At 50.1% G+C, this 53915-nt stretch overlaps 3 non-coding genes and 1 pseudogene across 3 annotated transcripts; 1 reads left to right on the forward strand and 3 right to left on the reverse strand.

The window, feature by feature from the left end:
* Window positions 1–20614: 20614 nt before the first annotated feature.
* trnat-agu (transfer RNA threonine (anticodon AGU)) lies at window positions 20615–20688 on the forward strand. Its single transcript has one exon. It is a non-coding gene; the product is annotated as a tRNA-Thr (tRNA).
* An 8877-nt stretch (window positions 20689–29565) lies between these two features.
* Window positions 29566–29729, reverse strand: LOC134347376 (U1 spliceosomal RNA). The gene has a single exon (XR_010018132.1). It is a non-coding gene; the product is annotated as a U1 spliceosomal RNA (small nuclear RNA).
* Window positions 29730–32773: 3044 nt separating this feature from the next.
* Window positions 32774–32911, reverse strand: LOC134347389 (U1 spliceosomal RNA; annotated as a pseudogene).
* A 5298-nt stretch (window positions 32912–38209) lies between these two features.
* Window positions 38210–38369, reverse strand: LOC134347390 (U1 spliceosomal RNA). Its single transcript, XR_010018144.1, has one exon. It is a non-coding gene; the product is annotated as a U1 spliceosomal RNA (small nuclear RNA).
* Between the last annotated feature and the right edge of the window lie 15546 nt (window positions 38370–53915).

Raw genomic sequence — 53915 nt, forward strand, 5'->3', positions numbered from 1 at the left:
CAGGTGAGGGGACACTTCATCTGCGAGTCTTTCAGGCGTCATCTATTGTGCTCCCAGTGTGGCCTCCTCTACATCAGTGGGACCGGATGCAGGCTGGTCTGCAGATTGAACACCTTCACCCTGTCCACTGCAAAAGGCAGGATCTCCCATTTCAATTCAATTTCACATTCCCATTTTGACATGTCTGTCCACAGCCTCCTTTACTGCCATGATGAGGCCAAACTCATGTTGCAGGAACAAAACCTCATATTCTGTTTCCATAGCTACCAATATGAATGCATATGAACATTGATTTCTCTAAAATCTGGTCATTTCTCCCCTTCTCCCCTTCTCTCTGTTTCTATTCACCATTCTGGTTACCAATCTTCTCTCACCTGGCCATCACCTCCTTCTGTTTCTCCATCTTTTCCTTTCCTCTCCTCCATTGTCATCTCTTATCAAACTGCTTCTTCAGCCCTTTACCACTTCCAAATATCCTCTTCCAGCTTCCCCCACCCCAGCACCTTCCCTCTCACTCAGTCTCACCTATCACCTACCAGCTTGTATTCCATCTCCTCTCTCCACTTTTTTATTGTTACCATCATTGCTCTTTTCTCACCGTTATCATCAGATAAAAGGTACAGAAACCTGAAGGCACACACTCAGTAATTCAGGAACAGCTTCTTCCCCTCCGCCATCCGATTCCTAAATGGGCATTGAACCCATGAACACTACCTGACTTTTTTAAATATATATTATTTCTGTTTTGCACGATCTTTTAATCTATTCAATATACATATACTGTAATTAATTTACTTATTTATTTATACTTTTTTCTATATTATGTATTGCATTGAACTGCTGCTACTAAATTATCTAATTTCACGACACATGCCGACTTGACTCTGACTCTGATTCCTCCACTTTCTTATTCTTGCTTCTTACCTTTTCCAGTCTTGATGAAGGGTCTCAGCCTTCCATAGATTCTACCTGATTTACTGAGATAATCCAGCTTTTTGTGAGTTCCTAGAAGGAAATTTTGGGGCCAGTTTCGATCTCTATGGTACCAAGGTTCCAGGCGCCCTCTAGAGGAGACAGGGCCAGCTGCACGTTAACACGTCGCCAGTGAGTGGGGCACACGACGCAGCTCTGTCCAATGGTAAAATGAATCTGTGCTTCGTCATTGGTTGCCATGCAGAAACAGCAGAGAAACAATCAGTGGTGGGTTGATGGTGGGTTGAGGGTGGGAAGGACCCAAGGAATAAGAAACATTCTGGAATTAAAATTCATTTATTGTTACGGAAGAAGTTTTTATTTATTGTGTGCAGAGAGAAATTTAAAAGAGACTTGAGGGGCAACCTCATCTCACAGAGGAAAATACAAACATGGAATGAGCTACCAGAGGAAGTGTTGTGGCACTTCCAATGGGTCAACAGGTTGAGAAGGATATGGGCCAAACGTGGGAAATGGCGGTGGTTTAGATGGGCATGTTGGATGGAATAGGCCAAATGGGCCGAAGAGCCTGTCTCTGTGCTGTACAAATATATGAATATATGATTCAGAAAGGGAAAGGGGCGGCTGGAAAATCTCAACTACAATCAGAAAAACTGCAACCTCTCAAACCGCAGTCATTAACATGAGGAGAGAAGCCAATGAAAGAGCACGGCTGCGGTTTGTCACCTGTTGCTGGGTAGATTTGTTTTTGAATTTGTGGGCTGGCGGAGGCACCCCTGGGTGATTGGACTTGGCTAAATGGAGGAGTTGAAGGACAGCAGAGGAAAGGGATAAATTACCATGTTGGAACTCACTTTCAAGGACTCTTCATCTTGATATTTATCGAAATGTTTAAATTTATTATTATTTCCTTTATTTCTTTTTGTATTTACAGTTTGTTGTCTTCAGCACATCAGTTGTTTGTCTGTCCTGTTGGATACAGTCTTTCATTGTGTTTCTTGTATTACTGAGAATGCCAGCAAGAAGATGAATCTCAGAGTTGTATTTGATGATAAATATCTTCCTTGATACTTTCAACTTTTAACTTTGTGAGTTAACCTGAACTCATATGACAGTTGGTAATATTGCATGACAACCAGTCAGTCCCAGCACAAACTGAGTGGCTGGTTATCTGAAATTGTCACAGGCAATGTTAAGGACTTTTCTCCACACTTCTAGTCAGCATGGATTGCCTCGGCAGATCCAGGACAAGAGTTCATCCCAGCTCCCAAGGATTCTGACTGGATGTCCACCATCCCGTACTCTCTGCCCCTGGTTCCCAGCTCTGGTTCAAACATTGTATTGGTGTTGCTGAAGTCACTTTGTTCTCCTGGCGCACCCCTCCCACTGACTCTCCCCCGGTTACCCTGGTTACCCTGGGCACTGGTGAGACCACACAGGGAGTGCTGTGCGCTACTGGTCTCCTTGGTTTAGGAAGCTGGAGCAGTTCGAGGAAAGTTTGTGTGACAAATACCTGGGACGGGCAAGTGTCTGATCTACAAGGTCCGACAGAAGGGGTTTGTGCTCACTGGGATTTGAGAGAGTGGCTTGTGGTGAGGCGATAACTCGACTGAAACATCCTGAAGGGTCTGGCTGTGGGGAGATGTTTTCCTTTGTGGGAGAATCAAGAAACGAGGGGCAGTGTTCACAAGTAAAAGTCACCCCTTTAAGGCAGAGGGGCACAAGGTAATTTCTCTGCAGCCAAAATTGTTGGAACTCACTCCCTTAAAGAACCATGACACCAAAGCTTTAGGTATTGTTTTAGGATGGACTGTCACGGGGGGAGGCAGAAAGTTACCAAGATGACAAGTTATGAGGGAAACTGAATTTGGGGATATAACTGACCCACAGCTCTATCACCAGCTCCTGGGACCATAGCTGAGTGATTAAGGTGCTTACTACACACAAGAGAAAATCTGCAGATGCTGAGTTTCTCCATCATTTTGAGGGTGCTTACTACAGCCGCTTTAGACAGAGCCAATAACAGGACTCTGAAATGGAGCAACTCTGCACATATCACGATCCCATGAACAGCCATGTGATCACGGGGGACTGTCCTGCTCTCTCTGATACTGGCCGCAGGACTTTTCTGTTGAGACCCCCAGACCCAAACTCCCAGGAATACAGCACTACCTGTCTCTCCCTTTGGACCTGTGATGTGGGGCCAGACCAGGCCATGGCACAGGGAACCACAGTCTGGTGACAGGTAGAGAGCTGCTTATTATCCTCACTCTGTGCCCCACCAGAAAGACAGACGGACAGGCACACACACACACATCTCCCTGGGATCCAGGGCAAGCTGGCTAATTGGACACACAACTAAAATGGCGCTGTAGAGCAGGTGGAAAGTTGTTTCTCAGCCTGGAGGCCTGTGACCAATGGTTTCGCCAGGAGTCAGTGGTGGGACCAGGGCCGGACTTTAGGCAGGGCTAGGCTGGGCTGCAGCCCGGGTCCTGAGCTGCAGAGGGGCCCAAAATAGGCAGCAATCATCATAGTGGAGAAAAGAAACACGAAAGTGGAGCACAGAAAAGAAAAGAAACAAGAAAAAGAGGACCGTGAGAAAGAAGCATTAAAAAAGACATTGAAATTGACAGAATATTTTAAATCTGTTCTCGATGATGCAGCAGTACCATCGCTCTTGTCACAGTCTGAGACCGGTGGACAAACCGAGACTTGTTCCACAGCTAGCGCTAGCACCAGCGTTAGCACAGGACCACCGTCCTTGCCACAGTCAGCAGCTAACGTTGAAGAGGCAGAGAGCATGACTTTGGGATTCCCAACCGCAGAGGCTTCCAGACAACCAAGTCGGGCCACCATTAATGTTAATATTACCGCTACTGAGGATCCTTACAGCACTGATCCTGCTCGCTGGGGAAAGGAAACGTTAGATGATTCGGTCCGAGCGTACTGGGCTAAGAAAAGCTCGTAAATGGTGAGTACATATCAAGGCAATAGCTCTTATATTCCCCTTCCACTGCCTGTGTGTTTTGTTTTGCATGCTGCATCTTCAGTGATGGTAGCTGCCAGTCCATCTTCAAAACTGGCTTTAGTGACTGGAAACATGCCACTGAGCGCATAGGACAGCATGAAAATAGCGAACACCACAGGAAAACGATACTGACCTACGTTACACTAGCGTCTGACAGTGCAAGAATAGATACAGAACTGCAAAAACAGTTCAAGTCAGAGTATGTCTACCTGACCGACGTATTGAGAAGAGTGTTGGTGGTTGTGAAGTTTTTGGTCGAGAGGGGACTGGCTATCCGAGGCTCCAGTGACATATTTGGCAGGCCTGAGAACGGGAACTACATAGGCTCAGATCCACAATGGGACAGGACAGGCTGAATCATCTTACTCTGATGTCATTTGAAAGTGATCTTGTTCAGAAACTGGAATTTAGTGATCTGATCAAGGACTTTGCTGCGAAGAAATCCAGAAGAACTAGGCTTTAATTTTGAAAAACAAGCATCTGACTTTGTAAATACCTCGGCTTGTGTGTCAGTGCTGTTCGTGTTTTTGTGGCAATAGGCTGATAGTTGACTGTTTACAAACTTAGTAAGCAATAAGTGGTCTTTACTCTGCAAGCCACACGGTACAGCAATAGGTTAGTATGTGCTAGATCTCATTTTTCAAAAAGATTGTTGGAGTATTGTCAAGTTTCCTAGTTTGCCATAGTGCCACCTCTCTTGGCCTTTTTGTCTCTCATTTCCATTTTACTTTGTCAGAACACACGGTTGAGAAAAATACCTAGATAAAAATGCTTTGGCATTGTTTGAGAAATAAAGCCTATGGTATGTGCAGCAATAGCTAAATACAGATTCAAGATTGGATACATCATACTTCATCTCCCGCATAACTTTACTAAGCCAACTAAGCCTAGGTCAATTTTTGAATGCTGTAGATGCTGTCCTTCAAACTAAGAATCTGCATAACTTTCTGTCCTCCCTCTTAAGGCCTGTAAGTTTATAGCCTACGTATTGTACTAAACCAATGCCTTGGTCCACAGCTTTGATATTTAGACCTTTGCTCTTGTTCTCGCCTTTTTTTGCTTGGTACAGCAGCATTTTACGGTGTCGGCAGGGGTCCCATCAGGACTTCCAGCCCAGGGGCCCCGGCCCTGGGTGGGACAACCATTAATTGTCATCTATATCAATGATTTAGATGAGAATGTACAGGCATGGTTAGTAAGTTTTTCAGTGACTCTAAAATAGGTGGTGTCATTAATAGTCTGGAGGTTTATCAGGAATTACACAGGAATCAGGATTAGCTGGGTAATTGGACTGAGGAATAGCAAATATATTTTAATTCGGATTAGTGTGCAATATTGCATTTTGAAAGGTCAGGTGAGGGTAGGGCTTTCACAGTGAAAGTAGGTACTTGGGCAGTGTTGTAGAACAAAAGGAGTGAAAGTACATGGTTCCTGCAAGTGACTCACAGGCAGACAGGGTGGTGAAGGAAGCTTTTGGCACACTGGCCTTCATCAGCCACGGCTTTGAGTACAGGGGCTGTGTTGTGTTGAAGCTGTACCAGACATTGGTGACACTGTATTTGGAGTATCGTGTTCAGGTTTAGCCACCCTCTGTACAAAGACGTCAGTAAACTGGAAAGAGTTCCAGAGGCCCAGTCAGCGGCGGGAACAGAGCACTTTGACAGGTCACTCGCAGGTCAGCGAAGCTTGTGTAAAAGGAGACCTTCGCGGGTGTTCGAACATTCCAGAGGAGGGAGCAGAGCACTGAAAATTAAATAAAAGTACAGAAGGGACAAGTGGGGAGGCCATTATCAGGACAGCCATTGTTGGGAGAAGGCCAGCGGTGAGAGTAGGAACGTCAGGCTTTGAATCACGAGGCTTCGATGAGAAGAAGCTGAGGCCAAAGACACAGGTTAGAAGAGTTCATTTTTCCTTTTCGTTATTGCTGATTTGGACTTGGTTGCCCACTGTACAGAGCAGGCAGGATGGCAGATATGGCAGTGGAATGCTCCTCCTGTAGGATGTGGGAATTCATGGAACCTGATGGTCTCCCTGGCAACCACACCTGTGGGAAGTACAGCCAACTCCAGCTTCTGAAAGACGCATTAGGGAGCTGGAGCTGGAGTTGGCTGAATTAAGGATCATCGGGGAGGCAGAGAAATTGACAGATATGACTTTCAAGCAGCTGGTTATACCCAGTGTGCAGGGAGTAGGTGGGTGAACACCGAGAGAGAGGTAAAGGAGAAAGAAGGCAGTACAGGGTCCCCATGTGGCCATACCCCTTTGGATACTGCTGTGGGGGATGATCTGTCTGGGCAGGGCAGCAGCAGCCAGACCAATAGCACTGTGGTCGGCTCTGAGCCTCAAAAGGGTAGAGTGAAGTTAAGAGGAACAATAGTCACAGGGGACTCGATAGTTAGGGGACAGGTAGGAGCTCCTGCGGCAGCAAAAGAGAGACCAGGGTAGTGTGTTGTCTCCCAGGAGCTCGGGTCCAGGATGTCTCTGAGTGGTTGCAGAATATTCTTGAAGGGGAAGGTGATCAACTGAAGGTCGTGGTACATGTTGGTACCAATGACGTAGGCAGGAGAGGGGTAGAGGTCCTGCACAGTAAGTGAGGGTGTTAGGAAGGAGAATGAAGAGCAGGACCTCCAGGGTCGTAATCTCTGGGTTACTCCCGGTGCCACGAGGTACAGAAGGTCAGAACAGGAAGATAGCGCAGATGAATGAGTAGCTGAGGAGATGGTGCAGGGGGCAGGGTTTCAAGTTCCTGGATCATTGGAACCTTTTCTGGGGAAGGGTGACCTGTACAAGTGGGACGGGTTACACCTGAACTGGAGGGGAACCAATATCCTGGGAGGAAGGTTTACTAATGCTATTGGGAGGGTTTAAACTAGATTTGCAGGGAGGTGGGAGCCGAAGTGAAGAGGCAGAGGATGGGGTGGTTGGCACACAATTAGAGACAGCTTGCAGAGAGTTTGTGAGGAAGGATAAGCAGATGATAGAGCAAAGATGTACTCAGCAAGATGGTTTGAGATCTGTCTATTTTAATGCAATGAGCATCATGAGCAAGGCTGATGAATTTAGAGCGTGGATCAATACGTGGAACTATGACGCTCTGGCCATTACAGAGACTTGGATGTCTCAGGAGCAGGAATGGCTGCTGAGTGTGCCGGGCTTTAGATGTTTCAAGAAGGTCAGGGAGGGAGACAAAAGAGGTGGGAGAGTGGCATTGCTAATCAGGAATAGTATCATGGCTGTAGAAGAGGAAGAAGTCATGGAGGGATTGTCTGTTGATGCATGCCCTGAGCTCAAGTGCCTTTCGTACAAGACTTCTTGCATTGAAATATACACAGCTCTGGAAACTAGTCATACCACACTCAACCTTTTGATCCTGACTTTCTCTGAGGACCTACCAACATCTGTCTCCACAACTTCTCCACTAACTGCTCTGGCACTCTGGTTCCCATCCCCCTGCAACTTTAGTTTAAACCCACCCACTTCCCTGTGCAGCACCCAGCAAACTTTCCCGCTAGGATATTAGTCCCCTTCCAGTTTAGGTACAAACAGTCTCTTCTGTACAGGTCCCACCTTCCCTGGAAAAGAGCCCAATGATCCAAAACTCTATGCCTTTCCTCCTGCACCAACTCCTTAACCATTTGTTGAATTGTATAAATTCCTATTTCTAGCCTCATTAGTACGTGGCATGGATAAAAATTTTAAGATCACAACTCTGGAGGTCCTGCCCTTTCACTTAGTACCTAACTCCCTGAACTCCAGCACATTTTTTGCTGAACCTCATCACTCCTCCTACCCAGGTCGTGGATACCTACCTGGACCACGACTTCCGGCTGTTCACCCTCCCCCTTAAGAATGCTGAGGAGTCGATCCGTGATGTCCCAGACCCTGGCACCCGGGAGGCAACATATAGAACCTTTCTGTTCCCCTGACTAACAAATCCCCTTTCACCACAGCTCGCTTCTTCTCCCCTCTTCCTTTCAGAGTTACAGATCCAGACCCAGTGCCAAAGATCCAACCACTGCGACTTTTCTGTGCTAGGTCATCTGCACCAATAATATCCAAAGTGATATACCTGTTGTTGAGGGGTGGCCATAGGGGTACTCTGCACTGGTAGTTTAACTCCTTTCCCTCTCCTGACTGTCACCCCGTCTCCTGTGTCCTGTACCTTCTCTCTACATCCCATCTATCACACCCTCAGCCTCCCAAATGATCTAGAGTTTATCCAGTCCCAGCTCCAACTCCTGAACGTGGTTTGATAGAAGCCGTAGCTGAACACATTTTTCACAGGTGTAGTCATCAGGGACACTGGAGGTCTCCCTGCCTTCCCACATCCAACAAAAGGAACATTCCACTATCCTGCCTGGCATTTCTACTGTTTTAAGCAAGTATAAAGAAGGGGGCAAAAAAAAGAATTCTACCTACAGCTTTTCATTTTTGCCTTCTCTGACTGAAGCCTCAAAGAGATAAAACCTCAGAATCTTCACTCTGACCCTATCCACTCCAAAGTTGAATGCCCGGGCAATGGGCACTCCACCTGCCCCTGCCTTACTTTAATCTGTTCTTGCTAATCAATCCCAAACTATGATTGGCCGCTGCTCAAAGCCGCCAAAAACTGCCGTGAGTCGCAGCCTTTAATACTCAATCAGTAAACCTGGGTGAATCACCTCCTCTCAAGCTTCTGCTGGCTCCAGCTGGCTGCTGCTCCAAGTTGTATCTATTTAAGAAAGGCAACAGGGAGCGAACAGCTGCAGAGCTTTACATCTGTGTAGGAACATTCTTAGATCATAGGCAAAGGAGCAGAATTAGGCCATTTGACCCATTCAGTACTTCCTGCCATTCCATCACGGCTGATTTATTATCCCACTCAACCCCATTCTCCCACCTTCTCTCCATAACCTTTGGTTTCCTGACTAATCAAGAACCTATCGAACTCCATTTTAATTAAATCCCAGGATCAGAATCAAGCTTCATATCACTGACTTATGTTGTGAAATTCCTTGTTTTATCACAGCATTACATTGCAATACATAATAATAAAAAACTATACATTACAGACAGATGTATATATAGAAAATTTTAAAAAATTTAAAAAGTTGTCCAAAAGAGAGGAAAAATACTAATGTAGTGTACATGGGTTCATTGCCCGTACAAAACCCTTATGGCGGAGGGGATGAAGCTGTTCCTGAAATGTTGAGTGTGTTTCTTCAGGCTCCTGAGCCTTCTCTTTCTTAGTAGCAATGACTTGACCTGCAAAAACATCCTTGGCAACGAATTCTGCAGTCAGCTTCCTTTGGCTAAAGAAATTCTTCCTCATCTCTGTTCTAAATGGTCCTGCCCCCTGGCCCTGCATGCCTCTGTCACTTCACTCCACTTCACTCCACTCCCCGTCACTTCACTCCACCTCACTCCCCTCCCTGTCACTTCACTCCACTTCACTCCCCTCCCTGTCACTACACTCCACCTCACTCCCTTCCCCGTCACTTCACTCCACCTCACTCCCATTCCCGTCCCTTCACTCCACCTCACTCCCCTCCCCGTCACTTCACTCCCCTCCCCCCCTCCCGTCACTTCACTCCACTACACTCCCCCGTCCCTTTACTCCACTACACTCCTATTCCCCGTCACTTCACTCCACCTCACTCCCCTCCCCGTCCCTTCACTCCACTACACTCCTATTCCCCATCCCTTCACTCCACCTCACTCCCCTCCCCGTCACTTCACTCCACCTCACTCCACTCCCCGTCCCTTCACTCCACTACACTCCTATTCCCCATCCCTTCACTCCACCTCACTCCCCTCCCCGTCACTTCACTCCACCTCACTCCCCTCCCTGTCACTTCACTCCACTACACTCCCCTCCCCATCCCTTCACTCCACTATACTCCCATTCCCGTCACTTCACTCCACCTCACTCCCCTCCCCATCACTTCACTCCACTACACTCCCCTTCCCGTCCCTTCACTCCACTACACTCCCCTCCCCGTCCCTTCACTCCACCTCACTCCCCTCCCCGTCCCTTCACTCCACCTCACTCCCCTCCCCGTCACTTCACTCCACCTCACTCCCCTCCCTGTCACTTCACTCCACTACACTCCCCTCCCCATCCCTTCACTCCACTATACTCCCATTCCCGTCACTTCACTCCACCTCACTCCCCTCCCCATCACTTCACTCCACTACACTCCCCTTCCCGTCCCTTCACTCCACTACACTCCCCTCCCCGTCCCTTCACTCCACCTCACTCCCCTCCCCGTCACTTCACTCCACCTCACTCCCCTCCCCGTCCCTTCACTCCACCTCACTCCCCTCCGTCTCTTCACTCCACCTCACTCCCCTCCCCGTCACTCCCCTCCACCTCACCCCCCGTCCCTTCACTCCACCTCACTCCCCTCCCCGTCACTTCACTCCACCTCACTCCCCTCCCCGTCCCTTCAGTCCACTTCACTCCCCTCCCCGTCCCTTCACTCCACCTCACTCCCCTCCATCTCTTCACTCCACCTCACTCCCCTCCCCGTCACTCCCCTCCACCTCACCCCCCGTCCCTTCACTCCACCTCACTCCCCTCCCCGTCACTTCACTCCACCTCACTCCCCTCCCCGTCAGTTCACTCCACTTCACTCCCCTCCCCGTCCCTTCAGTCCACTTCACTCCCCTCCCCGTCACTTCACTCCACCTCACCCCCATTCCCGTCACTTCACTCCACTACACTCCTATTCCCGTCACTTCACTCCACCTCACTCCCCTCCCCGTCAGTTCACTCCACCTCACTCCCCTCCCCGTCACTTCACTCCACTTCACTCCCCTCCCCGTCCCTTCAGTCCACCTCACTCCCCTCCCCGTCACTTCACTCCACCTCACTCCCCTCCCCATCACTTAACTCCACCTGACTCCCCTACCCGTCCCTTCACTCCACGACACTCCCCTCCCCGTCACTTCACTCCACCTCACTCCCATTCCCGTCACTTCACTCCACCTCACTCCCCTCCCTGTCACTTCACTCCACCTCACTCCCCTCCCCGTCACTCCCCTCCACCTCACCCCCCGTCCCTTCACTCCACCTCACTCCCCTCCCTGTCACTTCACTCCACCTCACTCCCCCGTCACTTCACTCCACCTCACTCCCCTCCCTGTCACTTCACTCCACCTCACTCCCCTCCCTGTCACTTCACTCCACCTCACTCCCCTCCCCGTCACTCCCCTCCACCTCACTCCCCCGTCACTTCACTCCACCTCACTCCCCTCCCCGTCACTTCACTCCACCTCACTCCCCTCCCTGTCACTTCACTCCACCTCACTCCCCTCCCCGTCACTTCACTCCACTACACTCCTATTCCCGTCACTTCACTCCAACTCACTCCCCTCCCTGTCCCTTCACTCCACCTCACTCCCCTCCCCGTCACTTCACTCCACCTCACTCCCCTCCCCGTCACTTCACTCCACCTCACCCCCATTCCCGTCACTTCACTCCACTACACTCCTATTCCCGTCACTTCACTCCACTTCACTCCCCTCCCCGTCCTTCACTCCACCTCACTCCCCTCCCCGTCACTTCACTCCACTACACTCCTATTCCCGTCAGTTCACTCCACCTCACTCCCCTCCCCGTCACTTCACTCCACTTCACTCCCCTCCCCGTCCTTCACTCCACCTCACTCCCCTCCCCGTCACTTCACTCCACTACACTCCTATTCCCGTCAGTTCACTCCACCTCACTCCCCTCCCCGTCACTTCACTCCACTTCACTCCCCTCCCCGTCCTTCACTCCACCTCACTCCCCTCCCCATCCCTTCACTCCACTACACTCCTATTCCCGTCAGTTCACTCCACCTCACTCCCCTCCCCGTCACTTCACTCCACTTCACTCCCCTCCCCGTCCCTTCAGTCCACCTCACTCCCCTCCCCGTCACTTCACTCCACCTCACTCCCCTCCCCGTCCCTTCACTCCACTTCACTCCCCTCCCCGTCCCTTCAGTCCACCTCACTCCCCTCCCCGTCACTTCACTCCACCTCACTCCCCTCCCCGTCACTTCACTCCACCTCACTCCCCTCCCCGTCACTCCCCTCCACCTCACCCCCCCGTCCCTTCACTCCACCACCCTCCCCTCCCCGTCACTTCACTCCACCTCACTCCCCTCCCCGTCACTTCACTCCACCTCTCTCCCCTCCCCGTCACTTCACTCCACTCCACTACACTCCTATCCCCGTCAATTCACTCCACTACACTCCCCCGTCCCTTCACTCCACCTCACTCCCCTCCCCGTCACTTCACTCCACTACACTCCCCTCCCCATCCCTTCACTCCACCTCACTCCCCTCCCCGTCACTTCACTCCCCTCCCCCTCCCCGTCCCTTCACTCCACTACACTCCTATTCCCCGTCCCTTCACTCCACCTCACTCCCCTCCCCGTCACTTCACTCCACCTCACTCCCCTCCCCGTCACTTCACTCCACCTCACTCCCATTCCCATCCCTTCACTCCACCTCACTCCCCTTCCCGTCCCTTCACTCCACCTCACTCCCCTCCCCGTCCCTTCACTCCACCTCACTCCCCTCCGTCTCTTCACTCCACCTCACTCCCCTCCCCGTCACTTCACTCCACCTCACTCCCATTCCCATCCCTTCACTCCACCTCACTCCCCTTCCCGTCCCTTCACTCCACCTCACTCCCCTCCCCGTCCCTTCACTCCACCTCACTCCCCTCCGTCTCTTCACTCCACCTCACTCCCATTCCCGTCACTTCACTCCACCTCACTCCCCTCCCCGTCACTTCACTCCACTACACTCCTATTCCCGTCACTTCACTCCACCTCACTCCCCTCCCCGTCACTTCACTCCACTTCACTCCCCTCCCCGTCCCTTCAGTCCACCTCACTCCCCTCCCCGTCACTTCACTCCACCTCACTCCCCTCCCCATCACTTCACTCCACCTGACTCCCCTACCCGTCCCTTCACTCCACGACACTCCCCTCCCCGTCACTTCACTCCACCTCACTCCCATTCCCGTCACTTCACTCCACCTCACTCCCCTCCGTCTCTTCACTCCACCTCACTCCCATTCCCGTCACTTCACTCCACCTCACTCCCCTCCCCATCACTTCACTCCACCTGACTCCCCTACCCGTCCCTTCACTCCACCTCACTCCCCTCCCTGTCACTTCACTCCACCTCACTCCCCCCGTCACTTCACTCCACCTCACTCCCCTCCCTGTCACTTCACTCCACCTCACTCCCCTCCCCGTCACTTCACTCCACCTCACTCCCCTCCCTGTCACTTCACTCCACCTCACTCCCCTCCCCGTCACTTCACTCCACTACACTCCTATTCCCGTCACTTCAGTCCAACTCACTCCCCTCCCCGTCCCTTCACTCCACCTCACTCCCCTCCCCGTCCCTTCACTCCACCTCACTCCCCTCCCCGTCACTTCACTCCACCTCACCCCCATTCCCGTCACTTCACTCCACTACACTCCTATTCCCGTCACTTCACTCCACCTCACTCCCCTCCCCGTCACTTCACTCCACTTCACTCCCCTCCCCGTCCCTTCAGTCCACCTCACTCCCCTCCCCGTCACTTCACTCCACCTCACTCCCCTCCCCGTCCCTTCACTCCACTTCACTCCCCTCCCCGTCCCTTCAGTCCACCTCACTCCCCTCCCCGTCACTTCACTCCACCTCACTCCCCTCCCCGTCACTTCACTCCACCTCACTCCCATTCCCCGTCACTTCACTCCACCTCACTCCCCTCCCCGTCACTCCCCTCCACCTCACCCCCCCGTCCCTTCACTCCACCTCACTCCCCTCCCCGTCACTTCACTCCACCTCACTCCCCTCCCCGTCACTTCACTCCACCTCTCTCCCCTCCCCGTCACTTCACTCCACTCCACTACACTCCTATCCCCGTCAATTCACTCCACTACACTCCCCTGTCCCTTCACTCCACCTCACTCCCCTCCCCGTCACTTCACTCCACCTCACTCCCCTCCCCGTCACTTCACTCCACTACACTCCCCCGTCCCTTCACTCCACCTCACTCCCCTCCCCGTCACTTCACTCCACCTCACTCCCCTCCTCGTCCTTTCACTCCACCTCACTCTCCTCCCCGTCACTTCACTGCACCTCACTCCCCTCCCCGTCACTTCACTCCACCTCACTCCCCTCCCCGTCACTTCACTCCACTACACTCCTATTCCCGTCACTTCACTCCACCTCACTCCCCTCCCCGTCACTTCACTCCACCTCACTCCCCTCCCCGTCCCTTCACTCCACCTCACTCCCCTCCCCGTCTCTTCACTCCACCTCACTCCCCTCCCCGTCACTTCACTCCACTACACTCCCCTCCCCATCCCTTCACTCCACTACACTCTTATTCCCCGTCCCTTCACTCCACCTCACTCCCCTCCCCGTCCCTTCACTCCACCTCACTCCCATTCCTGTCCCTTCACTCCACCTCACTCCCGTTCCCCGTCACTTCATTCCACTCATTAATATGTACACACAAGTCCATAGCTGCCTCAGCTTGGTGACACAGGTGGTTATGTTGGTGAACAAGGTGTTTCACTTGCTTGCCTAAACATGGATATTCAGTATGAGAGTTGGGACATTTTGTTGTAGATATGCAAGACATTGGTTAGTTAACACTTAAAATATTGTGTGGTAGTGCAAGAAAAAAATGCACATGAGATCCATTGGGATGTTGCCTGGAGTGGAGGGCTTGAGATATGGGAGAGACAGGACAAGCTAGGAGTGTTTTCCCTGGAGTTAGGAGGATGAGAGGTAATCTACTAGGAGTTTTTTAATTCATGCGGGCACAGATCAGGTGCCTCCAAGAGGACTACAACCATGTTATGGTTTGGGGGCTTGCGTGTCTCAATGATCCAGAGAGCTATGTTGGCTGGAGTCAGGGTTTTATTCTTTGGCTCTTGGTATGGGCACCCATGCCATACAGACTAATGGGCAGAGGCCAGACTAAGAGTAGTCTACCGGTCCTCCAGGTTTGGGGGTTCAGCACAGGGCTAACAACCCTGACTGGTAAAACAAAACTGTTCGGGAAATAGCAATAAAGAATCCTTCTACCTCTGAATGGCCAAGGACAGGCAGGGATGGAGGGCCTGCATTCCTGCCCTAAACACCAGCGGCATAACCATCAGTAAGTATAGATCAAGTGAATGGTCACAGACTTTTTCCGAGGGTGGGGGAGCCTAAAGCTAGAGGGAACCCTGTAAAATGAAAGGGAAAAGATTTGAAGGGGATGTGATGGGCGAATCTTTCACACAGAAGGTGGTAGGTATGTGGAATGAACTACCAGAGGAAGTGGATTGAGCAGCTACAATTCCATCTAAAAGACATTTGGAATGATTCATAGATAAGAACATTTAAAGTGATATGGTCCAAGTGCAGGCAAATGGGACTAGATCAGAGTACACCGAGGTTGACATGGACTAGAACTGAAAGATGGTCTCCAAGTTCTGTTATCTCCGGGCTCCATATCCGTGGTAACCATAGGAATGCGGACAAGACCCATGATGCACTACACTCAGTTCACCGTTCTCCATTCTGTAATGTAATGCATGCAATGATCTGTGGTTCTGTCTCATGCCTCTGACATAGCCCCCATCATTCTCCCCATCCCTCCTCCAATGAAGGTGTCAGGGACCCTGTCTCTCCAGGAAGGTGGACACATTCTGATGTGGAGTATCATTGCTGCCCCTCCCACACCCCAAACCCACAGACCTGATTTTCAGATGAATGCAATGCTGTTCCTGGAAAGAAAGACATTGTCAAACTAATGGATTCATCACAGGCTCAACACCAGCCCCGAAAACTAGCAGGCTGCCTTCTGATTGGCTCACAGTGTCAGAGGGACCTTGTGTTCACTCAGCAACTCAGTGATGGGACAATGTAAAGGGAGTTTCACTCTGTGTCTGACCCCAGAAGTGTGTGATGGGACGGTTAGAGAGAGCTTCACTCTGTGTCTGCCCACGGGAGTATGTGATGGGATAGTGTAAAGGGAGCTTCACTCTGTGTCTGACCCCATAAGTGTGTGATGGGACAGTATAGAGGGAGCTTCACTCTGTGTCTGACCCCAAGGGCGTGTGATGGGACAGTACAGAGGGAGCTTCGCTCTGTGTCTGACCCCGAGAGTGTGTGATGCGACAGTATAGAGGGAGCTTCACTCCATGTCTGACCATGGGATAGTGTGAAGTGACAGTACAGAGAGAGCTTCATTCTCTGTCAATTTAAAGATTGTGTCCACCTTGTTGTTTTCTTTCTTCAAAATAACTTATAACAACATTTAGAATGAGATACAATCCAGCATTTACAATAAGATATGATCCTCATCTTCTAGTTTAGGCTCCAGCTCTTGTTCCTTCCACAGGTACTGGATGGTCTTCAGAGAGCCTGTGGACACAGTGTGTTCCCTCTCCAGGGACGCTCGGGCATGGATGTACTCTCAGAAGAGGGGAGGCCTCGGCTTGGACAGAACATTCGTAGCTGCTGGCTACTCCTACAAAGGGCCACACTGGCCAGACCCAAGAGTAGATGTGAATCCAAGATCTGACATGTCAACACCATGAATGTCACTAAAGAGATACAGGGATTCAGCAGAGGGAGGCAAGAAGCCAGAGATCATGGTCTGCACAGGTAATCACGGTCTGAGATCCTTCATCAAGGATTTAGGGAGCTTGGCTACAAAATAAAGAGCAGAACACATGAGGCTATGAATTCCGAATGACATTGGATATATATGTCATGAGTGTAGGGCAGATCCAATGAATGTCTGGCTAAAGGAATGGTGTTGGGGGGAGGGCTTTAGATTTATGGATCACTGGGACTGCTCCTAGGGACAGTGCGACCTGTGTAAGATTCTCCTCAACAGGACTGGGTCCAGTGTCTTTGCAGGGAGGGTTGCTGTTGCTGTTGGACAGGGTTCATCCTAAGCTAGCAGGGCAATGAGACAAAGGGTGGGCATACAGTTGGAGTAGGAGGTGCAGTCAAGTGGAGAAGGCAAGAAGCCAATGCCTTGGACAGAGCAGACATGACTATGATTTGGCACATGCGAGGAATGCAAAGCTAATGTGCACTTATTTTAGAGCAAGGGGTTCGGACTGTAAGGCAGACGAATTTAAAGCAATAATCAGGATAGATTTTTGTTGCAGTCTCAGAGACATGGTTGAAGGGAGGGCAGGACGGGCAGTCCAACATCCTAGGGTGAATGGCAGAGCAGACTTGATGGCCAGTTGACCTAATTCTGCTCCTATGTCTTATGGTCTTATGGTGAAGAATCTTCATCCATGATCGGGGATGTAAAGAGAAGGTGTGACTGCAATATCTATCACAGATCCATTCCCGCAATAAGAGGGAGGATATCCCAGAAGGACCTCAAATGAAGCAATTTGGCAGAGTTTGAGAATATAAAGAGGACAGCCCCTTTGCTGGTGCAGTACCTTAGGCCTCCTGAATTTCAACAGGAGACAGAGGAGCAGATATGTGGACTGAGAAGGAACTTTGATATCAGGAGATGTTGAGAACTGAAGGAAGAAGCATATGCTAGGTAAGGAAGCTGTATCCACTGTTGGCTATATACACTATACTGTGTGTATGTGTATATATATATATACACACACTTTATTAGGTACTCCTGTACATTAATGCAAATATCTAATCAGCCAGTCACGTGGCAGCAACTCAATGTATAAAAGCATGCAGACGTGGTCAAGAGGTTCAGCATTGTTCACGAGTGTACCTAACAAAAGTAACTTATAAGGTGGCCACTGAGTCTGCTGTTGTAGCCCGTCCGTTTCAAGGTTCGACATCTTCTGCATTCAGAGATGCTCTTCTGCCCATCACTGTTGTAACGTGGGGTTATTTGAGTTACAACTGGATGTAATCGGTAAAAGTCAGAGATCTGTTAATAGTAAAGAGGTTTGTCAAGATGGACAGAGTAATGTCAGATAGAATTTAATCTAGATAATTATGAAATGGTGTATTTTGGTACTTTGGGAGGAATAACAAGGGTTGGACACACGCAGTGAGGAATGGAGGGACCTGGATATACAAATCCAAAGATGCCTGAAGAGGGCAGCACAGAGGAGTAGAGTGGTGAAGAAGCCATTTGTCACACTTGTCTTCATTAGCTTGGGGACAAAATACGAAAGCATGAGGGGTTAAGCTACAACTTTATAAAAGTCTTCTTCAGTCACAGCAGTTCTGGTCACCATACTGTAAACTTACAAAGTTTCAAATTACATTTATTATCAAAGAATGTATAAGTTATATAACCTTGAGATTTGTCTGCTTAAGCCAGCCACAAAGCAAGAAACCTGAAAGAACCCAATTTAAAAGAATAAAATAAAGCCCAACACCCAATACGCAAAAAAAGGGGGGAAAATACAAATCATGCAAACAATTTAAGTGAGCAACAACATTCCCGAACCAAGTAAATCCTTAGATCTGACCCCAGAGCAGACTGAAGTAGACCAAAGCCTCGGTATCAGTTCATCATATTGGCGGGTATGGAGTACAGCAGCTGGGGCAGTCTTCATAGCCTCAGCACCATGGAGAGAGAGGAGTAAACATCGCGGGAGAGCGATCAAAACTGGTTCTCACCTCCAATCCCGACACCCTGCCTTTCACATCTATCTGGGCCGGTGTTTAAGTTGCCCAAACAGCGTAGCAAGGAAGAAACGTTTATATAGGACCTTTCCCAGCCTCTGTCCATCCCAATCCTCTCCAGCTAAAGATGTGCTTAGACAAATTGGTGACCTGGGAAGACACGGGGTGGGTGAAATTCAACCCAGTGGGTGTGAGATGATGTGCTTTTGGTAACTGAAAGACACAAATGTAAACATAAGAAATAGGAAGAGGCCATCGATATTGCCTGACATCTAACAAGTTAATGATTGAACTTTGGCATCAGCACCATTTTCCTGCACTTTCTCCAAGAGGGACATAACGCTCTTGGGAAGAATGGTGCATGAAACCACTGTGGGAAGGTTTCTGGAGATAACAAAGTTCGAAGTTCAAAATATAGTTATTATTGAAGTATGCATACTGCATACAACCTTGAGATTTGTCTCCTTACAGGCAGTCACAAAATAAGGAAACCCAACAGAATCAATTTAAAAAAAGACCATCAAGCACTCAATGTGCAAAACAAAGTCAAACCATGTCATCAATAAAAGTGAGCAAATAACATTTAGAGCTGAAGTTCACAAAAGTGAGTCCACAGCCACAAAGTGATTCAGGGACAATTGAGGAGCCCCTTAGTTGTAGCCCAGAGCCTCAGATCAGCACAGAGATGAGTAAAACTTGCAAGCAGCCTGTAACTCTCCTCCAGCCCTGACACCCTGACCTTTACAATCCTCCCCAGGACTTAAATCAGCCAAACAGTGGGTTGCTCTTCTCTCTCTGGCCCGAACTCTGCCACCTCGACTCTGTCTTGCCTCTGCCCACTCCACAATGGCCATACATCCCTCCCTCTCAGGCCTGGGCCCTGCTGCCTCTATTCAGCCCGTACATGATCCACGCCACAACCATCCTGCACCTCCAAGACATCAGTTCACACCACAAAAATACCAAGTTGTTCAGGTGGTTCAAAAGCTCAACTCTGAAAGTGAAGTTACAGGCTATTGTTTGCAGCTGTCATTTTCGATCAATAACTGAGCTAACTCCAGAATTGTCTCCATGGTAGGGGAGAAAGTTCCAAGGTACCCACAAGACTGGTCTCTATGGCAATCGGATGTAGATTAAGGACAAATTTGAATGATGCGGGATCTCACCAAGGCCCAGTATAATACTGTTTCTACATCCAATTCTCTTGCAATAATGACCAATGTATGATTTCCATCAAGTGCTACACCTGTCCATTCACTTCCTCCCTCACCTCCATTCAGGGCCGCAAGCAGATCTACCAGGTGAGGCAACACTTCACCTGTGAATCTGCTGGGGTTGTCTATTGTATCTGGTGCTCCCAATGCAGCCTCCTCTACATTGGTTAGACCTGTCGTAAATTAGGGGACCACTTCATCGAGCCCCTCCACATCATCTGCCAAAAGCAGAACTTCCCGGTGGAAAAACATTTTAATTCTGATTCCCATTCCCATTCTGACATGTCAGTCCATGGCCTCCTCTTGCACGAAGATGAGACCACCCTCAGGGTGGAGGAGCAACATCTTATATTCTGTCTGGGTAGCCTCCAACCTGATGGTACGAATATCAATTTCTCCTACCGGTGCTTATTTTCCCTCCCTCTTCTTCTATCCCCACTTTTGTCTTTTTACCTCTTCTTACCTGCCTATCACCTCCCCCTGGGTCCCCTCCTCCTTCCCTTTCTCCTGTGGTCCATTCTCCTCTCCTCTCAGATTCGTTCCTCTCCAGCCCTTTGACCTTTTCTACCCTCCTGGCTTCACCTATCAGATTCTAGCTATCCTCCTTCCCCTCTCTCTATCTTTTTATTCTGATGTCTTCCCCTTTCCTTTTCAGCCCTGAAGAAGAGTCTCGACCGGAAACGTCGACTGTTTATTCATTTTGATGGATGCTGCCTGACCTGCTGCGATTTTCCGGCATTTTGTGCGTGTAGCCTCTGCAACTGCTTGCGATACCTGCACATTTGCATTCAGAGACTGGTGTGCTGAAACTGAACTGAAGCTCTGAGCTGGCACCATGGCTTAGTTGGTTAAAGCGCCTGTCTAGTAAACAGGAGATCCTGAGTTCAAGTCTCAGTGGTGCCTGCAAGATGTGAAATGTTTTGTTACTAATCCACAACAGTACCATCATGGGCTGTTTTCAATTCGCAGACCAAACTGCACTGGGTGGCACAATGGTGCAGCGTGTAGACCCATCAGCACCAGCGACCCACGTTCACTCTGACCCACAGTGCTGTCTGTGTGGAGTTTGCACGTTCTCTCTGTGACCATGTGAGTTTCCCCCGGATGCTCCAGCTTCCTCAGAACATCTCAAAAGACGCGTGTATCGGTGGCTGTAAAATGTGCATAGTGGTAGAATCGTGCCATTAGGTGGGTGGTAGGATCTGGGGAGCTGTGAAAATGGGTACCACTGGATCCCTTTATACAGCAGCACTTTGTAATCCTTCACTATTTAAATGATCCTCACCTCCCTGCCTTTCCTACTAAATATATTCTACACTGCACCACATCTACTACCCGTTCAACTTTAAAGTTATGTTGAAGCATCTTTGCTTCCTCCTTACGATTCAGCAGTTGTGTGGTGCTGTCAAATTTAGAAACATTGTGTAACTCTCAGGTCTGACCAGCATGCCTTTGTCTAGGGGAAGGCAGCCTCTGGCCCCGCCGAACTGAGATATCTCGTTGGTGTGGATGCTGCATGATGTGTTACCTGGTTACAAATCCGAACCTCAAAGTATCAGACAGTACACCATCTGCAATTATACGATTGAACTTTATAAATCTTAATCTGACTATAGGGTTACTAAAGAAAATAAAAATAAAAAGGGCCCAGTTTAATGAAACAGTCTGATGTGCACGCTGGAGCTCATGGTTCCATCCTTTCGTTCCCCATCGACCTCCCCCAAGTGTCAACGACCCTCGGACCCTCTCTCCAAACCCACTCCGTCCGCCGGACTACCAAATCTCTCCACTCACATCTTCTCTCTTCGTCTCTCGCCAACAAAAGACCGTGAAATCCCTGCTCTCAGACCCACAAGAGAAAACAACATGCCTCTCATTCGGTGGCACACATTCCAAAGCCCCGTTATCTCTAGTCCATAAGACCATAAGACAAAGGAGCAGAAGTCGGCCATTCGGCCCATCGAGTCTGCTGCACCATTTTATCATGAGCTGATCCATTCTCCCATTTAGTCCCACTCCCCCGCCTTCTCACCATAACCTTTGATGCCCTGGCTACTCAGATACCTATAAAATCTCTGCCTTAAATACACCCAATGACTTGGCCTCCACTGCTGCCCATGGCAACAAATTCCATAGATTCACCACCCTCTGGCTAAAAATATAACCCAAACATTGCTGCTACATTAGCAGGGAAACATTACAGGGAGGCCATTACATTAACAGTGAAACCTTACAGCGCATTACAATTGCATTTAGTCCCTTGCATCCAATCCCTGACGTACTTTGTGACATCCACGGCCCAAGGACTGGCAATTGTGGGGCCCACCCTGTGAAGACCCCATTTATTACTGTTGTCACCTTTGCATCCTTATGATATCTCAGAGCCCCAGCTGTCACGGTCCAGCCTGTAAAGTCCGCATTCCAGTTCACAGTCCCATCTGTGGATTCCATATTCCAGCTATTCCTTTTTTCCCTTATTCCGTTGGGCACCTTAATTTGAGGCACATGGTTCTTGTTTCGGGCTGGCAACATAAATAGCTCTGAGATCCAGTGACTCCTTGCTGGACCATCCTTGTCAGTAACCCCATCGGAACTCACACCCAGAGGCTTGGCTCTGTGTCCGGTGTCTAAGGAAGAGTCCCGGCTCTGTGTTCTGTATCCAAGGAAGAGTCCCGACTCTGTGTCTTGTATCCGAGGAAGAATCCTGGCTCCATGTCCTGTGTCCAGGAAGAGTCCCAGTTCTGTATCCTGTATCCAAGAAGAGTCCCAGCTCCGAGTCGAGTCCAATCATATATCCAAGTCCCGAGTCCCGGCCACGACCCAGGTTCCGAGTCCCGGCCACGACCCAGGTTCAGAGTCCCGGCCACGACCCAGGTTCCGAGTCCCGGCCACGACCCAGGTTCAGAGTCCCGGCCACGACCCCGGTTCAGAGTCCCGGCCACGACCCAGGTTCCGAGTCCCGGCCACGACCCAGGTTCAGAGTCCTGGCCACGACCCAGATTCCGAGTCCCGGCCACGACCCAGGTTCAGAGTCCCGGCCACGACCCAGGTTCCGAGTCCCGGCCACGACCCAAGTTCCGAGTCCCGGCCACGACCCAGGTTTTGAGTCGCAATCAAGACCCCAGTTCCGAGTCCCAGTCAAGACCCAGCTTCTGAGTCCCAATCTAGGTCCAGGTTCCTAGTTCCAAGTTCCACGTCCGGGTCCCGTGTTCCTAGTCCTAAGTCCAAGTCCTAGCCCAGGCCCTGAGTCCCAGTCTAGTCCAGGGCCTAAGTCCGAGTCCAGATACGCTCATTCCCGCTGCTGCTTTGCTTACTCCTTGATTTCCCTCTGAACAATCCTTGATTCTTGGCTTTCCTTGTAACCATTAATAAACATGGTCCAGTTCCTACTACTTCAGTAACTGTGTCTCGTGTTTGGGTCCTCCCGTGCTCCGCCCCATGACACCAGCAGGTTCTGTGTCAGCAAATGTGGGATTTATCTAAATCACCTGGCCGAGTACTGAGGACCTATGCTGACCGACTGGCTGGTGTATTCACGGATACCTTCAACCTCTCGCTCGTTCTGGCAATGTGTGGTACCCACTTGCTTTAAGCAAGCTTCAATCATACTGATGCCCAAGAAGAGCCTGGTAACCTGTCTCAATGACATTCGCCCGGTGGCACCTACATCCACAACGATAATGTGATTTAAGAGGCTGGTGTTGAAGCATATCGGCTCCTGTCTGAGTGACGACTTGGATCTGCTCCAATTCACCAACCAAAGCAACAGGTCTTCAGCAGATGCCATCTCATTGGCTCTTCACACAACCCTGGATCATCTGAACAATACAGATGTATACATCAGGATGCTCTTTATTGATTACACCTCAGTTTTTAACACCATCACCCCCTCAAAACTGATCAGTAAACTCCAAGACCTGGGCTTCAATACCCCTTTGTGCAATTGGATCCTGGATTCCTTTACTTGTAGACCCCCAGTCAGTTCAGATTGGCAAAAACATCTCCTCCACAATCTCCATCAGCACAGGAGCACCGCAGGGATGTGTACTCAGCCCTTTACACCTGTGACTGTGTGGCTAAGAACAGCTCCAACACCATATACAAGTTTGCTGATGACACCACTGTTGTGGGCTGTATCAAAGGGGGTGATGAATCAGCAAACAGGAGGGAGATTGAAAACTTGGCTGAGTGGTGTCATAACAACAACCTCTCACTCAATGTCAGTAAGACCAAGAAACTGATTGTGGGCTTCGGGAGAGGGAAACCAGAGGTCCATGAGTCAGTAATCACTGGAAGATCAGAGGTGGAGAGGGACAGTAACTTTAAATTCCTGGGTGTCACTATCTCAAAGGACCTGTCCTGGATCTACCATATAAATATAATTGTGAAGAAAGCATGACAGTGCCTCTGTTTCCTCAGGAGTCTGCGGAGAGTCGGCATGTCATCCAAAACCTTGGCAAACTTCTATAGATGTGTGGTGACAAGTGTGCTGACTGGCTGCTATGGGAACACCAATGCCCTTTTAGCAAAAAATCCTGCAAAAGGTAGTGGATTCAGCCCAGTATATCATGGATAAAACCCTCCCAACCATTGAGCACATCTACATGAAACGTTGTCAGAGAAACGTTGCCCATCATCAAAGATCCTCATCATCCAGGCCATGCTCCTTTCTCACCGCTGCCATCAGGTAGAAGGTACAAGAGCCTCAGAATTTGTATCACCAGGTTCAAGAACAGTTACTACCCCTCAACCATCAGGCTCTTGAACAAAAGGGGATAACCACATTCATTCTACTTCCTGTGTTCCCACAAACAATTATCTCACTTTAAGGACTCTTTATCTTGTTATTTCAAGCTCTCGTTAATTATTGCTACTTATTTACATCTGCATTTGCACAGTTTGTTGTTCATTGATCCTGTTTACAGTTACTGTTCTATAGATTTGCTAAGTATACCTGCAGAAAAAGAATCGTAGGGTTGTATGTGGTGACATGCATGCACTCTGATAATAAATTTTACTTTGAACTTTGAAATCAGTGTAAATTTACTGTCATAGTCCCAGGGAAGTGAGGAGAAGCTGTTTAGAAAGAGATGAAGAGATGAAGAGCTTTGTTGAAGATACTGAATCATGAGCTCTGGAATCTGGGCCTTAGCACTCAGATCTGCAGCTGGATCTTCAACTTCCTCACAAACAGGACCCAGGCTGTAAAAATAGGGGACAAGCTCTCCTCTACAATCACTCTGAGCACCGGTGCCCCACAAGGCTGTGTACTCAGCCCCCTGCTGTACTCACTGTACATCCATGATTGTGTAGCCAAGTTTCCATCAAACTCAATATATAAGTTTGCTGATGATACCACAGCTGTAGGCCGTATCTCGGGTAATAATAAGTTTGAGTACAGAGAGGAAATTAAGAACCTGGTGGCATGGTGCAAAGACAATAACCTATCCTTCAACGTCAGCAAGACGAAGGAATTGGTTGTTGACTTCAGAAGGAGTAGTGGACCGCACGACCCCACTTACATCGGTGGTGCGCAAGTGGAACAGGTCAAAAGCTTTAAGTTCCTTGGGGTCAATATCACAAATGACCTGACTTGGTCCAACCAAACAGAGTCCACTGCCAAGAAGGCCCACCAGTGCCTTTACTTCCTGAGAAAACTAAAGAAATTTGGCCTATCCCCTAAAACCCTCACTAATTTTTATAGATGCACTGTAGAAAGCATTCTTCTCAGGTGCATCACAACCTGGTATGGAAGTTGTCCTGTCCAGGATCGGAAGAAGCTGCAGAAGATCGTGAACACGATGCAGCACATCACACAAACCAATCTTCCATCCTTGGACTCACTTTACACCGCACGTTGTCGGAGCAGTGCTGCCAGGATAATCAAGAACATGACCCACCCAGCCAACACACTTTTCATCCCTCTTCCCTGCGGGAGAAGGCTCAGGAGTTTGAAGACTAGTATGGCCAGATTTGGGAACAGCTTCTTTCCAACTGTGATAAGACTGCTGAACGGATCCTGACCCGGATCTGGGCCGTACCCTCCAAATATCCGGACCTGCCTCTCGGTTTTTTTGCACTACCTTACTTTCCCTTTTCTATTTTCTATTTATGATTTACAATTTAAATTTTTAATATTTACTATGGATTTGTACTCCAGGGAGCGCGAAGTGCAGAAACAAATATCGCTGTGATGATTGTACACTCTAGTATCAATTGTTTGGCGACAATAAAGTATAAAGCATGCTTGACAAGGTAACTAAGGAGAAAGGGTTTCCAGCAGCAATGGAGTCAGTTTCCAGAGGTCAATCTTGGAAATCAAAACACACAAATCTGCAGAAAACACCAGCGATATTTAAAGGTATGACTTCATCACTGGAACTGAAACATTAACTGTCTTATTCCTCTCTGATGCTGTCTGACCTGCTGAGTATTTCCTGCTGTAACATGACACAGTTAGGTTACTGGAAATTGAACCAATACAGATACAAGGTAACATTTTCTTTCAAAAAGTAATTGAACATCTGCCTGGAGAGATAAGTAGGGGAAACAATGAATTGATAACCTCAATGGAGGGCCGAGGCTCCTCCAGCACTACCTCTTCCATCCCCTACCTGCCTCACTCACAGTCATGCCCTCTTGTCCCCGACCATAAACTGCATTTGAGAAAGTTAATTTAATCTTTGGATTAAATAGATCTGAGAAAGTTAATAAAATGGGTGTAACTGCCTCCGGAGACACAGTGTACAGGTAACTCTCCCCCTCTCTGAAGTGTCAAGAGTGTTTGCAGCTTAGATTCCAGGTCACTGACATTGGGCCTCGAGAAACCAACACTTGCTGTAGATGCGGTCACCAGAAACCACGTATGTCTACAGCCAGAGCAGATGACTGTTCCTGTCAGCCGTAAGTTTAAGTGAGCTGTCTTATGTTGTATCCCAGGGGTGGTGTGAAGGAAACTGGGTGAGAGAAACACAAGACGCAGAGCTGGAAGACTGCAGGGATCTGAAGTTTCAAGGCATTGACCCTTCTACCTTGATCGAGTGTCCTTGATGTGATGGACAAAGGGCAGTTGAACTAAGCTTAATGCAACTCAGTGTGTGTAGTATTTTCCCACAGTTGGCAGCGTTTTACAGCTGATTTCATTCATTTTATACAGTTGCCTCTCTTCAGTCTGCGAGAACTTCTCGGGAGGACGCGCGACACGCCCTTTTCGGGAGGAAACGCGCCACAGGCTCTTTCATCTTTCTCCACGCATTCTTCGCAGACCCACCGTCCACAACGAGGTGAGCTAGCCATCCCGCGGGCTGCCGGTTGTGGGAGTGATGCGCCGGGTATGCAAGAAGGATTTCACTTGGGGGGTGAGGAGCTCTCATCGGCAGCCAGGCGAGGTCCTGGTGCCTGTTGGTGAGGCCTGGCGATGAGTCATTCCGCCAGACAGTCTGTTCGGGAGAACCCTGCCCTACAGTGTCCATGCAGTTGTCCTACAGTTTCGGCAGGACGTTCCGTGATGACCATTGTATGATGGGCTTCTGGTCAAAGTGTATTGGTCTGGAAGAAAATTTCAGCGTAGGACAGGTGGTGCATCATCGTCCAGCTGACTGGGATGTTGCGCGACAACGGGACCAAAACCATCATCCTTCGCAAAACCGGTGACTGGTAGAGACTCGGCAGGCCGTGACACTTAGTGCCCGTGTATTCAAATTCCACGCACAGCCTGAGGCCACCACACACATCAAAGTGTGGGCAACATCGGGTATTTTTTGTCCTCATTGTCTAGGGATATGCATTGCGGCCCGCCTGTCTATCCCATCTTGAATCACTGGATGAAACTGAAGACAGTTCGTGTCTTTCCCAAGCTGGAGGATTGGGGAATGGGGCACACCTGCGCCAAGCACAGCAGCTCTGAGAGCACCTCACACCCGAGGAATAGGTTCTTCCCGGTTATGGATAGAGAGCGCCCTCCCCACAGTCCAAATTTCGGTTTTACCTGCCCAGTGCACTCCAGCCAATTCTTGTTGCACGCCTCGGCCACTGCGAAAACCATACCAAGCACCTTCAGGTAACCGGAGCTGCTGGTGAATGGGGACACTGGATCGGTCAGGTCATTAGACGAAGACCACGCGGTTAACCCTGGCCCTTGATGCCAACTCATACTGGGATCAATCTGGGAACTGGCCGGATCTGAACAGAAAATGATTAAGCTGTCCATGTAGAGGGAGGTTTTCACTTGAGTCCTTCCACTGATCGGCAGCGTCACCGCTCCTACGCTCTCGTCCTCCGTGACAGCCTCGGCGAATCGTTCTGTACAGCACACAGACAAGACGGGGATTGGGTAACCCTGCCTGACTCCAGACTTGATGGAGAAGCTATTTATTCCCTGCCCATTGCTTTGGACTGGGCTACAGATGTCTGTGTTGAGCAATTGGATCCAGTTCCTGATTTCCTCCCCAGATCCCATTTTGGAGTGTGCGTCCATCACGTCATAGTCATACTTTAATGATCCCGGGGGAAATTGGTTTTCGTTACAGTTGCACCATTAATAATAAATAGTAATAAAACCATAAATAGTTAAATAGTAATACGTAAATTATGCCAGGAAATAAGTCCAGGACCAGCGTATTGGTGTAAGTGTGTGACATCCCGTAGAAGACTTTCTGCTGGCCCAAGCTGACCAGGCAGGCGTCCACCCCGCTGCCTTGCACGTAGGTGACGGTGACCCCCAGCAGGGCGAGGCTGCCAAAGATTTTCCGGCCAGGTACAGCACAGGTTTGTTCCGGGAGCATCACCTTTCCCAGAACAGGCTTGACTCTGTTGGCGATGGTCCTGCACAGGATCTTCGAGTCCACATTCAGGAACGAAATTGGGTCCCAATGATTGATGTCATCCCTTTCCCCTTTCTGTCTGTAGATGAGGGGTAATGGTGCCTTTCCTCGTGGGAGAGTCCTTCGGTCTGGCAGCTAAAAGCATAGTATTGTACATTTCCTGCAGGTCTGGACCCACCCTGTCCCAGCGAGCCGATACAACTCAGCCGGTGAGCTGTCGCGTCCGGGACTTTTAAACGCATCGAAGGAACGGATTGAGCCATTCTATCTTTATTCTTTGTAACAGACGAGAATGAGCGGAGACCTTATAGAAGTGCAGCGCCTTATGTGAAGCATGGATAAGGTGTATGGTGACTTTACCTTAAGGGTAAGAGAGTCCAAAATTAAGGGGCATAGGATCGGGTGTGAGAGGAAAGACACCTGAGAGGAAATATTTTCACGCAAAAGGTGATTAGTAAATCGGTTCGGGAAGTTGCAATAGCATACTATAGGAAGCATTTTCTTAGTTACATGAAGAGGTGAGGCTTGGCGGGATGCGAGCGTAACACAGGAAATTAGGGCCAGCTGCAATGCCACTGAGATTGGCTGTGCAGAAGGGTGTGTATCCATTCTGTATTGCCTCGCTCCCTCTCCCCAGAATCAACCGCTTTACCCACCCAGTCCGCTCATGGAGCACTGGCACGGACTCACAGGGTCGAGACCTTCGGCACCTCAGACTCAGCCCGGCCCTTGTGGACCCAACGAAGGCTCACTCTGCGGATTTTCTCACTCCCCCTCTCTGCATCCTGTACGCCGAGAACGCAGTGTGAAGTAGGATGAGGAACGGAAGAAACACATCGAATGCTGGAGCAATTCAGCAGGTCGGGCAGCATGTAGGGGATCGCAGCTGGAGAGTTATCGCTCTCAGACGTTCCTCACTCCAGAGACCGCACTCATTCTAATTTCCGTTTAAAAATGTCAGGGGAGAGCGCGAACGCAGTCCCCCACTACCACAAATTTTGCAGTCGAGTATCCCGCATTTGGGGACATCGCAGGCGTCAGCACACCCGGAGTGCAATGGGATAGCCTCGTCCTGGAACCTCGGCCTTCCGGATCACCGACGGTTCCCTGCCAGGTAAGTATGATCTCCCAGTCTCCTCACCCCCGGCCAATCATGCTCATCACTCCTTAACATCCTCACGACCAGCAATTTCAAACCTTACATTGCAGTTCCTCAACACAAATAGCCCACACACACAAATGTACTGCCATGGATTATAATTCGCATCTTGTAAATTACTACAACTTCCAAAGATTTCGCATCCATTGCTTCTTTGCATATTTACCAAAAAAGGAAAGGGCCTGACACCCGCCTGCAGTTCTCAGGCTGGCCACTAGGTGTCACATTACCTCCGCCCGCGCCGCTTCATTCATCAGCTGCAGGCGTGAGACTGGTGAAGGTCCGCGGCTCCAGTCCAGTCTCGGCCTCGTCCCCTTCAACAAGGAATTTTGGGCTGTCACTATGTGCACGCAGTCTTAGTTGGCGCTCCTGGAGGACAGCTGGGGCAAAGCCGGGGGCTAGAGTATGTCGGAGTATTGAGGATTCAATGAGGGAACGGATCATTTGCATATGCCATTCTGTCAGCGGGAAGGGTTGATTTCAGGATTGAGGAATTGAAGATCAGTGACCATAACATTACTGAATTATATATACCCCGCTTCGACTCCGTTCCGTCTAAATCTGAATAAGGACCGTGATAGGAATCAGATGTACGAGAGGGGTCAGATCGGTGCCCGGAGGGAAGGATCAGACCCTCAGACCCTGAAGCGGGTGGGAGTGGTGTAGGAAGCGCCTTCCTGAAGGCAGAGCAGTGAGTGACTGCAGAGGAAGATGTGATCGGAGCGCCACGCGGTCCTGGGCCTGGTCTGCATCAGGTCCCGGGGTGAAGTGAGGAGAATCACTTCTAGAGGATCTGTGGGTGGGAGTGGGCGATTGACCGGGACCAGCCACACGGAAGCTTGTAACATTGAACCAGTGAGCTGCTGGTCTCCCGCTCTTGGTTGTTGCAGGAACGACCTCGCTCTCCCTCAAGTACGAGAGAGCCTGTCTGATACCAAAATGCTGCGACCAGCTGTGGTTTTTCACGGACTCAAGGTCTCTTTGGGGGGCTTTGCTATTGATTGCATGGTGGGGGGAAAGGGTCGTTGCTTTTGCTGGTGCAAGTGGGGGGGGGAGGGTCGATGTTTCTGCTGTTGTTTTGCGTGAGAGGGCCGAGTTGTTTTTTGAGTCATCGCTCCTTGAAGATGTCCTGGATACTGCAGAGGCTAGAACCCACGATGGAGCTGACTGTTTACAATTCTCTGCACCTTACTCCGATCTAATGCTGTAGCCCCCCCCCCCCACACACACACACACACCAGACGGTGATGCAGCCAGTTAGAATGCTCTCCACGGTACATCTGTAGAGACTTGCGAGTGGTTTGTTGACATATGAAATCTCCTCAAACTCCTAATGAAATACAGACGCTCTTGCCTTCTTTGTAGCTGCATCGATGTGTTGTGTCCAGGTCAGATCCTCAGAGATATTGACGCCCAGGATCTTGAAATTGTTCACTCTTTCCACCTCTGATCCCTCTATGAGGTTCTTGCTTCGACACCACTCAATTAGCTGATATATCTCACTCCTGTATGCCCTCTTGTCACCATCTGAAATACTGCCAACAAAGGTTGTGTCGACAGTAAATTTATAGATGGCATTTGAGCTGTGTCTACAACAATGCTTTTCCATTTTACATGCATGCTCAAAGTTTTACGTACTGTTATAGCACTGCACCCACTCACGTGGCACTAGTTTTAAATCAAACACAATAATTGAGGGCCTTCCTCTCCCTACCGAACCCTCCCTCTCCAATAGGAGGAGAACTCTGCACCGTGGTCCTTCCCCAACGAGCCCTTGCGGAGGCTGCACCAAGCTTCAATGCGTCCCTCTGCTGTAGATGTGCTTCCGCAGACCGGGATAAGCCAGTCGGCACAGTCCTTCTTGATGTTCCTGCTCAATATGCATGTGGCAGACTATGTAACAGTTTCTTCCCCCAAGCCATCAGACTCCTCAATACCCAGAGCTTGGGCTGACACCAGCCTACTGCCCGCTACTCTGCTATTGTCTTGTTTATTATTTATTGTAATGCCTGCACTGATTTGTTCACTTTATGCAGTCCCGGGTAGGTCTGTAGTCTAGTGTAGTTTCTGTGTTTTTTACATAGTTCCGTGTAGTTTTTGTATTGTTTCATACAAAACATACCATGGTCCTGAAAAACGTTGTCTCGTTTTTACTGTGTACTGTACCAGCAGTTATGGTCGAAATGACAATAAAAAGTGACGTGACTTGAATAATTTTCAAGCCGACCAATGAGCGTCTTTCACCGAGTTGGTAATCCACCAGAAGCAATTTATGTTCGTCCCCGGGAACAGCCGGTAGATCCGAGTCCACCTTCACTCAGCTGCTGCTGGGATGAGATGTGCCAGAGGATCTTTCAACATTCTTCACACGCTCTTCGCAAACCCAGTCTCCAACGAAGTGAGGCACAGTCATCCCGCCGGCAGTCAGTTGTCAGAATGATGTTCCGGATATAGAAACATAGAAAACCTACAGCACAATACAGGCCCTTCGGCCCACGAAGTTGTGCCCAACATGTCCCTACCTTAGAAATTACTAGGCTTACCTATAGCCCTCTATTTTACTAAGCTCCATGAACCTATCTAAAAGTCTCTTAAAATATTGTATCCGCCTCCACCACCGTTGCCGGCACTCACTACTCTCTGAGTAAAAAACTTACCCTGACATCTCCTCTGTACCTACTCCCCAGCACCTTAAACCTGTGTCCTCTTGTGGCAACCATTTCAGCCCTGGGAAAAAGCCTCTGACTATCCACATGATCAATGCCTCTCATCATCTTATACACCTCTATCAGGTCACCTCTCATCCTCCGTCGCTCCAAGGAGAAAAGGCTGAGTTCACGCAACCTATTCTCATAAGTCATGCTCCCCAATCCAGGCAACATCCTTGTAAATAGGAAGGGCTGTGATTTCGGTGGGGGAAGGGGCTCTCAGCGCTATCCAGAAGCTTCCCGTGCTGACCACTGCCTGATTGATGTCATTCAAACCATCAATCTTTTTTCTCAGATGTCAGGGGAGAGCGCGAACGCAGTCCCCCACTACCACAAATTCCGCAGTCGAGTATCCCGCATTTGGGGACATCGCAGGCGCCAGCACACCCGGAGTGCAATGGGATAGCCTCGTCCTGGAACCTCGGCTCTTTTTTTTTTCAAAAATATGCTTTATTCAGAAATATTACAAAATAAACTTACTTACAAAAACTAATCGTTGACTCTGTCCGTATTCAATAAATAAAATTATTTACAATAAGTCATGCGTTGACTCAGTCGTTATTCGAAATAAAGATGTTTACAATAAATCATTCGTTGATTCTCAAACCTTAGTCAAGAATAAACTTACTTACAATTTAAAAAATTACAATAAAAACCAGACGTTTATTCTCATTTCTTTACCGAAGTTCCTTTACGGTCCATACCTTTCCACGTTTCCAGCCACCCGTGTGGCACTATGTTGATTCATCTGTCCACACCGCTGATGAGGGGCATCTCCTCCCCACCCGACCCCTCCCACTCCCGCAGGTGACGAGCCCTAAACCGTGGTCCTTCCCCAACGGGCCTTCGTGCTGGCTGCTCCGAGTCTGAGTGCGTCCCTCAGCACGAATTCCTGCGGGCAAGAATGTGCCGTCCGACAGCATTCAGTCACCGACATCTCCATGTGCTGGAAGACCACCAAGTTTCGGGCCGACCAAAGAGCGTCTTTCAGAGTTGATGATCTGCCTCCGGGAGTCCTATTCGATCCAAAGGAACGAACGGAGCCGTTCAGCTCGTCCAGGGTCAGCGGCTGATCCAGACTCTCCCGCTTGCCGTCATCTAAAACCTGCTTGATAGGCGACAGGAAGCTGCGGTGTCTATGGCCTTTCTGTCGTACAGACCGGCGCATAGCAGGACCTGCAGATCTCCTCAATATGTCGGTCTGCGAGGACGCGACTGAGCCGTCCTCTTCCATAAGGCTGTGGATCACAGACAGCGCGCGTGGGATGATGCTCCAGGAATACAGGAAGAGTTTAACTGGGAGCGTCCGTCTCGCCGCCAGTCAGGCAACGTCCTGGTCCCAGTCAGTGAGATCTGCCGGATGGTCGGCTCAGGGAACCACCCCACTGTGTGTGTAGGACACCGTCTGATGGACTTGTGGTCAGAGTTGTTGGTCCGGAAGAACTTCCACGGGAGACAGGTAGCGCGGCAAAGTCCAGTTGGGCGGGAATTTGAGCTACAACGGGGCCAGTCCCCTCCAGCAAGTCACCCAGCCGTCTGTACACCAGCGTCCTAAGTTCCAGACTTAGAACGCATGGTAAGATACTTAAAGTTCAAAATAAAATTTATACAAATTTAAGGCATATTTGTAAATATTGTTAAATTCACAAACAAGGCGATGAATAGTGCTTAATTACATTTCTTTAAAAATTGGGTGGGCGGTGGGTTTTGATGGCGATTGGGGAATGAAACGGTCGATAAGACGTACCTGAAACAGCCCTTTTAATTATTCTTTCTTCCCCCTCCCCCGCTCACTCTCTTTCTGTTTCCCGTTTGAACGAATTTTCGTCTCGGGTTCCGTTGCCGGGTCCGCACTCGGGTTACCAGATCCACTCGGGATCTTCCGCCGCCTCCCCGCTTTCCTCGGGGCGGGGCGGTACGGGGTTGGCATTCTCTTCACTCTGCTTGTTCAACCTGATCATGCTTCACCCGACCTGGTGAAGTGACTTGTCGCCCTGTTCGTCTCCATGTTGCCCCATACACGTGGAGTTAGAACTGGGCTTGGTGTAACATTGTCACACGTACCGAGATGCATTGGAAAACTCATAGAAACTGTTCTTCAGCCTGGTGGTAGGTACGGTCAGGCAGGGTTTTGCATCATCTGCCCGATGGGAGGGGGGGGATTCTGAAATGGGTGGGGTCTTTGGCTAGTTTGGCTGCTTTACCGAGGCAGTGAGAAGTGTAGGCTGGGTCCATGGCGGAGTCCTGACGAAGGGTTCCGGCCCGAAACGTTGTCTGTTCTTTTCCACGGGTGCTGCGCGGCCTGCTGAGCTCCTCCAGCGTGTTGCGAGTGTTGCTTTGACCCCAGCATCCGCAGAGTATTTTGTGTCCATGGCGGAGGGGCGCGCTTCCATGAGCAGCTGAGCAGTTTCTTCCGCGCATTCCGCTTCACTCTGCGCCCTTTACACTGGCGCGTTCTCGGCTGGCAGCCGCTCTGCTCTCTCCTCTTTATTCTTCTTTCTGCTCTGAGGGGCGAAGGATGCTGAGCGTGTCGATGGTCGCTCAGTCGCTGCGACTCCGTACGGTCTCGCTCTCTTGGTGTGACTGTCCACATTCTGCTCCTGTTTTTGTCGAGAGCCGAGTCCCCGGCTCTAGCTGAACCCCCGCCCCTCGGATCAACACTACGGACTTATCCAGGGCCGTCTGGAGTAGACTGGAATCCTCACCCTACAGGTGCGCCCACTGACTCGGATGACCACTGTGTGGGGCCTCTCTGACAACGCACCTGCGGTTCTGACAATAGCCACTAGGCGTCTCCACTGCAGATTTTAATCAACCGATAGCGGGCTTGTGACCGGGATCCCGCCACGGATCCTGCCCGCATTCAACTCCCGGCCACAGCCTCATGCTTTTCGTCTCGGACCACCAGGCTCTCACCGTGAGCAGACAGTCTCAGCTGGCGTTCTCCGGAGCTCATAGCCAGCGTCTTAGCGTGTCACAGAGACAGGGAATTTATTTAGGGGACGGGCAATCTGCATGTGCTGTTTTGTCACAGGAATGAGTGAATTGAGGAACCGTGACCATGATATTACAAATTGATAAATCAATATGTATCCAATATGATTCAGTTCCACCTAAAGCTGAGGACTTAAAGATAAATAAAGGTTGATGCGGGACTAAGAAGTGAACACGACCATTCGCGCACTGTAATGCAGGTAGACTCACTAAGGTAGCACGCTTTATAGTAGAGTAAAAATATTATGAAAATACGTATACATTATCATACACTGCCATGGGATTCAGTATCTTGCGGGAATTAAAGGAAAACAATGAAATACTGTACAATAAAATAAACGGAAAAAACTGCACATAAACCAAGACTGACAACCAATGTGCGAAAGAAGAGAAATTGTGCAAATGAAAAATAATACTGAGAATATATGAAACACTCTGGTTTCCTCGACTGCGTGAATCTAGGGCAGTCAATCTCCGGCCCTGCCAAATGTGTGAGATTGAGCCGCGAGCCCACCCCAAAACCCCTGTTTACGTGAATACTGTGTCATTTGCCACGAAATAACAGACAGTACTCTGCATACGATTAAAGGAATTACATTTATGAATCTTAACTAAAGGGTTAGTAAAGAATAACAAAAGGAAAAGGGCCCATTCTAATTAAACAGTCAAATCCGCACAAGTGGGAGCTCATCTTCAACTTCTGTCACTCACGCGTTGGGCCCCCGGTCAACGCCACCTCCTGAACGTCACTCACAACCCACCTCGAACAAACGGGTCTCCCACTGGATCGTATGTTACGACCGGTTCTCCCCAGCCCCTTCTCTCTTCATCTCCTCTCGAACAGAAGCCCAGGACCAACCTTATTCTCCCTCACCAGGAAATCCTCCCGCTAATTGGATGGCACATATTCCACATCATCCCGTATCTTCAACAGTAACCCAAACATAAGCGGAAAACACGCAGCTCGCACAGAACAGCACAAAATGAAATACGTACAGCATTACAGTAAAAAAATATATGAACCAGGACATTACATATAAGAAGTAAGAGCCCTTCAAAGAGAGGCTGTAGAATCAGTTGACAGTGAAGTTATTCACAGTGGTTCGGGGGGGAGCCTGATGGCTGGTGTCGATGATGTGCTGTTCTTTCTCCAGAATCTCTGACCACGACAGACCAGTTCTATCCTACATCTTTCCAACAACTCCGCATTGCAATGTCGGCCGACCCAAAACCTGCGGCTGAGAAACAATCCCCATCAGTGACTGGGTCAGAGCTGTACGTGCCAGGAACACTCAGCAGATCGGTCAGCATCTGCAGAAAGAGAAACAGTTGATGGTTCTGGTGCAAGACCTTTGTCAGATCGGACGCTAGTTGGAGATCCTCAATGTGTGGAAAGTTGTGGGGAGGGATGTCGTGTAAAATTGTGTTCCGTCACGGAGCGTGGTAAAACTCCTCGGGGTATATCAATATATAAATATGGCTTGGAGCAAATTGCGTTTTGAGACTCTGGGGAACCCGAACAGAGGCGGTGGATGAGCGATGATCAGATTTAAGGCCAATTGGCCTGATTCTCTACGCCTCGTATTTACAGTCCCTCCACCTCAGTCCACCCTCCTCTCTATTTTTTATTCATTTAGAACTATAACCCATCTGCCTTTACCCCCTAACTCCCTAATATTCCCCCTCCCTCCAACCCTTCCCCTCCCCTAGCTTAACCTGTCGGTAATCCTTAACCTCTCCTCAGTTCACCACTTACTTCGCCTCAACCCTCCCCTTCTCTTCTTTATACTGGAGATTTTCGCTCTTCACTCGGTCCTGATGCCGGCCTGATCCTGAAGGTCTACAAATTGCTGAACAATCACCCATTCCCCCCCCCCGCCCCCACCTGTACTGCTCAATCCGAATCCGAATCGGAATTAGAATCAAATGCAAGTTTAATATCACTGGTATATGTCATCAAATGCCTTGTTTTGCGACAGCAGTACGGTGCAATACTTTATAAAAACTATGAATTACTTTAAAGAATACAGATTGTGGGATGATGCTGCGGATATACGGGACGGATTTGATTGGGGCAGAGTGGGATAGGGTGGGGGGGGGGATCTCTCGCCGCCGGCCAGGCGGAGTCTTTGCGCCTGTTGGTGAGGCGTGGGGATGAGGGATACCGCCGGATACCGCTGGGCAGTGTGCTCCGGAAACCCCTACCCCATTGTGCCCATTGAGTCGTTCTGCGGTTTCTGCAGCACATTGCGTGCTGACCTCTGCCTTCTGGTCAAAGGTGTTGGCGAGGATAGCGAACATTGTGCCAAAGACCAAAAAAAAACATAGAACGCTGGGTTAATTCAGCAGGTCAGTCCGTTGACCTCAACTAGGCCTAAAAACGTCCCACTCCCCACGTGGTCAAAATAAAACTAAATAACGTGGTCTAAAATACCCTAACCATCGAAGTGGCGCGTCTTTCATTATCTTGGTCCATGGGGAGAAAACACATGCCGGGTGATCGACCCTGGCTCGGTCGCCTGGGCGAGCGTGCCTAATGTTCGAAGACCCGAGGCTGCTACCAGGATAATGGAGCCAAGTGGTTTTGGGCCAGGTTAATGAAAGACGTGGTGCAGGTCGAAGTGCCAGGGTTAAGTGACACAGAATTGCCTGTAATTAGATCTCAGTCCGTTCTTCAGCATTTGAGAACACGAAACACAGTTTACTTCTAAAAACCACGTTCTATTTTTTGTTTACAAGGTCAGCGGAGAGCGCGAACGCAGTCCCCCACTACCACAAATTCCGCAGTCGAGTATCCCGCATTTGGGGACATCGCAGGCGTCAGCACACCCGGAGTGCAATGGGATAGCCTCGTCCTGGAACCTCGGCCTTTTTTTCCAAAAATACTTTATTCAGAAATATTACAAAATAAAAATAATTACATACAAGAAAAGAAAACCATTCGTTGACTGTAAGTCCTTATTCAATACAGTTATTAACAATAAAATTTTGCGTTGACTCTCTGTTCATTTACAAATGAAAGATGTTTACAGTAAATCATGCGTTTACTCTCAACCCTTGGTCAAGAGTTAAAACTTATTAACAATCAAAATTTTCAACAATAAAGGCAGGCAATGGCTGTAATATTTTCCCAAATTAACAATTCCACCCACTCCTTGGGCACCATGCTGATTATCTGTCCACACCGCTGATGAGGGTAGGTCTCCTCCCCACCCAACCTCTCCCCCTCCTACGGGTGATGAACGTTAAACTGTGGTCCTTCCCCACCGGGCCCTTGCGGTGGCTGCACCGAGTTTCAGTGCGTCCCTCAGCACGTACTCCTGCAGCCGAGAATGTGCCAGTCGGCAGCATTCTCCCACGGACATCTCCATGTGCTGGTAGATCATCAAGTTTCGGGCCGACCAAAGAGCGTCTTTCACCGAGTTGATGATCTGCCAGCAGCACCGGATGTTTGTCTCCGTGTGCTTCCCCGGGTACCGCCCGTAGATCAGAGAGTCCTCTGTTACGCAGCTGCTGGGCACGAATCTTAGTACTGTCCCTTCCATTCTCTTCCACACCTTCTTTGCGAACCCACAGTGTGCAAAGAGGTGGGTCACAGACTCCACCCCATTACATTCCTCCCGTGGGCAGTGGGGTGCGGAGACGACGTTCCGGGCGTACAGGAGGGCTCTGACTGGGAGGGCCCCTCTCACCGCCAGCCAGGCGAGGTCTTGGTGCCTGTTGGTGAGATCTGGCGATGAGGCATTTTGCCAGATGAACTGGACGGTCTGCTCAGGGAACCACCCCACTGTGTCCATCTCGTCCTTCTCCTGCAGTGCCTGCAGGACATTACATGCCGACCACTGTCTAATTGCCCTGTGGTCAAATGCGTTGGTCTTGAAGAATTTTTCTACGAAGGACAGGTAAGGGGGCAACGACCAGCTGACAGCGGTGTTACGCGGGAAAGAAGCCAGACCCATCCTTCGTAGCCAGGGCGACAGGTAAAACCTAGGCACATAGTAGTACTTTGTGCCCACGTATCTGGGATCCACGCACAACCTGATGCAGCCACACACGAAGCTGGCCATCAGGGTGAGGGCGAAGTTCTTGCCCCCATTGTCCAGGGACTTGTGCATGGCGGTCCGTCTCACCCGCTCCATCTTGGATCCCCAGACGAATCTGAAGACAGCCCGGGTGATTTCCGAGCTGTAGGAGCGGGGGACGGGCCACACCTGCGCCAAGTACAGCAGCCCTGAGAGCACCTCACACCTGATGACCAGGTTCTTGCCCGTTATCAACAGGGAGCGCCCTCCCCACAGTCCCAGTTTCTGTTTCACCTTGGCAGTCCGCTCCTGCCAGTTCTTGTTGATCGCCTCAGTCCCTCCGAACCAGATCCCCAACACCTTCACGTGGTCAGATCTGATGGTGAAGGGGACGCTGGATCGGTCGGGCCAGTTGCCGAAGAGCATGGCTTCGCTCTTCGTGCGGTTGACCCTGGCCCCCGACGCTAGCTCGAACTGTTCGCAGATGCCAATCAACCTGCGAACTGACCTCGGATCAGAGCAGAAGACGGTGACGTCATCCATGTACAGGGAGGTTTTCACTTGGGTCCCTCCACTGCCTGGCAGCGTCACCCGTCTTATGCCCTCATCCCTCCTGATGGCTTCTGCAAAGGGTTCTATGCAGCAGACAAACAAGACAGGGGAGAGGGGACAGCCCTGCCTGACTCCAGACCTGATGGGGAAGCTGTCTGTTTCCCACCCGTTGACCTGGACTGCACTACGGATGTCTGTGTAGAGCAGTCTGATCCAATTCCGGATTCCCTCCCCAAATCCCATTTTGGAGAGCACGTCCGCCATGTACGAGTGCGATATCCTGTCGAAGGCTTTCTCCTGGTCCAAGCTGACCAGGCAGGCGTCCACCCCCCTGTCCTGCACGTAGGCGATGGTGTCCCTCAGCAGCGTGAGGCTGTCTGAGATCTTCCTGCCTGGTACAGCACAGGTTTGGTCTGGGTGGATCACCTGTCCCAGAGCAGACTTGACCCTGTTGGCGATAGCCTTGGACAGGATCTTGTAATCCATATTCAGGAGAGAGATGGGTCTGCAATTCCAAATGTCCTCCCTTTCCCCCTTCTGCTTGTAGATGAGGGTGATGATGCCCCTCCTCATGGACTCAGACATACTGCCGGCCAGAAGCATAGCGTTGTACACTTCCAGCAGGTCTGGGCCCATCCAGTTCCACAGAGCCGAGTACAACTCAGCCGGTAAGCCGTCGCTTCCGGGAGTCTTACCCGACCCAAAGGAACGGATGGAGCCTGTCAGCTCGTCCAGGGTCAGTGGCTGATCCAGACTCTCCCGCTTGCCGTCGTCTAAGACCTGCGTGATAGACGACAGGAAGTTGCGGGAGGCTGTGGATTCTGTGGCCTTTTCGTCGTACAGACCGGCATAGAAGGACTTGCAGATCCTCAGTATGTCGGTCTGCGAGGACGCGACTGAGCCGTCCTCTTCCTTAAGGTTGTGGATCACAGAGCTCCCCCTGTGCACCTTTTGGAAGAAGAAGCGTGAGCACGTCTCGTCCTGCTCCACGGTTTGGACCCTTGATCGGAAGATGATCTTGGAGGATTCGGCGGCGAGGTTATGGGCTTGCCGGCCCCTTCACCTCTCGCAATTCCTCCCTGACATCCACCCCCTTCGACTGCAGGAGGAGAAGTTGCTGCAACTCTGTCTGGAGTTTACGCAGTTCCCTCTGCTCCTGCCTTGCCTTCTGGATACCCTTGCGAATGAAGAACCTCTTAATGTTCTCCCTGGTGGCTTCCCACCAGTGAACCGGGGAATCAAAGACGGCTTTCAAGGTTCTCCAACCTGTGTACTCCCTCTCTAGTTCCTCGATGTTCTCTGGGGTCAGCAGCTTAACATTCAGCTTCCAAGTCCCCCTGCCTGCCTTCTGGTCCTCCCGTAAGCGACAGGTGGCTCTCAGAAGGCAGTGGTCAGAGAAAGACACCGGCGTGACGTCGGTGGACCTGACCGTGAGGGACTCAGACAGGAAGAGGAAGTCGATCCGGGAGCGGGCTGAGCCGTCCGATCATGTCCAGGTGGCTTGCGGCTGTGCTCCACCTGTGGGGGTGCCAAAGGCATCGCGCAGCTTGGCAGTCTTTACTATTTCCCTCAGGAGTCTGGAGGTACTGTCCAGCCTGCCGGGCCCTCCAGCCGCATCAATGGTGCAGTTGAAGTCTCCGGCCAGAACGACCGGCTGGGACGTCACCAGCAGCTGTGGGAGCCGCTCGAGGTCGGCCAGCCGCTCGCTCCGCACGGGGTAGGCGGACACGTTGATCAGCCGGAGCGGAGTGCCCCGGTATTTGACGTCTGCTACCAGGAGGCGCCCCGCAACCACCTCTTTAACTTGGGTGATTGAGAAGTTGCCTCCCCGCAGCAGAACCCCCAGGCCAGAAGCGCGACCATCGTTGCCCCCCGACCACACCGACAAACCCTGGGACCACCACCGTGACCACCGTCGATAACTCCTGAGGTGCGGCAGACCGCACTCCTGCAGGAAGGTCACGTCGGCGTTCACGGTGTTCAAGTACCGAAGCGCGCTGACGCAACGTCCAGTACTTTTCACGAACGTTTAAGGACGCCATTTTAAGGTCCATCACCTTTTTATAAATCCTCGTTCTCTTCTTCCCCGTCTGGAGGCCTCATACCCACAGTCTTGGTGAAGTCTTCCACCTGCTGAGGGTTCAGGTACTGCTGGTACTCCCCGCCAGGGAGGGGCGCCACCGGTTCGGCACCAAATGGAACCTCCGGGGGCGCCCCTCCATCTGGCCGCAGACCACCAGAAGTAATACTGCTCCCGGATTCCCGGACCTGAGAGACTCTGCTGATCCCCCCATCCTGCGACTGGGGGGTGGCTAGCAGACCTTCACTCTTCCCCTGACTCTCCTCTGCCCGATTAACCCGCCTCTTCCTCTGTCGGGGTTTCTGGCCACCCCCACCGCCCTCCTCCTCCGAGGAAGACAGGTGCTCAGAGGACGAGTGATGCTCAACCTCTCTCTTTTTAGAGCTCCCCAATTTGTCCGCCCTTTGTCTTTTTGGCGGCATCTTTAGGGTCTTTTTCCGTTTCGTGACCACCCTCCACTTTTCCTCTTCCCCCTCGGCCCTCCCCTCTTCCATTGACTCCTCCTCATCAAGCGGGGGGTCTTGGGTGTCCTGCAAGGTGGAGGGGGCGCTCAGGGTGGGCTCTTGTCCCTCCATCGCAACCTGCGTCTCCTCTACAGAGACGGCGGGCACTTCCACTCCAGCTGGGGCTATCCCGATGTCATCACTACCCCTGGCCACCTGTGCATAGGAGCCCACCCGTTTCGGACAGGTCCTATAAAGGTGGCCCGCCTGCCCACAGAGGTTGCAGGATTTGGCCTCCGTACAGTCTTTGGTAAGGTGACCCTCCACCTTGCAGTTTCTGCACACCACAGCCTTACACTGGGCCGCGATGTGCCCTGCCTTGCCGCAGTTTCGGCACAGTTTCTGTTGCCCGGCGTAAACCAGGTAGCCCCGGTTCCCTCCGATCGCAAAGACTGAGGGTGGGTGGATGACAAAGCCATTGGTGTCCGTCCTTAACTTAACCCTGACCTGCCGTTTAGATGTCCAAACCCCCAGAATGTCGTCAACGTCCTCACACCCCCACACTCTCTCTGCATAACGTGCTAGGAAAGTGGGAACGTCGACGACAGGTACATAGGGATTAAACATGTGTACCGTAACTGTTCTCTCCTGCGACCCCTCGGCAAAGAGAGGTTGCACTTTAAATAGCGACAGCGGCGCCTCGCTCCCCTTCTTGGAGAAACACTGGCGCATTTTCCGCCACCCCTCGGCACGCCGGAAGGTGACATCATAGTAACTCGGGAAATCCTGCACACAGTACAGATCATCTACCTTAAAGCCGCAGCAATCGAAAAGCACCTTACGAATGAAGGTAATCCGATTGAAGCCGTTGCCATCCTTCAGATCCTTGACAGTCATTCGCACAGTGTTCTTGATACCAGCTCCACGAGCGGAAGGGCTTGTCTCCCCCGACTTCCTTCTCGGTGCGCTGGACTCCCCAGCTCTCTTCGTCGATTCGCTGCTCTCCGCAGCTCTCTTCCCCGAATCGGGGTTCTCCTCAGCTCTTTCCCCGGAATCGGGGTTCTTTTCAGCTCTCTTCCCCGATTCACTGGTCTCCGCAACTCTCTGCACCGATTGGCTGGACTTTCCAGCCGCCTTCTTCGCTACTACTCCGGATTCTTCAGTCTGAACCATTGATGCTTTGGACGCTACAGCTCTCATCTCCGATCCACTGCCGCCCTCAGCCCTCAGCCCTCTCCTTTAAATCGCTGGTCTTCCCAGCACTGCTTCCCGATGTACTGGTCTTACCAGCCATCCAACTTCTTGCTCAGGCACCGCACGTTCGGCAGTGCCCTCACCGCCCGATCCTCTCTCCGCGAAGGATCTCTCCGTTCCGAGAACGGCAGAGACCGCTACGTTCTTAGAAGAACGATGGGATAGTCTCGTCCTGGGAGAACAGCCTTCGCGATCACCGTCTCCCCGTCCTGGAACCTCGGTCTTTTTTTTCAAAAATACTTTATTCAGAAATATTACAAAATAAAAAGAATTACATACAAGAAAAGAAAACCATTCGTTGACTGTAAGTCCTTATTCAATACAGTTATTAACAATAAAAATTTTGCGTTGAACCTCGGCCTTTTTTATCCAAAAAATATTTTATTCAGAAATATTACAAAATAAAAATAATTACATACAAGAAAAGAAAACCATTCGTTCACTGTGAGTCCTTATTCAATAGTTATTAACAATAAAAATTTTGCATTGACTCTCTGTTCATTTACAAATGAAAGATGTTTACAGTAAATCATGCGTTTACTCTCAACCCTTGGTCAAGAGTTAAGACTTATAACAATAAAAATTTTCAACAATAAAGGCAGGCAATGGCTGTAATACTTTCCCAAATTAACAATTCCACCCACTCCTTGGGCACCATGCTGATTATCTGTCCACACCGCTGATGAGGGTAGGTCTCCTCCCCACCCAACCTCTCCCCCTCCTACGGGTGATGAACGTTAAACTGTGGTCCCTCCCCACTGGGCCTTGCATATGTTTGAGTTCCTTAATTGTCATGGAGGTGTTAAAAGTCAGACGAACTTCAAGCTGACAGCCGATTTATTTTGATAGTAGTAAAGACAATTGTCCCTTAGTTTCACAAGCTTCCATTATGCCTGTCTCACCTGTCTTCTCCGTCCTCGTTGTGTAAAGGGAGACTATGCTTTAGGAAGTCCTATCTGTAAAAGTCTCATTACAGATGCCTCACTTGTCTGGCCTGAGCTCACACTGCCTCAGTCACCCAGGCCTATCTTGCCTGTAGTAAGCAGAGGTATCTCCGACAGTCTCACTTAACTATAGCCGCCCCAGACTGTCCTTGCCTGGATGTTGCTTTCGGTCTCACCTTACCACAACGTTCACACTGAATAGTAGGCATCTTTGCTCCTGGATAAATTCACTCAATGGTAGGGAGGGATTTGGCTCACAGGACCTGCTCTGCAATGTTCCCTCCAATTTCTAATGACCAGTTAGTCAGTAGGAAGTCTATCCGGGGGAGCGGGCTGAGTCGTCCGATCGTGACCAGGTGGCTTGTGGCTGCGCTCCAACTGTGGGGGTGCCAAAGGCGTCGCGCAGCTTGGCTGTCTTCACCGTTTCCCTCAGGAGTCTAGAGGTACTATCCAGCCTGCCAGTTCGTCCAGCCTGCCGGTTCGTCCAGCCGCATCAATGAAGTCTCCGGCCAGAGCGACCGGCCGGGACGGTCAACAGCAGCTGTGGGAGCCGCTCGAGGTCGGCCGGCCGCTCGCTCCGCACGGGGGAGGCGGACACGTTGATCAGCCGGAGCGGAGTGCCCCGGTATTTGACGTCTGCTCCCAGGAGGGAGCCCCGCAACCACCTCCTTAACTTGGGTGATTGAGAGGCTGCCTCCCCGCAGCAGAATCCCCAGGTCGGAGGCCCGACAATCATTGTCCCCCGACCACACCGACAAACCCTGGGACCACCTCCGGTAGTTGCCGCACTGTTGGAGGAAGCTGACGTCGGCATTCAGTGTTCAAGTACTGGAGCGCGCTGACGCAAATGAGAACGTTTAAGGACGTTAGCTTAAGGTCGTCAACCTTTACAGATCCTCGTCCTCCCCCTCGCAGTCCTGAGCCCTCATGCCCACGGCCTTGGTGAAGTCTTTCCACCTGCTGTGGGTTCAGGTACTGTGGGGAGGCAGTGCCGGCTCTGAACGTGGAGGGTCTCCCGGGGCTGCCTCTCCTTCTGGCTGCAGGCCGCCAGATGCGCTACTGCTCCCGGTTTCCCGGAGCGGAGCTGAGGGGCTCTGCTGATCTCCATCTCCTGTATTTCGGGAGTGGCAGGCAGACTTTCACCGTTCTCTCGACTCTTGCCCACCTCTTCCTCTGCCGCCCACCGCCTTCCTCCTCCGAGTTGGACAGGTGACCAAAGGATGCTTTTAGATTCCACTGCCGTTTCTCCGTCGGCTGCCTTTTTGGCGGAGCCTTCTGGGCCATTTTGCGGTTAGCAACCACGTTCCATGCTCTTTCTTCCCCCATCAGTCCCCCCCCCCCATGACCCCTCCTCGTCAAGCAGTGGGTCCCGGGTGTTCTGCAAGGGCGGGGGGCTCAGGGTGGATGCGTCTTCCTCCGTTGTTTCTGGAGGCGCCTCTTCAGAGGTGACGGGAACCTCCAAACCCGCCGGAGCCTCTTCGATGTCATCACCTCCCCTGGACACCTGTACGTAGGATCCCGCACGTTTCGGACAGGCCCTGTACAGGTGGCCCGCCTGCCCGCAGAGGTTGCAGGACCTGGCCTGCGTACAGTCCTTGGCGAGGTTCTTACACACCACAGCCTTGCACTGGGATGCGATGTGCCCCGCCTTGCCGCAGTTGCGGCACACCTTGGATTGCCCGGAGTAAACCAGGAAGCCCTGGTTGCCTCCGATTGCGAGGACTGAGGCTGGGTGGATGTCAGCCGCTGGCATCCACCCTCAGCTTCACCCTGACCTGCCTTTCGCTGCTCCATATTCCTGGATTGTCGTTGACATCCACACTTTTGCCCACATACCGCGCCAGGAATGTGAGGACGTGAACGACTGGTACATAGGGGTTGAACATTTGTACCGTTACCGTTCCTTCTTGCTGCGTTGCGTCGGCGAAGAGGGGCTGTGCGACAGCGGCGCCTCGCGTAAATATTGTAATTTCTGCCGGCCTGCGGCATGCGACGTCACTGTAACCGGCGAAATCCTCCGCCTTGACCCACAGCAATCCATTATGAAGGGTCTCGGCCCGAAACGTCGACTCTTCCCGTAGATGCTGCCCGGCCTGCTGCCTTCCACCAGCACATTGTGTACCAAGGCCGTTGGGGAAGGACCAGTTTAGGGTTCGTCACCCGCGGCAGTGGGAGGGGTCGGGCGGTGAGGAGTATACCGCTCATCAGCGGTGTGCATAGATGAATCAACATAGTGCCACAGGAGTGGCTGGAAAGGTATAGACGGTAAAGGAATGCGAATCAACGCCTGGTTGTATTGTAAATAGGTTGTATTCCTGACTAGGGTTTGAGAATCAAGGGATAATTTATTGCAACATCTTTATTTTGAACTAGACAACGAGGTGACCCGTGGGGCACCCTTTGAAAGAGTCAAAACAGAGCTGCCCTGCCCTTTTGCTCCGCTTGCTGTCGCTGAGCCTGGCCGTGCTCATGGGTCGTGGTGTCGCGTACCGATTTCCATAATGGCGGATCGGCTCTCGAGTAAAAGTTGATTTTGGCGAATGAGCAATTTATGCTAATATATAACCCTGAACTTTGCCTGTATTCTGTAATTTTTTAAATTTTTTTTCTCCAAAAATACTTTATCCAGAAGTATTACAAAATAAAATTATATACATATAAAAAAACATTCGTTGACCCTGAGTCCTTATTCAATAAATAGTTATTTACAATAAAATTATGCGTTGACTCTGTTCATATACAAATAAAAGATGTTTACAATAAATCGTTCGTTTACTCTCAACCCTTGGTCATGAGTTAAGACTTTACAATAAAATTATCAACAATAAAGGCAGGCGTTGGCCCTAATTTTTTTCCAAATTAACAAATCCACCCACTCCTGGGGCACCATGTTGATTCATCTGACCACACCGCTGATGAGGGTTAGTCTCCTCCCCACCCAACCCCTCACACTCTCACGGGTGATTAACCTTAAACTGTGGTCCTTCCCCACCGGGCCTTCGCGGTGGCCGCACCAAGCTTGAGTGCATCCCTCAGCACGTCCTCCTGCAGACGAGAGTGAGCCCGTCGGCAGCATTCAGTCACGGACATCTCCATGTGCTGGCAGACCACCAAGTTTCGGGCCGACCAAAGCGCGTCTTTCACCGAACTGATGATCTGCCAGCAGCACCGGATGTTTGTCTCCGTGTGCGTCCCCGGGAACAGCCCGTAGATCAGAGTCCTCGGCAACGCAGCTGCTGGCGTTCTGTAAATTAGCGCATTTTAAGCCGATTTAGCTCTTTAAAAAAATGCCGCTGTAATGCACCGTTTGCGCTAACTAATCGGAGGTCACAAACAGACAAGGAATCAACTAATGGTTTTTGTAAAGAATTTTACTTCGAATCCTTCTGACTAAAGTATATTTTATTGGGGGGAGAAATTCGGGATCCACACACAACCTGATGCAGGCACATATGAAGCCGACCCTCAGGGTGAGAGCGACATTGGAGACATTTTTCCCCCGTTGCCCAGGGTGCCGCCTTCTAACCACGAACACTCAATCTGACGGCGTTCTTGATTCCAGCCCCACAAGTCGAAGCTCTGATCTCCCCAGCCTTCTTCACCGATCACTGCTCTGCCTCGCCATCCTCTTTTCCATTGCCGTTGGTGGGGGAAGTCCAGGCTCCGCCCCTGCATCAGCCGGAGATCGTGTTCCCTGCCTTCGTTTTCTCTACCCTAGTAAGGACAGTTGGTATAGCCGCGCTCTAACAAGAACGCCTGAGCGCTGGGAATCGCATCAGCACCAGACCTTCCTCACCACCTTCGTTCCCTCTGCCCTAATAAGAACAGTTGGTATAGCCGCTCTCTAATAACAACGGCGGAGCGCTGGGAATCACATGGAAACCCAAGCTCCACCACTGCGAAGCCGTCGCCGTCGCCGCCGCCGCCGCCCCGTGTTCCGATAAGAGACTCTCGGCGTAGCCGCTCTAATAAGAACGGCTGGTCTCAACCAAAAGGGCGAGAAACACCCGGATCGCCGAGTTCTAAAACCTTCGTTCTCCAGAACACTAACAGTTCTCCCAAACCCTGCGCACACCCTTCCAATCGAATGCATCTCACCTTAATATCAACACGAGCTGTAGTTGCAAAACGTCCATGGATTCTTCTTACTTGAACTAGTTTAAACACAAATATTCCTGAAAGCTTTAACTTTCCTTTCTTGTGACTGACGACTGTCTTTTAACGAGTCGAAATTTACTTATATTTGCATATAGGATGCAGCTCTCCGACGATGCCACCTGCACTTCTGAAGCTGCCCACTAGGCGTCAGGGCGCCCCAGGTTTTCTTTAAGCATGTGACTGGGATCCGGTCGGAGATCTTGTCCGCCCTGAGCCTCTGCAACCCAGCCTCGTTCTGTTCGCCGTTTAACGACCATAAGCCATTGGAGCAGAATTAGGCCATTCAGCCCATCGACTCTGCACCGCCATTCCATTGTGGCTGATTTATTATCCTTCTCAACCCCTCTCTCCTGCCTTTGCCCCATAACCTTTGACACCCTTACACTTTAAATGACTTGGCCTCCACAGCTGTCTGTGGTATGGAGTTCCACAGAGTCACTCTCTGTCTAAAGAAATTCCTCCTCATCTCTGTTCTAAAGGGACAATGCCCTTGAATGGAAAGGTCTACAGAAAGTGGTGGTTACAGACCAGTCTATTACGGGTAAAGCCCTCCCAGTCATTGAGCACATCTACACAAAGCCTTGTGGCAGGAAAGCAGCATCCATCATCAAGGCCTCCACCCAGTCATGCTGTCCTCTCGTGCTGCTATCATGGAGAATGTACAGGAGCCTTAGGACCCACACTACCAGATTCAGGAACAGTTATTGCCCCTCAACCATCAAACTATTGGACCAGTGGGAATACTTTCACTCATCTTATCACTGAACTGTTCCCACAATCCATGGCCTCACTTTAAGGGACTGCACAACTCATTTTATCGATATTTATGATTATTTATTACTGTAACTTTGTTCTTTTTTCTCATTTTGTATTTGCACAGTACATTGTCGTTTGCACGTTGCTTGTTTGTCTCTCCAATCACGACCGGCATTTCACTGATGCCATATTCCTGCTTGTAATTACCGGGAAGAGGCCAGGTCCTTGGGTGTCTTTAAAGCGGAAATTGATGGGTTCTTGATTGGACATGGCTTCAAAGGTTACAGGGAGAAGGCCGGGAACTGGGGTTGAGGAAAGAATGGGATCAGTCATGATTGAATGGTGGATCAGACTCGATGGGTCAGATGGCCAAATTCTGCTCCTGTGTCTTATGGTCTTATTACTGCAAATGTCCGCAAATGATTCTGAGGGTTGCATATGCTGACATATACATACTTCAGTAAATTTACTTTGAGCTGTGAAATCTGATGTCCATCCATTCTGAGGCTGTGCCCTCTGGTCCTAGACTCCATCACTAAAGGAAACGTATTGAAACGTATAAAATCCTAAAGGGATTGGACAGGCTAGATGCAGGAAGATTGTTCCCGATGTTGGGGAAGTCCAGAACGAGGGGTCACAGTTTGAGGATAAAGGGGAAGCCTTTTAGGACCGAGATTAGGAAAAACTTCTTCACACAGAGAGTGGTGAATCTGTGGAATTCTCTGCCACAGGAAACAGTTGAGGCCAGTTCATTGGCTATATTTAAGAGGGAGTTAGATATGGCCCTTGTGGCTATGGGGGTCAGGGGGTATGGAGGGAAGGCTGGGGCGGGGTTCTGAGTTGGATGATCAGCCATGATCATAATAAATGGCGGTGCAGGCTCGAAGGGCTGAATGGCCTACTCCTGCACCTATTTTCTATGTTTCTATGTTTCTAAACATCCTCTTCACATCCACTCTAGTAGGCCTTTCAGGATTTGAAAGTGTTCAGTGAGATCTCCCCTCGTTCTTCTAAACTCCGGTGAGTACAGGCCCACAGCCATCAAGTGCTCCTCATACATTAACCCTTTCATTCCCAGAATCATTCTCACAAACCTCCTCTGGACCCTTTCCAATGTGATCACTTCTTTTCATAGATAATGGGCCCAAAAGTGACCATAATATGATAAGCTTCAATCTACAATTTGAGAGGGAGAAGGGAAACTCGGAAGTGTCAGTATTACAGTTGAACAAAGGGAACTATGGTGCTATGAGGGAGGAGCTGGCCAAAGTTCAATGGAACAATACCCTAGCAGGGATGACAGTGGAACAGCAATGGCAAGTGTTTCTGGGAATAATGCGGAAAGTGCAGGATCAGTTCGTTCCAAAGAGGAAGAAAGATCCTAAGGGGAGTAAGGGGAGGCCGTGGCTGACAAGGGAAGTAATGGACAGTATAAAAATAAAAGAGAAGAAGTATAACATAGCAAAGATGAGTGGGAAGCCGGAGGATTGGGAACTAAAAAGGCAATATGCGGAGAAAAAATAAGGTATGAAGGTAAACTAGCCAAGAATATAAAGGAGGATAATAAAAGCTTCTTTAGGTATGCGAAAAGGAAAAAAATATGTAAGACCAAAATTGGGCCCTTGAAGACAGAAACAGGTGAATTTATTCTGGGGAACAAGGAAATGGCAGATGAGTTGAACAGGTACTTTGGATCTGTCTTCACTAGGGAAGACACAAACAATCTCCCAGATGTAATAGTGGCCAAAAGACCTAGGGTAATGGATGAACTGAAGGAAATTTATATTAAGCAGGAAATGGTGTTGGATGGGCTGTTGGGTCTGAAGGCTGATAAGTCCCCGGGACCTGATGGTCTACATCCCAGGGTACTTAAGGAGGTGGCTTTAGAAATTGTGGGTGCATTGGTAATCATTTTCCAATGTTCTATAGATTCAGGATCAGTTCCTGTGGATTGGAGAGTGGCTAATGTTGTCCCTCTCTTCAAGAAGGGAGGAAGAGAGAAAACAGGGAATTATAGATCAGTTATCCTGACGTCAGTGGTGGGAAAGATGCTGGAGTCAATTATAAAAGATGAAATTACAACACATCTGGATAGCAGTAACAGGATTGGTCAGAGTCAGCTTGGATTTATGAAGGGAAAATCGTGCTTGACTAATCTTCTAGAATTTTTTGAGGATGTAACTCTGAAAATGGACAAGGGAGAGCTAATGGATGTAGTGTACCTGGACTTTCAGAAAGCCTTTGATAAAGTCCCAAATAGGAGATTAGTGGGCAAAATTAGGGCACATGGTATTGGGGGCAGAGTACTGACATGGATTGAAAATTGGCTGGCTGACAGAAAACAAAGAGTGGCGATTAACGGGTCCCTTTCGGAATGGCAGGCGGTGACCAGTGGGGTATCGCGGGGTTCAGTGCTGGGACCGCAGCTGTTTACAATATATATTAATGATTTAGATGAGGGAATTAAAAGTAACATTAGCAAATTTGCCAATGACACAAAGCTGGGTGACAGTGTGAAATGTGAGGAGGATGTTATGAGAATGCAGGGTGACTTGGACAGGCTGGGTGAGTGGGCAGTTGCAGTTTAATGTGGATAAATGTGAAGTTATCCACTTTGATGGCAAGAACAGGAAGGCAGATTATTATCTAAATCAGCGGTCCCCAACCACCGGGCCGCGGACCAGCACCGGGCCACAAAGCATGTGCTACCGGGCCGCGAGGAAACGATATGATTTGGCGATATGTGTCAGCTACACCTTTCCTCAGTCCCTGTCACGCACACTGTTGAGTTTGAACACATGCGAGGTCATTACCCTGGTGTCATCTATGTCAGCACGGGAAGGAGATCAACTCCTCGAGCTTGCAAATGACAGCGGGCTGAAAAATATGTTTGACATAACATGTCTGCCGGCATTTTGGATCAAAGTAAAGGCTATATATCCTGATATGGCCATGAAAGCACTGAAAACGTTGCTTCCATTTCCAACCTATCTCTGCAATGAATGCAACGAAAACTAACTTGCGGAATAAACTGGACATAAGGAACTCCCTTCAAGTATCGCTGTCTCTCGTCACCCCTCGATAAGACCGTCTTGTCGCAGGGAAACAAGCCCAGGGCTCCCACTGATTCAGCGATATTGGTGTGTTGCAATGATTTTATATGTTCATACGGGGAAAATATGTGCTGTGTGTTTAATATTAAATTCATTAGATAAACCCTTTTAGAAACGAAATTGAGTGTATTAGCCACTTATCACCTATATTCCAGTTGCGATTAACACCCCCCCCCCGCCGCCGCCAACAGAATTGGCAAAAACAATTTTTAAGAAATTGGCACGTAAACGTATGCACAAGTTACGCAAGGCTTCATGGTCATTGTAGTCTTTCTCGTGGTAAACCCAACGTATTTGACTGCTACTCTTGTACGTTGGCAACCCTACCAGCCCCCCACCCCCAGTCGGCCAGTCCGCAAGAATACTGTCCATGTGAAACCGGCCCGCGGTACGACAAAGGTTGGGACCCCTGATCTAAATGGAGTCAGGAAAAGGGGAAGCACAATGAGATCTAGGTGTTCTTGTGCATCAGTCACTGAAAGCAAGCATGCAGGTACAGCAGGCAGTGAAGAAAGCTAATGGCATGCTGGCCTTCATAACAAGGGGAATTGAGTATAAGAGCAAAGAGGTCCTTCTGCAGCTGTACAGGGCCCTGGTGAGACCACACCTGGAGTACTGTCTGCAGTTTTGGTCTCCAAATTTGAGGAAGGACACTCTTGCTATTGAGGGAGTGCAGTGTAGGTTCACAAGGTTAATTCCCGGGATGGTGGGACTGTCATATGTCAAAAGATTGGAGCGACTGGGTTTGTATACACTGGAATTTAGAAGGCTGAGAGGGGATCTTATTGAAACATATAAGATTATTAAGGGATTGGACACGCTGGAGGCAGGAAGCATGTTCCCGTTGATGGGTGAGTCCAGATCCAAAGGCCACAGTTTAAGAATAAGGGGTAGGCCATTTAGAACGGAGTTGAGGAAAAACTTTTTCACCCAGAGAGTGGTGGATATATGGAATGCTCTGCCCCAGAAGGCTGTGGAGGCCAAGTCTCTGGATGCTTTCAAGAAAGAGATGGATAGAGCTCTTAAAGATAGCGGAATCAAAGGTTATGGGGATAAGGCAGGAACTGATACTGATTGTGGATGATCAGCCATGATCACAGTGAAGGGCAGTGCTGGCTCGAAGGG

The sequence above is a fragment of the Mobula hypostoma genome, chromosome 5 (genome assembly GCF_963921235.1).
Source record: "Mobula hypostoma chromosome 5, sMobHyp1.1, whole genome shotgun sequence".
Lineage (NCBI taxonomy): Eukaryota > Metazoa > Chordata > Chondrichthyes > Myliobatiformes > Myliobatidae > Mobula > Mobula hypostoma.